The sequence below is a fragment of the Lithobates pipiens genome, unplaced genomic scaffold (assembly GCF_037356315.1).
Source record: "Lithobates pipiens isolate NorthernLeopardFrog02 unplaced genomic scaffold, aLitPip1_a1.2 Scaffold_30, whole genome shotgun sequence".
Classification (NCBI taxonomy): Eukaryota; Metazoa; Chordata; class Amphibia; order Anura; family Ranidae; genus Lithobates; species Lithobates pipiens.
The window spans coordinates 165,307,112-165,379,200 of NW_027507791.1; the positions used below are offsets into that span (position 1 = coordinate 165,307,112).

Here is a 72,089-nt window from a genome sequence, read left to right on the forward strand (position 1 = left end):
AGGCTTTGCAGGATCAGGGAGGCCATGCAGCGTAGGTTAGCTGAGGCATTCGGTCCGGAGTCCTCTGGGTCACTAAGGACAACATGATCCGCAGCTACCTCCTCCCAGCCACGTACAAGTCCACGTGTTTCTTGGGACTGTAAATCATCCCTACAAGACTGCTGCTGCTGATGCTGATGCTGAGTGCCAGCCTCCAAGTCCATGCTGACACAATCATCCTCCTCCTCCTCTTCCTCCTCCTCATCCTCTTCCTGTGTGATGGGTGGCACAGCAGGAACACTGTCTGGATAAAGGGGGCCTTGAGAGGCAAGGAAGTCCTCCTCTTCCTGCCTCTGTTCTGCCTCAAGTGCCCTGTCCATTATTCCACGCAGCGTATGCTCCAAGAGGTGGACAAGAGATACAGTGTCACTGATGCATGCACTGTCACTGCTCACCATCCTTGTGGCCTCCTCAAACGGTGACGGGACAGGGCATGCATCCCTGCGTGATGAGAAAAAAATGAGCTCCCCTGACCCTGTCCTGGTGCCGTAGTCGCACAGGTACTCATTGATGGCCCTCTGCTGCGTGTGCAGCCGCTGCAGCATGGCCAATGTTGAGTTCCATCTGGTGGGCATGTCACATATAAGGCGGTTCTTGGGCAGGTTCAACTCCTTTTGGAGCTCAGCCAGCCGAGCACAGGCATTAAATGATCGGCGGAAATGCACACAGACTTTCCTGGCCTGCTTCAGGACATCCTGTAAGCCGGGGTACCTGCCCAAGAACCGCTGCACCACCAGGTTAAGGACGTGAGCTACACAGGGCACATGGGTCAGTTGTCCCTGTCGGAGGGCGGAGAGGAGGTTGGTGCCATTGTCGCAAACCACCATTCCTGGCTTAAGCTGGCGTGGCGTCAACCGCCTCTCGGTCTGCCCCTGCAGAGCTGACAAAACATCCGCCCCAGTGTGGCTCCTGTCCCCCAAACAAACCAGCGCAAGCACGGCATGGCATCGTTTTGCCTGCGTACTTGCGTAGCCCCTGGAACGCCTACGGAGCACCGCTGGTTCTGAGGACAGAGCACTGGAAGAGGCCATGGAGGAAGAAGAAGAGGAGGGGTGGAGGAGAGAGGTGTGTCACAACCAATAGTAGCATTTTGGAGGCGTGGTGGCGGAACAACCTCCAACACTACTGCACCTTGTCCTGCATCCTTCCCAGCTGCCAGAAGAGTGACCAAATGGGCCGCGAAAGACAGGTAACGTCCCTTTCCATGCCTGCTGGACCATGAGTCAGTGGTAATATGCACCTTACCGCTGACCGCCCTGTCCAGCGAGGCAAGGACATTGCCTTCCACCTGCCGGTAGAGAGCCGGAATCGCCTTCCGTGAGAAAAAGTGGCGTTTGGGGACCTGCCACTGAGGAACCGCACATTGTACAAACTCACGGAAGGGGGCCGAGTCTACCAACTGAAAAGGCAGCAGTTGAAGTGCTAGCAATTTAGCCAAGCTAACATTCAACCGCTGGGCATGTGGATGGCTGGGAGTGAACTTCTTCCGCCGGTCCAGCAGCTGGGGCAGGGACATTTGCCTGCTATAATCGGACGTGGGTGTACCGCTAGCAGAGTTCCCGGAAGCACTTGGCTGTGACACACCTAATTCTACACCTTCATTCCTCTCAGAGCAGGTTTCAGAGAGGACTGAAGGGTCTAGTGGGGTTGGAGATGCCAGCTGATGAGGAGCAAGGAGAGGTCCGCTTTTTTCTTTGGTGTGGGTCTTTGAGGTACGCTTGCCAACGAGCTGCATGGCAGGTCAACATATGTCTGGTGAAGCATGTGGTGCCCAAGCGGCTGATGTTTTGGCCACGTGAGATACGCTTGAGACATATGTTGCAAATAGCAGCGGTGCGATCTGATGCACTCGTCTCAAAAAACGCCCACACCAAAGAACTTTAAGAATAACGCGCAGAGGCAGCGCTCTGCACAGGCGGAGCTCTGCGGTGTGATTCAGTCAGTGTGCTGCCCCTAAGCTGGCCCCCGGAGGGCATCCTGCCTTGTTGGACATGTGCCTCCTCCTCCTCCTCCCTCCTTCCAGGCACCCACATGGAGTCAGTGCCCTCATCATCCCCTCCCTCTTCATCGCTGTAGAAAACCTGGCAGTATGCTGCAGCTTGTGGAACATGACTGCCAGATTGCTGTCCTTCTTGAGCATCCCCTCTCTCTGCGCTCACGCTACTGCCTTCCTCTAGCTGAGTGTCATCATCAGAGCCCACAAAACACTGGGCATCCTCCTGGAGCATGTACCCAACACTGTGCTCAGAGAGTTCAGGAGACTCCTCAGGAGGACGTGGTGGGTCTAGGGAAGGAGTCACTGATGATGACATTGAGAGGAGGGAAGACGATGCGTTGGCAGCTGCTTTGCTACTACCCTGAGACTGGGTGAGAGAGGATGAGGAGGATGAAGAGGGCTTGGTCATCCACTCTACCAAGTCGTTGGCATGTTGCGGTTCAACATGTCCAGCTGCCGAAAAGAAGGACAAGCATGTCCCATGGCCACGTGCTGATGACAATGCACCGCGTCCACGACCAGCACTGTTGTCTCTAGACACAGAGCCTGCTTGCCCTCTTTTATCGGCTCGTGCCTGTCTGCCTCTCCTTGCTGGCCTTCCAGACATGGTAATGGCCTGAAGGGAGTTGGGTAAAACAGCAGTTGGGTAGTGTATATTGTGCTGGAGGCACACAACACCCACTAACTCCTGCAGATGCCTTTATTATAGAACACCAGAGATAAAGGGGTATATACAGATGTATACTGTGCTGTGCTGGAGGCACACACAACTTCCAATAACTCCTGCAGATGGCAAGTGGGCTCAAATAGAGAACAGCTATGTAGGTGGATATAGCGGTATGTACTGGGTACAGAGCACGCAGACAGCACGCACTATCTCATAACACTACTGACTGCAAGCTCTATTATTAAAGATAGATCACTAGCTATATAGGTGAGGTGAATATAGCGGTGTATACTGTGGTCAGGGCACGCAGACAATAACCACTACACAACAGCAAGATAGAAAAGCGGCCGAAAACGATCGGTGTGTACTGTGTTGAAGGTACACAGAACACCCACTGCTTCAGACGGCAACACACTACACGAGGCCGCCGCGATGGCGGCCTTATATAGTCTGGGGCGTGCACTACACAGCCTGAGCTATGATTGGCCACAGGCATCCTGCCTGTGGCCAATCATGGCTCTCCTCGCTGCTGGCACTGCGATTGGCCAAGCACGCGGGGTCACAGTGCATGCTTGGCCAATCATGAGCCAGCAATGCACTGCGCCATCGCAGTGCATTGTGGGCCGTGAGCGCCACACGAATTTGACGCGAACGGGCCTAAATGTTCGGACTTCGCCAAACGGACGAACAGCCAATGTTCTCGAACACGAACACGAAGCTCATCCCTAATCACCGCAAACGTTAGAGCGAGAGCAATAATTCAAGCCCTAGACCTCCTCTGTAACCCAAAACATGTAACCAGTAAAAAAATTTAAAGCGTCGCCTATGGGGATTTTTAAATACCAACGTTTGGCGCCATTCCACGAGTGTGTGCAATTTTGAAGCGTGACATGTTGGGTTTCTATTTAATTGGTGTATCTTCCTCTTTCACATTATGCAAAAAAATTGGGCCAACTTTACTGTTTTATTTTTTTAATTTTTTTAAAGCAGGAAACTGTTTCTTTTTTCTGAAAAAGTGTTTGAAAAATTGCTGCGCAAATACCGTGCAAGATAAAAAGTTGCAGCGACTGCCATTGTATTCTCTAGGGTCTTTGCTAAAAAAAAATATACAGTGTTTGCGGGTTTTATGTAATTTTCTAGTAAAGAAATTATGAATTTTACATGTAGGAGAGAAATGTTAGAATTGGACTGGATGCAAAGTGGTTAAAGCAGAGTTCCACCCAAAAGTGGAGTTTCTGCTTTAAGCACTCCTTACCCTCTTACATGCCACATTTGGAGTGTCAGATTTTTTGACCTTTTTTGGGGGGGTGGGGAGCGTCCAGCTCCCACGTCTGCTTTGGCCGCCTAGGCGACTCAAGCAGAAGTTCTCCTCTTTCCTCTGAGTTACTTTGTGGTGTTTGCTCTGCATAGGGCAAGCCTTTTCAAGTGAATAGATTGCCACATGCACATTTATATGTGAAAAATGCAGCACAAAATTAGCGTGTGTTTTTGCAAAAATTGTAACTAATGGTAGCGGTCATCACTGCGGTAACTGTCACCAATGTTGGTGGTTTTCACTGTGTATCCTGGCACCAATGCTGGGGCTTATTATGTAAACTGGCTGTTTGTTATTATTGTGTAAACTGGCAACAATGGTGTAGGTTATTACTGTGTATTAGGGATGAGCCGAACACCCCCCTGTTCGGTTCGCACCAGAACCTGCGAACAGACCTAAACTTCGTGTGAACTATTAAAGTCTATGGGACTCGAACGTTCACAATCTAAAGTGCTCATTTTAAAGGCTAATATGCAAGTTACTGTCCTAAAAAATGTTTGGGGACCTGGGTCCTGCCCCAGGGGACATGGATCAATGCAAAAAAAGTTTTAAAAACGGCTGTTTTTTCAGGAGCAGTGATTTTAATAATTATTAAAGTGAAGCAATAAAAGTGTAATATTCCTTTAAATATGGTACCTGGGGGGTGTCTATAGTATGCCTATGAAGGGGCGCATGTTTCCCGTGCTTAGAACTGTCCCTGCACAAAGTGTCATTTGTGCAGGAAAAAAAAGTCTTTTAAAATCACTTGTGGCTATATTGTCGGCTCCCCGTAATACAGAGAACACTCGGAGAACTGCGGAGACACTGCGGGGATCCCAGCGCTGACGTTTCTTATATTAGGAGGGCGGGGTCACCCGTCACCTGACCCCGCCCCCTCTGACGCTAGTGAGGGAAGCCAGAGGTTCCCCAGTGACATATGGGTGACCCCGCCCCCTCTGATGTAACGCAGGTTTCCGTTACATCAGAGGGGGCGGGGTCACCCATACGTCATTAGGGAATCCCTGGCTCCCCTCACCAGCGTCAGAGGGGCAGGGTCAGGTGACGGGTGGCCCCGCCCTCCTAATATAAGAAACGTCAGCACTGGGATCCCCACAGTGTCTCCGCAGTGGAGACAGAAGACGGATGTATGGACAGCGCTGGACTGAGAGATCCCCCGTCGCTGGATATGATCATCCATCGCTGGACCCCGGAGATCCGTCGCTGGATAGCAAGAGTGGATTAGCACCGCTGGAATCTTTTTATTTTTTTATTTTTAATAAAGGAATTTTTCAAAAGTGTGTTTGTCTTATTTAACAATTTTTACACTTGCTTTGTGAAATGGTAGGGGTGCTTTTGTACCCCCTTACCATTTCAAACAGGGGGGGGGTGGAATCTGGGGGTCCCCTTGTTAAAGGGGGGCTTCCAGATTCTGATAAGCCCCCCGCCCGCAGACCCCCACAACCACCGCTCAGGGTTGTGGGGATGAGGCCCTTGTCCCCATCAACATGGGGACATGGTGCTTTGAGGGGTCACAGACCCCCAAAGCATCTTCCCATGTTGAGGGCATGTGGCCTGGTATGGTTCAGGAGGGAGAGGGGGCCGCTCTCTCAACCCCCCCCCTCTTTTCCTGTGGCCTGCCAGGTTGCGTGCTCGGATAAAGGGTCTGGTATGGATATTTAGGGGGACCCCACGTCAATTCTTTTTTTTTTTTTTATTATTTGACAAGGGTTTCCCCTTAATATCCATATCAGACCTGAAGGGCCTGGTAATTGAATTTAGGGGAACCCCCACGCTTTTTTTAATTAATTTTTTTATCAATGAATGAATGAATTGTCGGCTAATACAGAGAACACTCTTTTAGTGTTCTCTGTATTACGGGAGCCGACAATTTAGCCGCAAGTGATTTTAAAAGACTTTTTTTTCCTGCACAAATGACACTTTGTGCAGGGACAGTTCTAAGCACCAGAAACATGCGCCCCTTCACAGGCATACTATAGACACCCCCCAGGTACCACTTTTAAAGGAATATTACATTTTTATTGTTTCACTTTAATAATTATTAAAATCACTGCTCCTGAAAAAACGGCCATTTTTAAAACTTTTTTTTGCCGCGAACAGCCCAAATTGTTCACTGCTCACTGAACAGGCAATGTTCGAGTCTAACATGAGTTTGACTCGAACTCGAAGCTCATCCCTACTGTGTATACTGGCACCAATGCTATGGGCTATTGTGTATACTGGAAGCCATGCTGAGGGTTATTATTGTGTAAGATTGCACCAATGATGGAGGTTATCTCTGTTGAACGTAGTATCAATGCTGTGGGATATTGTTGCAATAACTGGCATCCATGCTGGGGGGGTAATACATCCTGTTCCCAAAACACGCTTCTGCTTACTGTGATTGGGGTGTCATTAACAATTAAGCTCTGTTCACGTCTGCAAATTTCCAACTGTGCATCAACCTGCAAATAAAATGTGTGCTTTGCAGCGTGTTGCAACCAGGCATATGACTCAAGTCGCCATAATGGCATGGTAAGCTTTATTGAGGTGTCATTGCCAATTAGACTGCATGCACATTTACAAAAGCACTAAAACCCGCACAGAAAATACATGCTTTAGTGCATTTTAGAAACCTGCCGCAAACGCACATCATGTTTGTGTTGCCATGATGATGGTGCAAGCGTAATAAGTATTTGCAGTGCATGTCGCAGTTAGCGGCAGATGCCTGCTTTGACACGCTACAAAATGCACGACTCTCCACACCCAAAAATATTTCATAGTGAGTTTGTGATATTTGCTGTGCGTGGGTCAGGCCATTCAAGTGAATGGGTTGCCCTATGCACAATGTGCATTTACGTGTGAAAAAAACTCTCCAAGAAGTTAGCAGGTGTGCATATTTACATTAGGCTTAGCCCCAATTTTAATGTCAGTCTCAACATTTTTGATTAAAAAAATTGTGGTGGTTATCACTGTGGAAACTAACTAACATTGGTGGTTGTCGCCGTGCATCCAGGCACCAATGCTGGTGCTTATTATGTATGATGGCACCAAGGCTGGAGGTTATTGCTGTATAAATGGACAGCAATGCTGCTTGTTGTGTAAACTGGCAACAATGTGTAGGTTATTACTCAATGATATGGGCTATTGTGTATACTGGAAGCCATGCTGAGGTTTATTACAGTGGAATGTAGTATCAGCGCTGTGGGATATTGTTGCATTAAAGAGGAAGTAAACCCTGACGGATTTACTTCCTCTTTGATTCCCTGCAAATGTAAAGCATAATTGACTACTATGCATCGCATAGTAGTCCATTATGTGTCACTTACCTGACGCAGGAGCCAGCGAAGTCACCGCTGTCCCCTGTAGTTCTGAGCATCTATCTTCTTGGTGGGTCTCCATTGGTTCTCGCTGCTCCGTCGCTGTGATTCGCCGGAGCAGCGATAACAACACTCCCGCGCATGCGCATAGGAGCCGACACTCGTGGCATATCGCCGTGATCTGCGGCTTACCCAGTGCGCCTGCGCGCCGCTGTCTACGGTGGCTGTCTTCAGGTAAATATCTCTTAAACCGTATAGGAGATATCATGTGTAGCCCCTCTCTCCTTCCTGGCCTGGGACTGACATAGCAAGCTGCTTGCTGTGGGGGGCTCTCCAGGAGGGAGGGGCAAAGAGAGCTGGTGAGGGACCCGAGAAGAGGATATGGACTACGCTGGGCAAAACCACTGTGAAGTGCAGATTAGGGTTGCCACCTGTCCGGTTTTGACCCGGACAGTCTGGGTTTTGACACATGTGCCCGGGTTTCAACCTGCCTGAAACCCGCACACATATAGCAACAGTTGAACTGTCCTGTGGTCCCGGCCGCAACATCTACAGCGGCGCATCGATTCCTGAGCCCGCCATCAATGTACACTGTCACATACTGCCTGTGCAAGAGCTGGGCAGCGGGCTCCCTGTAACTGGCTGAATGAGTTATGTGCGTGGGCGAAGTCTGTGATCGGCCTGGTGGAGCTGGTAAGTGGTCACATGTGGAGTCAGGGCTGGACTGGGGGTGATTGCAGCCGCCCGGAGTCCCGCCTCCCTGCCTGGCGCACTGTGTTTCTCCTAACTGAGGTCAGCCTGCCCCGCTCTGTAAGCCAGACCCCTCTGTCAGCAACCCCCCCTCTATCAGTCCCCCTCTCTCTCAGCAACACCCGTCAGCCCCCTTTTGTCAGCCTGCCCTTCTCTATAAACCCCCTTCTCTGTCGGCAACCCCCCCTTCTCTGTCGGCAACCCCCCCTTCTCTGTCGGCCAGCCCCCTTCTCTGTCGGCCAGCCCCCTTCTCTGTCGGCCCGTCCCTCTCTATAAGCCACCCCCATCTGTCAACAGCCCCTTCTCGGTAAGCCACCCCCCTCTCTCTCTGTCCCTCTCTCTCTCTCTCTCTCTCTGTCCCCCCCTCTCTCTCTCTGTCCCCCCCCCTCTCTCTCTCTCTGTCCCCCCCCTCTCTCTCTCTCTCTCTGTCCCCCTCTCTCTCTGTCTCTCTCTTTCTCTCTCTCTCTGTCCCCCTCTCTCTCTGTCTCTCTCTCTCTATCTGTCCCCCTCTCTCTCTCTCTCTCTCTCTCTCTCTATCTGTCCTCCTCTCTCTCTGTCTCTCTCTCTCTCTCTCTCTCTGTCTCTCTCTCTGTGTCCCCCTCTCTCAGTCCCCCTCTATCTAAGCAACCCCCTGTGCCACCCTTTGTCAGCCCGCCCCTCTCTGTAAGCCACCTCCATCTGTCATCCCGCCCTTCTCTGTAAGCCACCCCTCTCTGTCAGCCCGCCCCTCTTTATAAGCCACCTCCATCTGTCAGCCCGCTCCCTGCTATGTCAGAAGCCCCCCCCGTCAGCAACCCCCCCTGTCAGCAACCCCCCCTATCAGCCCCCTCTCATTCAGCTAACCCCTCCCCTCTGTCAGCTAACCCCCCTTTCTTCCCCTGCTCCAGTGGGGCTAATGTCCTGCAGCCGGGTCACACTGCACTCTCTATCTGTGCAGTTTCTGTTTCCCACCCAGCCACCGGCGCCAATGCCCCCACAGACAGCGAATGGAGGGCCACTGGACTGGTGTCCTAGCAACCAGGGACAGGAGAAAGCATGGTATTACAGACTCCGCCCCCTAACAGGTTCACACCCATCTTAGCAGCGGCTCCTGGAAGGTAAGGTTTTTTGTCTCGGTGTAATGGAGGTATCTATTGAGGGGGCACTGGATTGCTTTGCATTTTTTTGGCTTTTTTTGTAATTTTGTAAAAGGTGCTTGAAAGGGTTGTAGAATGCACAGTGCCACTTTGTGAACAGTTTATATGGGGTTGGGTTCAGTAGAGCTTATTCAGATTTTTGGATGGAAATACACTGCCCTACTGGCACCGTCCACTGCCCTACGGACACCGTCCACTGCTCTACTGACACCGTCCACTGCTCTACTGACACCGTCCACTGCTCTACTGACACCGTCCACTTCTCATATTATTACTCATATTTTAACTGACATTTCTTTTATTAATCAAATCATATTTTATGGGTACATGAATGCTTTTGTTTTATTTAACCAATCCCCTTTAAGTCCTCCACCTCACTGTTAATGCATTTTGGCCACAGCCACTGTTTACCGTAGCACACCTCATTACTACCCAGGGATTTTACAATCCTGTAGCATGTACTACCAAAAAATTGCTGTGCACCACAAGTGTTCGGGTTTGGCTTGAAGAAAAGGTGGCAACCCTAGTGCATCAAAGCAAAAAAAACCTGAGCGCAGCTCCCCCAGCCCCTCTTAAAATGACCTGATCAAGCAGGGAACATCTGAAAGGGAGGTAGACTGACTTATGTACAGTCACAATGCCCCTGTCCCTGCTGATCCAGACACATTTTGATCCATCTATGGCTAGCTTTAGCCCAGGTTCACACTGAACTCCCAGTGGGTTAGAAATTGTGCGATTTCTGCTGAATTTGCATGATCTCTAACTGCCAATGCAGTCTGACTTCAGGGCCAATTTGACAGACATCTGTGCATGTTCATGTAGAGATGCCTATTCAAATTATCCCCAAAGTCGCCTAAAAGGAACTAATAGTACAGGAACTACTTTTGTGAATCTGTGTGGTGCTGAAAAGTCGGCGCCGCACCATTTTGTACGGTGCTATTGCTGGCAATAGCTGCCAATTTGTCATGCAATTTGACATGTCGCATTGCTATTGTGAATGGAGAAATCCATTTTTTTTAAATCGCCCCACTGGCTAATCATGAAAAAAAAAAATACATGTAGGGTCAGTCTTACACTTGCACCCCATATATATTTGAACCCCATATATGTTTTTGTGTCCCATATTTTAAAGTATGATATTTTAAAGTTTTTTTGTGTTTAATTTTTTTTTTTTTTTTTTTTTAAGTTTCCCATTGCTGTGTAGTTTATAACAGTTTTAATGAAGTCCATCTCATTTATTGCTTTCTTTATTACAGGTTCTTCTATAGTGCCGTCAATTAACATAGCCCTTTACATATATATTGCATGTTCACATCAGTCCCTGCTTACAATCTAAGGTCACATATGGGGATCAACTTAGACAGGAGCCAATTAACCTACCAGCGTCTCTTTGGAGAGTGGGAGGAAACCAAAGTACCCGCAGGAAACACACACGGGCACAGTGGAAGAGCGAACCGCTTGGACACTAGTACTGCTCACCACCATCTTCACGGTAGGCTCAGACAAAGTGTCAACTGTCTGTGTATTTCCTCTGTTTAGTGCCTCCTCACAGATGTATAATGTATTCCCTAATTTTACTACCTTTTTTTAACCCCTAAATACCTGCAGCACCATTCAAAAACTGGATGGTTAATGGGCCACATTCGATAGGAGTTCCCGTTTGCAGAGTTCAATGGCCTATATAACTTTTGCCCTGTCTGCTGCCTTTGTAGCTTAAGGGGGAGCAGTTGGGGGATGGTAAAAATACAGCTAAGCCATGAGCTAACCAACCCAGAGCAGAAAAAAATGGACCTATGGCCCTGCTGCCATCAATGCTGGGGGTTACTATTACTGCAAGGTGGGGGACTTTTTACTCCTACTTTCTTTTCAATGTGTTTATTGTGAAAAAAAGTGTTTTCTGCACCCCACACTAGCTGAACCATATTAAAGTATAAGTTCACCTTTTGTAACCTGTTACACCCATAGTCTGGATCTAAAATGTTACAAATCCACACCCCCCCCAGCTTCCCGTGGTGACGAGATCTTCTCCCCCATTCCCTGTGGGACTGTGCAAAGAAGGTTGCCATGTGAGGCTCTGCCCCACCCCACCTGATCATTCTTTCACAGTTCTGTAAACATAAAACTACAAGCTGTATCACCTTTTGTGGCTGTTGGTTTGTTCTTAATAAATTACTACAGCGTTTGCTCCTGTTAGTGTGTAACTGCCTGGCTGTTTGATGTATGGCCACACAGTTTGCAAGAGCCCTACTTTGCACACACAATCTGATGAACGTGCGTTCAATGCTTGCCAGGCTTCCAATAAGCATTTATTATTATTTTTATTTCAAACATATTTTTTTTTAAGGTGAATATATTCTTTTAAATAAAGCGCTGAAACTACTGCAGTACTGCAACTAGCACATTCCCTCAATTTTAACTTTTTTTTTTTCAGGCAAGCCAAAGACAGTACGCAACCGTTACATGCCTACAAGCCAGCTTGTGGTGCAAGATCTATGTTTGAAATGTCAAATCGGTAGCTCAATGTAATTGGTTTTGTGTTGTGTGTTTTTTGTTTTCAGGTGAAGGCCATAAACCATGACGTACATACAAGTCGGCTGAGAGTATCTGATCTAAGTGACCTTTTTTCTAAGCAGGTTAACATAACTATCTCTGATGTTTATTGACAGACCCAGCTCTTCCTATTCTTGACTGTAGGGTTACAGTTCCACCTTCAGAAGTAGGACACTAGGCAAAAAGGACACAGCTGCCTGCTGGGAGTCTGGGACATGTACTTCAATTGCATATTCATATTTTGTTTCCTGAGGTTTTTCAGGTAGAAAAATATTGCAAACCCTGCAGGGCCCCAGAAGGCTCCTCTTGACCCGGGCCATGGTGGTGTGTTCCACCACAATCTGCCCTAGTACCCTTTAGGTGGATCCTATGGCTGGGAACTCTGGCCCCTGGGTCACTCGCCCACCCCCTTTCACACTTGTTGCTACTTGGGCCTCTTCTTTGGGATTCAGCGGATCTCTGGTTGAGCAGCACAGATTTCTAATACCACTGTGCTGCTTGTGTGTTTGATTACGACACCGGACACGTGACTCAGATTTATGTTGGGATGGCCCGGATTTCAGGGATGAACATGCCAGATTTGTCCTCTTATGAGGATGACCATTTTCCACCCTTTTACTTGGATGGCTTTATTGTGTATACCTCAGCTGTAAGAAAATTTTCCCTCCAAGTCCTGGGTGGGTGAGTACCTCTGCAGGTTCATCCATTTTGGTTGCCCGGGTACCACAGTTGAGGATACAGGTTCAGTACAGCCGACCCTGGTTATCTCTGGTGGAAACCAAATAAAGAAATTACAGTGGAACACTGTGGACTGAACTGCACAGGAGGTGTGTGTTGATTACAATCAATTAACCATTACAACCAAACAATTAAAGTAGGCTCTACTTCTCTAAATGTGCTTACTATTTTAAACAAACATAAACATTCAATATTGCCTAATTTCATAAACAACATCAACCTTTTTGAAAAGTGAACACCTGTTTCACAAAAAAAAGAATACTTAATCAATAAAAGTCAAAAATGCAAAACAAAAAGGAAAGTCCTTTGTGTTTAGCAATATGTTTCAATAATTGCGCTCTAAGACCACTTCCACACCAGGGTTGCATTAGCGCTAAAGCGCCACTCATTTGAGTGGTGCTTTTCATCTGCTAGCAGGGTCCTTTAACCCCAAAGTAGGGGTTAAAAGCACCTGTGTTGTGGCGCGGTTAACGGTGTCTGGTGGAAAGTGTACCCTCAAAAAAAAAAAAAATACATTTTTAGAGTGGGTAGTTTAAAAAAATAAAACAAGATTAAAATCAGAGTGTAGATTACTTAAGAATAAAAAAGCTACAGTGAACACAGGTGAAGAAAAAGTTTTTACAGGCCGGGCCAGTGCCATTAATCCTTGGGGATACATAAAAAAAAAAAGTGTAAGTATGTAATAAAAATAAATGGCAATTTAGTATAAAGGTGATATAGTCATTTTACAATTTGTATTGCAGTATAGCAGACTGCAACCAACATTCAAATGTATATGTGTGTGTATGTATATGTATATGTGTGTATATATGGAGACATGAAGTAGGAGGCAAATTGATCCCTGACCTGTGTCCCTTGTCTGCTTCCACGAACACCGGTCCAATGAGCTCTTTCCATGTTCTCATGTACTGGGTCCTCAAAGTCAAATCCATTCCGCTGGCGAACAAAATTATGCAAGGCACATGCAGCTTTAACAACACAAACTGCATTTTGCATGTTCAGAACAATGGGAGTGTGCAGTACCCGCCATTTGTTTGCCAATATGCCAAATGCACATTCGACAACGCGACGTGCTCGTGTTAGTCTATAATTAAACACACTCCTCTGTTCAGTCAGGTTGTGCCCCGAGTAAGGCCGTAGAAGATGCTCACTCAGAGCAAAGGCCTCATCTCCAACAAAAACACTGGGTAGGGGAGGGCCATTTGTGCCAGGGAGTGGCCTGTTTTCTGGAAGGTCCAGAGAATTGTTGCGCAGCAGGTGTCCAAATGATGAATGTGAAAAAATAGCAGAGTCAGCACTGCTGCCATATGATCCAATGTCAATGTAGCTGAAGCAATAATTAGCATCAGCCACTGCCATTAACACAAAAGAAAAATATTTCTTATAATTAAAATACTGGCTTCCACTACCCATGGGCTTTACGATGCGAATATGTTTCCCATCGATGGCTCCAACACAGTTGGGGAAGTTGCAGCGTTGCCAGAAAACATCTGAGATCCTTGACCAATCTTCCGCTGTAGGTTTTTTGAAAACAATATCCTTTAGTATGTCATAAATAGCAGAGCAAGTGTCACGAATTATGTAACTTGCTGTGGATTTTCCAACACGAAAGGCATAGTGCAAACTCGATAAAGATTGTCCGGTTGCTAGGTACCTACAAAGAAATAAACATATATATTTTAATGTGTTTTTTAACAGTTAAACTGCTCAAAATAAAGTGGAAGAGTATACGTGATGCCTACACTCGACATCTAAGACTGCAAAGGGAATTTAGGAGTGGATCTGGGGCATGTGCTCCGAGAGATTATCTGCATGCAAAAGAAATGGAATTCCTTCGGCCATTGCTGGCTTTGGGGGGGGTAAGCTATCATCTGTACGAATGTCATTAAACAAAATGTAAAGAGAAAGTTATAATAATTCAATTCTATTTTCAGGACTGAAAACTGCTAGGAGGACAGTAATCCAAATGATGATTTGGACACAGATGCTAGTCAGCAAGCAAGCCAAGCATCAAGTGATCAAGCAGGCCGAGATCTGGAGAGCCAATTGTCGACTCCAGCACGGTCTACATCTGAGACACATGTGGGAGATGAGGAGTCCCCACCATCCATTTCTGCTCGTGTACCTGCTAGAGCCATAAGAAGGAAGGCTCCTAAACCTAACTTCAACCGCATGCTGGACATTATGGCCAGTATGTCAGAAAAAATGAACCGCAACAGGTCTCATGTGCAGGTTTCTGCAAGATGTCTGGAAGGTCTGATGAAGGTACCATCAGAGCTCCAGGCAGACATGTTGGCAGGTACCATACGCTATATTGCGACTTTTATTCCACCAACCCCCACATATAGGCCATCAGAGCCTCCGCCACCTTATGGTCCCTATGCAAATCACCCCCCGCCCCATCTGCCAGCACCACCACCCTCTCATTACCTTCCTCTGCCAACACCACCACCTTCAAATTACTTTCCTCTGCCAACACCACCACCACCTTCTAATTGGCAGCAAAATGAGAATCCCTCTACCTCCACCTGGTCACAATATGGCCATGCAATGAATGTGGTGAATACACCCAATGAGGGAGTCAACTCCTCCCAAACATTTAATCGCCTCTAATTTTTTTATTTATTTTTTTGGTTTATGAGCTACATTAGCTCTATTTCTTTGTTGAGCTGTATATGTGCAAAACTAACAAACTAACAGAAAAAGTTATATTTCAGTAATATTTTAAATAAAAAAAATAAAGTTTTTATTTGGCTTTAAAGAGGGATTCCACCCTAAAGTGGAACCTCCGCTGATCGGATCCCTCCCCCCCTCCGGTGTCACAATTGACACCTTTCAGGGGGGAGGGGGGTGGAGATACCTGTCAAAGACAGGTATTTACACCCACTTCCGGGCATAGACTCCCGTGGGAGTCTACGCAATTTCCTGCCCTGCCGCGCTGTCTGCTGGGACACACACGGGTCCCAGTGACAGCGCAGAGATTTCCTACTGCATGCGCAGTAGGGAACCGGAAGTGAAGCCGATTCGCTTCACTTCCTGATTCCCTCACCTAGAATGGTGGCGGCAGCAGCCGAGCGATCGATCGGCCTCGGCTGCCGGCATCGCTGGAACCCGGGACAGGTGAGTGTCCATTTATTAAAAGTCAGCAGCTGTAGTATTTATAGCTGCTGGCTTTTAATATATTTTTTTTTGGTGGAATCCCTCTTTAAAAATGTGATTGGTGTTTATTTTCTGCATATAAAAAATTATTCATATTAGGTTCTTCATTAATCTCAGTTAAGCCCCAAACCAATTTGCAGCCAAAGGACCAGGCCCCTTTTTGTGATTCGGCACTGCGTCGCTACAATTGCGCGGTCGTGCAACGTGGCTCCAAAACAAAATTTATTTCCTTTATAGGGGATAGTTTTATAGCATTTTTATCTTTTTTTTTTTTTTCCTGTAATGGCGGCGATCAGCGATTTGTATTGTAACTGCGACATTTTTGCAGACACATCGGACATTTTTAACACATTTTTGGACACTGGCAGGAAGGTGTTAACCACTAGGGGGCAGTGTAGGTGTTATGTATGACGTTATGTGTTTTTTTATATTTTAGTGGGCGTGGCCTGGCATGTGACGTCACTGATTGTCTTTCCGATCGGTGACAGCCACAGTAGGAAGCACGGGGAGAGGTTTGTCTACTCGGATCTCTCCTCGTTCTTCAGCTCTGTGACCCGATTGCGGGACACCAGCGGCGATCTGGTCCCGCGGCCACGGTCACAGAGCTCAGGACCGGGTCAGGAACGCACCACCGGCGGGGCACTCCCGATCCACGGCTGGGCACTGAGCAACGTACAGGTATGTGCTTGTGCCCAGCCGTGCCATTCTGACGATGTACATTGGCGTGAGGTGGTAAGTGGTTAAAAAATTAAATAGAAATATGAAAATATTACCTCAGTGTGATAATTAGTCGTTCCACAGGGGGTATACTGTTCCAAAAATATTTTTCCTATTGGCTGAAAAAAAACCGCCAAAGTAAAAAAAAAACGCCGGAAAACGCTGTATGCAAACGCGCACGACAAAACGCCGGTAAAAACGCTCAAACACGCTACGCTAAGGTGTGAATGCAACCTAAGGATGGGCTTGGGCGTGTTTGAAGCTCTAAGTGGCTGAGCCCACCAGAAATCTCGCACTGTACAGTGCTAATCACAGGCAGTGAGACGTTTCCTGATCCGTGGCTGCACAGATCGGGAAATGTCTCACTGGCTGTGATTAGTACTGTGCTGTGCCAGCTTCTCGATGGGCTTGGGTTTGTGGAGCTGTGAACGCGCCTAAGCCCATCCCTAGTCAGCATCAATCAATGGAATGCATAAAGTGGAAAATAAATAAATACAAATTTAATTATAAATAAAAATAAAATGGACCCTGCATTGTGTATGAGGTGGGGACTGGGAAGAGGTATAGTTACGACAGGGGTGGCAGTTGAGCAGCAATGAGATACATGACTGACACTCAATGACAGATAATGGATTGCATGACCATGCAGAACAGGAGAGATGATAGCCGGTATGTCATAGAACAGCCACAGACCTGCAGAGTGATGAGACCTGTGGCTCACAGGGGGATGGGGTGGAGAGAGGGCTGTAGAACGTGTTTGCAATGGGGTTGAGGAGGTCCAACTAGAGGAGGCTGGAACAAGGAATGGCGCTGCATACAATAGACATCTCAGCCCACGTACACACGATCGGAGATTTTGGCAACCGAATCCGTCGGATTTTGCCCGTCGGATTTAGTCCGACGGATGGTGTCCGAAACTGTTGCATACACACGGTCGGGCCAAGTTGTCTGATTTTGTGGTTGCCAAGAACGCGGTGACGTAAGCCGTGTACGGCGGGACTAGAAAAAGGAAGTTCAGCTCCACGTCCAGCACCCTTTGGGCTCCTTCTGCTGATCTCGTGTTTTAGTAGAAGTTTGGTGAAAGACGATTCACGCTTTTCAGATTAGTGATTCAGATCGCTACTGCTCTTCAGTTTGTGCTTGTCTTTGCGTATCTAATAATCAGTGCGTGCAGTCATTAAGTATTTGCTTCTCATTGTGGACTCTATCTTGGTATAGTACGCTTTGAAAGGCATTTTTTGTCTGCTTGCTTCTGCTATTTAGGTCGTCCTTTCAGGCCTTGCTGTTTAGCGTTGCTTTCTGGTGTCCGTTCTGACCAGCCGACCGTTTTCCAAACATGTTTCATCTACGTACTCATCGTACAGTTTGTGCTGTGCAGGGGTTCTTACTTTGACTTTGACACAAGCCAAAGGGCTTGTGTCAAAGTCAAAGTAAGAACCCCTGCACAGCACAAACTGTACGATGACTACGTAGACGAAACATGTTTGGACGACCAAGAATTGGTTGCGCCAGCGTCACCAGTTCTCCCACATGCCTTTGCTCCATGAGATCCGCGAGAATAATCCTGATAATTTCTGGATTATTCTCAGGATGACGGACCCCGTTTTTCACTGCCTGCTGTCTTTGCTGTCCCCTTATATCACCAGGCAGGATACCTGCATGCAGCAAGCCATCACTCTGGAGCAGAGGCTCATCGCCACGTTGCGTTACTTGGCGACAGGGAGAAGCCTTCAGGACCTCAAGTTCTCTACAGGCATCTCCCCCCCGGCTCTGGGGATCATTATTCCAGAGACCTGTTCTGCCATCATTCAGCTCCTGCAGAAGGACTATATTCTGCTAAGTTTTATCCTTAAACATCACATTCTATGTATTTCATGATTGCTAATGTCTTGCATTTCTTTCCTCATTCCCTAATTACCACCATTGCAATATGCTCTAATTCATATACTCTGCCCCTTTGTCCTCATGCAGATTTGCCTCACTAACTTCCCCACCATGCTCTTCTTGGCCCCTAAAACTATAGTCTAGTCACTTGACAATGTCTTTTGTCAGCTCCATAGTATTGCTTTCCCCTAAACACCCCCTAAAATCTCTACAAATATGATATGTGTGCTTCAATTCATGCAAAGTGACCTTTTTTGGATTTTTGGAGTTGTGCCAAACTCATTAGTAACCCCCCTCTCCCCAACTGCTAGCTCAGCTGATAGCAATCTTCTATCTGATGACTTGACCCAACCCAATACACACTCTAAATACCTTTTTCATGATCACATTTATGGACAAATTCACCAAAGCATGTAGTGTAAGGGCCTGCCTCAATACTTTCAAATGGTAGTTTTTTGTTTTAAACACATTCATTTTCTTGCTATGTAATAGCAGAATGTCAAAATGTGCTTCCATTTTGTTATTATGACACTTCTTACCTGTCTGGTGGGCTGCCAATAGTGTAACTAAGGAGGGGCTTCACAAAGTATCACACATTATTTAGGCATTTAGCTCTCAATCAAGTGGAGAGGGTTACCTGTCCTAAACATCCCCCCCTCATTTTTTAGCAAGGGCCCATCGGATGGGGGGGGGGGGGGTTAGGACTCTCATAAGGGGACCTTATACTTTAGGCTTTAAATACTCATTTAAAAAAATGTTATACTAATTTTGACCAAAAATGTGGGTGTCTAATCTGCATACAATGTTGATTTGTCAAATTCCTTTTTTTTTTCTTGTGTCACTACACAGTGTCCTTCAACGCCACAGGAATGGCAGACTGTGGCCTCCCACTTTGCCATTTATCGTCAAGTTGTGCCTTTTTCACCAACCGTACAAACCCAAGTTCAGAGCGAGATGAGGGGACAGTCTCTTCTTCAGATAATCTTATTATGTTGTGGGTCTGCTACACACACACACACACACACACACACACACACACACACACACACACACACACACACACACACACACACCTTCTTTTTGTTAACTAATCTGTAGTGCATTACTGATCTAAATCCTGCTCATTTTCAGCACCATGGCATGAAAATGGCATGATTGTCCAAATTTACACCTCACTGTGGGTGCTTTTTACTAAAGGCACATCCACTATGCACTACAAGTGCACTGCAAAAGTACACCTGAAACTGCACTTGGAGTGCAAAGTGTAGTTGCCTTTAGTAAATCGCACTCCTTCTCAGCACAAACTCAAATTTCACTACAAATACATTTTAAGCCCAATGAAAAAGGAAGCCACACATTGTTGACAATTCAACTTTTTAATACAAGCACATTCATATGTGCGTTTAGTAAAGGTTTTTACAACAAACCAAGATATTTTGGGTATCCAAAACTGAGTTTAATCAGATTTATTTTTTACTTGTTTTTTTGTGTAAACAGGCATGTATCAAACCATAAAATACAGAACACAGGAACTTACAAAGTTCAACTTGGAAAAGTGAAGACAATATCAGACATGAGTATGTACAAACTGGGCTGATATTGCCTTCATCACATGGGGTGTGACCCCTGAAAAATACAAATTTGAAAGATGCACACAGTGTGTCAACATGTGCTATCTCCCATCATGGGGGGTCAATGTACATGCTTTGGGGCTGCAACCCCTCCATCTCAGACACTTTACACAAAACACGTACATTGATTCCCCCATGATGGGAGATAGCGCATGTTTACACACTCTGTGCATCTTCCAAATTTGGAATTATGCAAAATACAACATTTTTATTTTAAAAAGCAAAAATAAAACCCTATCTAGTTTTTTCGTTTTCACACTCTCCCCAAAACATCAATGATGTTCTTAATTTTATTTTTAACATCATTGATGTTTTGTTGTACAATTTCCAAATCCCTATTGCACCCCATTATCTCCCCGATCAAGATCTGGGCACTTTCATTGGTAAAACGTGAATCTTCCTCCACATCACCTAGAAAAATAAAAATAAAAACACACCATGTAATCCAAATATGGTGATATACATTGATGAGCTTACCGGAAGCTGTGTTCTCCGACACTCACCTGTTGTGGTGACAATTTGGCCAACCTCCACAATCTCTCCTCCTTCCTCCTCCTCCTCCTGCTCCTGCTCCTCTGTTTCTTCTTTTGGAAGTTGCCCTTCTTTGAGAGGGGTGTGGTCCCTGGTGTCCTCATACTTGCCGAGTCTTCTCTCCCCTATGAGAATGTAAACAAAGATTAATTAGCACACAGAGGGCAGAAATAGGAATATGAAACATTGCTTGGAAGTGTTGTACAATTGTGTTTTTGGGCCGAGTTACAAGGTGAGAACATTATTGGGGCCACTTTGGTAAGCTGGAATACTTCCCTGCAGAACGATGTTTCATACGAATGAACGAAACCATGACCTTGAAAGTGGCCATTTTAAAATGCACAACATGAAATCAAAGCACATGGAGCATGTATGCAAGCAAGAATAATCATATGAACACACGACAACTACTTACTTTTTTTAAGAACACGCTTGATCCTTAGGTACTGCTCGTGCTCCCTCAGTTTCAGGTCTGACCAGCGTTTTCTCAGTTGATCCTTGGATCGGCGTACCCCAAAATTCTTCAGAAGACTCTTCACAACTTTCTTAATGATCTTGGCCTTTCTGATATTTGGGTTTGGGTATGGTCCATACTTCCCATCATAGTCGGTCCTGTTCAATATGTCGACCATCTCAAACATCTCTCCAAAAGACATATTTGAGGCCCTAAATCTTGTGTTCCTGGATCGGGACGTTTCAGGCTCCGGGCTTTCCTCACCCTCCTCCTCGTTAGTGGAACTATTATTGCGCACCTGCGTTCTCTCCGCCATGTTCTCTCCCCACTGCGCGGGAAGCGAAGGGGCGGGGAATAGTCTGGAAAGAACGTCAGGGGCAGGCGGAGTTGCACGCATGCGCACTGTATATAAAACGCCACACGTGTATCGTCCGTACGATCTGGGAGGAGAGTGTGAGTCACGCACGCAGCGAACGTGGAAACGAAGGTAACATTTTTAACTTTGTGCTTCACTAGACTAGACTGCTTGTATCTAGGCTGCTGTTGGGACAAGATTAGGAGGGATTTTAATTGCATTATTAGTATTTGAGGGTTTGTCTTGTGTCGTGTCTTGCAGACAAAATGGACCCATTCAACAATGCCAACTTTATGGGGCTATTCCTCGAGCTCTAAATGGAGATGCCCTGCCTCTGGCAGTTCCACAACAAGTTTTATTATGACAGATCAAAGAGGAATGCAGCACTGGAGAAACTGCTTGCTTTGGTGCAGATCAGGGTCCCCACGGCAGACATGACATATCTGACTCGCGAAAATTGTGGCCATGAAGCTTACATATTTCAGGGAGAGAAAGAAGCACCTGGAGTCCTTGAGAGCAGGAGATCCAGATGCTGTTTATTACCCCAGGATGGTGCACTTTGACAGGCTGCATTTTCTGGTAGACCAGGGGGTATCCAGGCCACCACTCTCCAGGCTTCCTCCAAGGCATCCTTCACCCCCAGCTGAGGCTTCTGATGTCCAACCTGGGCCTTCCAGGCAGCACCATGTGGTGGGGCCCAGCTTGAGACAGGTATTGCATTGTTGAACATATTTCTTGTGTTACATTTAATGATGTTAACTAGATGTTCTTATTGATCAGTAAGTTGAGATTTCTCCAAGTGGTTTACATCTCAATAGACAGTAGTGACCAAAAATGATTGGGACTGGTCTGTTCTATTTGGTAACATTCAATTAGCAAAAGCCAGGAGCACAAAATGGTGTGATTGATGATCAAAAAACTAAAACGATGTCCCCTTTTCATACACAGGAAGACCTCAGCCGGGGGGAGGCTGTGGCAAGTGGCAGCCAGGAGGTCCACCAACGCCCTCCTTCTCCTCCTGCCCCAGCTACAGGAGCCCAGCCACAGCCTGGAAGGATGCCTGGTGGGAAGTCACAAAGGAAGACCAGAGAGTGATGGCCTGGGTTCAGTCTGGTGTGCCAGAAGATGCAGCCTCTTCAAGATCACCATCCTGGGGATAGAAATGGCATCTGAATTTCCTGCTCTCTAGGACTTCAGGAGCAGACTTATCTCCCTGAGAAATCTACTCCTCAGGCCACCAATTTTTTTATGTCATTTAGTCATGTCTGCCCTGGGGGCCAAAGGCTGCACCAAAGTTAAGAAGTTTCTCCAGTGCTGCGTTCCTAGTTTTATTTTCGAGCAAACAAAATACATTTTATTTTTGTTTGATGAAATACTTGTGTAATGTGTTTTCCTTCCAAAAGTACAGTTTATTTGTGAGCAGGCAGGTACATTTCCAAAATACAAAGTGAAATAAAGAACAAGGGGTACCAACACTAAACAACCTCCTGTAGATTAAAAAAGAAAAAGAAAATATAAAAAATACAATAATGTTGTTGTTGTAAGTTTACACCCCCCCAAAAAAAAAAGAAGAGAAATGAGCAGTGTCTTTAAAGGAGATTTTTAGGGAATTCCCCCCCCCAAAAAAAAACATCACAAAAATTTAAAATAAAATCAAACATTGTGTAGATGTGACGCAAACTAAAACTGTATTGCTGAAATGGTTAAAAAAGAGTAATGAAATCCGTTCGGGAAAAGTGTGTGTGACTATGAGCATCAAAAGAAGTTGGTTCTTGCAGCATTGTAAAGAACAAGAGAATGCGCTTGATGAATGATTTTTTAACATTGCAGCGTGACGAATGTGCTATATCGCTTACGAGCAGTAATTTTACCTGAACGAGCGCTTCCGTGTCGAAATTTGAATGTGAGCATGCGTGGCACTTGGTCCGATGAAAATGCTCTACACATGATCGGATTAGGTCCGACCGGCCCAGTTGGTCGGGAAATATTTCCAACATGTTGGAAAATTGGGTCGGACAGAGATTCGGACGGAATCAGTCGGATGCATACCACACACAGTCGGATTATCTGACGACACAGTCCGATAAGACGCATTCCGACAGATTCTCCGACCATGTGTACAAGGCTTTAGGATGGAATGATGGTAAACTGTTGACAAACCACTTGCCTCAGGTGTTTATTGCTGCTCATTCTCTTCAAACCAGTGACAGGCCCATCATGGCAGCATGGTCTGTCCTCCATGGTTACCTTGAGGTGGGGGGGAGGGGCCATCTCTATGGCTCCTATGATCTGTTGATATCTGCCTTCTGATGTCTGAGTTCACTGACCATGACCATATGGGACCTTCTCTTTCAGGTTGTGATGCTTCTGCTCCAGCCCCGTAGAGGTTCCTGTTTTTTTTTTATTCAACCTGTTGGGGTTCTAAAGATAGAAAGGATCCATACATTACTGGTCCTCAACCTCAAGACCCTTTTAAAGGATAAGTTAAACTTTGGGAACACATGTTCAACCCATTTTTAGGGTGGAACATGTAACCTGTTCCCACTGCTGCAGCCGTTCCCTGACCCACCTCCTCTAGTGATAGCGAGCTGGGGATCTTCTGTCCCAATGGCTACAACATTCATTCACAGAGATCTGTGAATGAATGCACTACAAGTACCAAGATACTTTGCAGCTGTCGGCTTGTATTTATCAATGAACTGTCAGAGTGCTGTTTAGGTAGTTCATTGTTTCTTCCTCCTCAGTGTGTAACTGTCTACTCATATGGGGTACAAGAAGAAAGCTTATGCAGACAGCCCTGCATCAGGTGTTTGTGGGTGCAATGCTTTGCAGGTTTCTGGTGAAAAATAAATAAATGTACATAGTTTTACCTGCAAAAAGATTCAAATGCAGTAGTATTTTATATATATATATATATATATATATATATTTTTTTTTTTTTTACAAAGGTGAATGTCCACTTTTAATAGCTTATGTGGCCGAAGCACTAGACAATTTCTCCCATTTGGGGGTGGCCACCACCATTGACATCAGGGGTGATTACTTGCATGTTCCCATCTGTGCCATGCTCCATATCTTTGCTGGTTTGGAGCATGCATTATTTGATTGTGGTGCCCCGCTTCGGTCTGGCCTCTCATCCCTGGGTGTTTCCAAAGGTGCTGGATCCTGTCCTGCCATTACCGAGATGGAGGGGAATTGCTGTGATAGGCTATCTGGCTGGCCACCTCCTGCAAGCAGTCTCATCCTGTACTGATGGACAATATGGAGATTACCATGCATGCTCTACAGGAAATTGGCTGTGTCTTTGGCCTTGGCCTGTATTCCTCCCCATTGGTTTACACAGGGATAAAATGGTTCTCCATCTGTGCCCCTCATTCCTACTGAAGGTGGACTCCGACTTTCACCTGCATGAGGATGCTGTTCTGGTTTCTCTGTGTTCAACCGTTCATACCCAGAAGAGGTTGTCTTGCACTGCTTGGATGTGGCCAAGGTGGTTTATGCCCACCTACCTTGTTCAACCTCCTCCTGGAGCTTGGACCCTCCTTTTGTGATTGCCCAGAGGCTTTCTGTGCCACTATTTCTAAGTGGGTCAGACAGAGCATTGTCCAGACTTGTGCCATTAAGTGTTAGACTCCTACCTTCCCCATTATGGTATCTTCTATCAGGGTTATTCCTACCTTCTTGACGTTGTGACATCAGGCATATATGAGTTTGCAAGGTGGCTACCTGGTTATCTGTGCAGACCTTTTAACAAGCTCTCCAAGTTGATGCTTTGCCATCTCCCAGATCTGTGTTTTGGCCCCAAGTTTTCTGAGTGGTGGTTTGAAGTTTCCTGCTTCTCTTCTAGGGTGTTATTGTGAGTTGTTGCATGTCCATGAATGTCCTGCATGTCTACCCACCCTTCTTTGTTGCACTGCTTTGGAATATCCCTACGGTCAAGAACATGAAGAGCTGTGTGACTCCAACTCAAAGAAAGGGATTTGATGGTGTGCAGGCCAAGCATGTCATTTTTTTTTATTCTTTCACAGGCAGACCAAAGGTGTCAGTATGAAACCACCATGTGCATGTATGTCTGCTGTGTGTCTATAATCTATTTCTCAAATTTTATGCTGGTAGCTGTATGTAACCCATTTTTCTTTTTCTTTTTTTTTTCCTTCTAGAAGAGTCAAAGGCTTTAGTAGGGAATGTGTATGCAGGTGTATCGTTCACAGGAGGGTTCTCCGCCAGACAGGTGAAAGCTAGTCCTGTCCTATGCTGAAATGTCAGTCCCAGTCCAGGAAGAGCGAGCGATGACGCATGGGAGCAGGATGGATGGAAGGTAGGAAATTGAACATGGAGTAGGTAACCGTGGTCTGATTTAAACAGACGCAACAAGAGTTTAGAGAGAAAGCTGTGCTGACGGATATTCGGGGCGTATAGGGTACACAGGGTGATCGGTTGAGAACGCCACGTGCCTTTAAGTATCAGGAAGCCTCCCCCGGGATCACTGTAATGATCAAGGTAGGTAAATGGGGCTCCGTGGCAGATCAGGACGGCCACGCCTGCTCTCTTATGAGACCCCGAGGATAGGTAAGCGAGAGGAAAATATCTAGAGGCAAAAGCAAAGGAACCCCCCTTATCAAAGTGTGTCTCCTGAACCAGGACAATGTCCGCTCCAGACTGCCTGAATTCCCTCAGTGCCAGATGCCGTTTCTTGTTTGAGTTTAAGCCGTGGACATTTAGGGATATAATTTTAGCCATCAGTCATGTTAGGGGGGGGGGAATGTAAGCGAATTCTTACCCGGTTTCCACCTCTCAGGATGACCGCCAGGAGCCAGGAGCTTGCTTGTTCTGGTGGAGGGACCCGACAGGATGCTCTCCGATATCTACGGACCCCAACACGGTGGGATGGTAGGGAAGGGAAGGGGGGGAGAGAGACAGAAAAAGAGAAAAGAAGAGGATGGTAGAGCAGCAAACAAAAGAATTCATATCAAGCAGGCAACTGTTATACAACAAAACATAAAACCACATGAGACCATGAACAGGCAAGTCGCTCAGGTCTAGACGGATTCCCAGGGGGCCACCAGATCCCGAACCAGAGGGCCGGGCCTGGCGGCCGCATGGGAGTCCAGCTCCCCCCGTCGGACACTGCAAGTGGGGTGGGCGGTTAGAAACGGAGGGGAGCTGAGGAAATGCAATTGCGATGATAATCGCCAGACATTTCCTAGGGCCCCGGATACATCGCCAATGCATCCGGGAAGGAGGGGGGGTGACACAAGAACAGGAGGAAACCCACTTTCTCGGGTCTCCCACGTGTACCAGTCTAAAAGCAAAATGTCAGTAAGAAGGCACTTAGAGGGGGAGGAAGGGGACTCAGGGGGCAGTTTATGGGGGCAGGATCGTAATGTCCAGACAACGGTCCACCGGCCAACCAACAAACAAAACGGGCCGTTTTCCCTTTCGCCACAAGGACAAATGGAATCAGTAAAGAGAAAAAAATATGCAAAAAAAGCCATGGTGCGATGCTTCAGCCATGTCCTTGTTGGGCCGATTTTTTAGGTGCTTCCCGGTTTCGAGGACGTTGTCGGGAGGGGACCTTCTGCCACAGTGTTGGAGGGGTAAGCTGGGTAGCCATGAGATCCCAATCCGGCAGCTGGGGAGGGCGAACGCCCAATTCTTCACAGAAGGCGCGTAGGTCTTCAGGGTACCGCAAGGATGCTGTCTTGCCTTGATGCTTAGCTGTAAGGGTGAACGGAAATCCCCAACGGTAAGGAATGTTAGCGTCCTGTAAAGTGCGGAGCAGCGGCTGGAGAAGTCTGTGTTTCTGCAGCGTAAGCCAGGAGAGATCCGGAAAGAGTTGCACTTGGGTGTTTCGAAAGGTCACCACCCGAGCCAGGCGGGCCTGTCTCATAGTGTCCTCTTTAATGTGGAACAAATTAATTCTACAGATGACATCCCTGGGGCTCGAGGTTGCATTTTTGGGGCGCAAGGCCCTGTGCGCTCTGTTATTTCAATAAACTTGGTAGGGGGCTCCCCAAGAAGGTCATTAAATATTTTCTGCAGGATAATTTGTAGGTCCTCTGGGCCGTCTGCCTCCGGGGATCCTCCTCACCCTTATGTTATGCCTGCGCCCCCTGTTATCCAAGTCCTCCACATGGCGTTGCATATCTCTCAGAAGCATGCGATGATCGGCCCCCTGTGCTTGGGTCCTGTGGATCGCTATTTTGGTCTCCTGGATCTCCTCCTCGGCCATCTCCACCCGGTCTGCTAAGTGCTTAAGGCCGGAATGTAACATTTGTATTTCCGATCTACATGTAGATTTGACATCTTCGATCAATTGCTTAAAGTCCTCTTTAGTGGGAATTGCTTGCAGGTATTGCTGCCACTGCGGGTGCATGGGTGGTGGGGAGAGCCCTCCAGGGTCCTCCCAAGCTGAGTGCAAGTGAGGTGGCAGCACAGGTCCGAAACTCCCGGACCCGCTCGCCCGTGTAGATGGGGCAGGCTCGGTGGGTAGGTCCCACACCCCCTCCCAGGCAGGCATAGGAGCCGGGGGGTTTGACGGCTCTGTCCCTCCCCCCGTCGTGGGGTTAGTCCCGCCATATATGCGGTGGGAATTGGGGAGCCACTCCGGTGTCGTTGTGGGCTGGGAGCATGATGAGGCCAGCCTCTGGGTCTTGGGTGGAGGCAACCGGGCCCCCGGGCTCAGTCAGGGCCCCCCCACTCCCCCATGTCCCTGATGTGACCAGGACAGCGGTTCCCCTGGGGGGGAGGGCAGGAAAGTCAGTATCATCTAGGGAGGGGGGGACCCCAACAAACTGGCAGGGAGAAGGGGGTCCGACGCTGCTCGGAGCAGCCTGGGGAGTGTCAGCGTGCACTGCGTATCTGTTGGGGGGGAGGGGAGCCGCACCTCAAGTGCTCCAGGCACCGTCCAGACGCCATGCGGCCCCCAGCCTCCCCCCAGCCATCCCCTCTGTCAGGCTCCCACTCCACTGTGGTGCATGGGGGGGCTGCTGGCCCCACTGCTGTGCTCGCTGGCCCCTGGTGTCAGTGCTCTGCCCCGATGCCTGTGGGGGGCTATTCTCTTGGGTTCCAGGCAAGGAGGGCGTCATAGTAGGCCTCAGGCCTAATCGGGCGGCCTGATGCAGGGCCGGGAGCGGGGATTCACTCACCCCGCCAGAGGTCCGAGCGGATGCACTGGAACCGGGTGGTGTCTCGTCCTCCTCAGTGCCCATGCGGCAGCTGCGCTGCAGGCTAGATGCTGGGGATGAGGCCCGGGACGTCTCCGCAGCCACGGCCGACGCCATCTTGGGAGGCCCGCCGGCCCGGGGATCCGTCAGTGAAAAAAAGGCCCGGGGGCCTGTCACAGGTCCCGGAGGGGCAGCGGGGGGTCCCTTGGTGGAAGCGGAGCGAGTGGCCCTCGATCTGCCCATTGGATGGCAGTAGATTGTCCCCCAAAGTGCCGCTGGAGCTTGGCTGGTGGGAGAGCGAGTCGTTTAGGCGTCCATTCGACTTGACTTCCGGTCACGCCCCTCTACATGGCTATTTCAAGCTGAAACAAAAGAATTCTCTCGAGGCTAGATCGACGGCACCCACATGGTTCCAGGCAGACCAGGACATTCGGGTCCTCTTAGAAGCCCTCCCCACAGAAACAGACATTGAGGCCCTCATCCTCCGACTGGAAGGGACTCAACGGCAGGATATCCAAGTAGTGAGGGATGATGTATACACCCTGGCTGACAGAGTAACCACAGTGGAATCCTTCTTCTCTGTACTTGAAAGCCGAGTGATGGAGCTGGAGAGATCCCGAGACCATTATCGTGACATTGCCATCGCCCTCCAGCTCCACCTGGAGGACGCTGAAGACCGAAGCCAACAACCTGCGGCTCCAGGGAATACCGGAAAGAGCAGAAGCAGAAGACCTGGGAGACACGGCCCAAGAGATCTTCCGTACCATCCTGGGAGATCTGTCTGGCACAATTGAAGTAGATAGAGCACACATAGCTTTGGGCCCCAGATCGTTAGACCTAGGCAGGCCCCGTGATGTTGTCTGCAGACTATTACACTATTCGCAGAAAGATGCCATCCTGCGCAGAGCATGGGAGCTGGGTGAGGTTGCCCTGGAAGGAGCGCAAGTTAAAAGGCATTCACATTCAGGTCCATCAGTTGAAACTTGGTTGGTAAACTTAAAAACGACAATTGGTAATGAAAGGGTCTTCTTCATTAAGCAGGGCAATAATAAGAAGTTTATGAGCTTATGGGGGTCTAGTCTACGGAAACTGGGTATTCTACCATAGGTAGTCAGGATGCAGTTTCTGTATGGAAATTTGACTTCCCCTATGAGTGTCCGGTGTTTCTTCCCCTTTGGCTGGGATACTTTTCTTTTTTCCCTCTTTTTTTTTTTTTCCTCTCACTATTTGTAAATTTTTTCTTTGTCATTTTTTTAGGTGTGTGTCTCTTTTCCAGGAAGGGATGGTCCTTCCTTTAGCTTTTTCTCCCTTTTTTTTAGGTCCTCCCTGCTGGCCTCTCCAGATTTTTGTCCAATAATTTGAGAAGGATACGAGTATAGAATTGGAGAGAGGAGGGAGGGGATTATATTGAAGTTGAGTGTATGAAGGGATCCTGAGGGGATTGAGGGGGGGAGGTGGGTGAGAAAAATTTAATTTAAGTATGGGATGCCAGGGGAATAGGTATAGTTATGGTATATATTTTAAGAACACCAGGGATAGGAAGGTGTCTCACCATTTTGTTTATTTATCTTATTTTATTCTTTTGTATTCTATTAAACAGTGTGAAATTTTTATGTAACTAAAAGGAATTTTTGTGAATATGTATGACTTTAAATAAGCCACGATGATGTGAAACTAGGAACGAGACATTAATGAGCGGCAAGCTGAATCTATTTTCCGGTATAAATAAACTGATGTGGCAACAAAAAAAAAAAAATGGTTTGTCTAAGGAGTTGGATGAGGGGTTAGTTTGGAGAAAGGTCACGCATGAAACCTTTGGGGGGAGCCAAGGTAGGCAATGGGATGGGGGATAGGGATGGGGGGGATAGGGGTGGGGGGAGTTGGTAATGGGGGCGGGGAGCAGGGAAGGTACTTTAACCACATTAAAATCAGTACACAGGATTGTCACGTGGATAGGGTAAAAAGAGTTTTTTCTTATGTATTACGAAATGGGATTGGTATAATAATTCAATTGGTTGGTTATTTATGGGTGCAAGAGGTTCAGTTTTTTGGAGAAAGGGTCTTAAGCGAACATAATTTGTTATTAATGGAAATGGGTTGCCTCCCAAGTTCTGGTGGCTATAGTCTGGTAGGCCAGGAACATAATAGAACCTCTGTCGACACAATTTAGTAGTTTGAATATAGCCTCCTGGAATATCAGGGGGCTTGGGAACCCAGTTAAGAAAATGGCTGTCTTCTCAATAATGGAGAAAAACCGAGCGGATTTATTATGTCTACAGGAGACACATTTGACAAAAGACACTAAGGGGGGACTCTACAGCAAGCAATTTCCGGTTCCAATACCATTCTGTTTACTCCTCATATGCAAGGGGGGTGAGCATAATGGTTAGAACCGGGATGCGCTTTGTTCCTCAGAAAGTTATAATAGACACGGAGGGACACTATGTGTTTCTACACTGTCAAATAGAAAATAAGCCCTATATTCTGGTAAACATTTATATCTCACCATCCTTTAAAATGGAGGTATTATTTAGGTTGGCAGAATTTCTGGAAGATAAAGAGGGTATACCAGTCTTTGCGATGGGGGAGTTTAATGAGGTTCTCAATAGGGGAAAAGATAGGTTTCCGCCTGGGGCTCAATCAGACAAGGCTCTGGAGAGCCGGTTGGCCCAATTTATGGAAGAATTAGATATGTGTGATATTTGGAGAACCCGGAATCCAACTTCGCAGCAGTATTCATGCTTCTCCAGCTCATATAAAACACTATCAAGAATAGACATGGCGTTTGGAAATAGGGAGGCACTAGGGATAGTAGAAAATATAGTCTATTCCCCAAGGGGAGTGTCGGACCACTCACCTTTTTAATTTTAATGGTCCAAGCTGAGGACAAAAATTTGCAAAGAGAATGGAAAATAAGTCCATTCTGGTTAGAGTTGATGGGGGGACCAACCGAGGTAAATGAAAAATGAAAAGAGTTTGTAACTTTAAATCTCTGTGGGGGACCCCAGAACCACACATATTTCTCACAGTTCCACACAGTGCCCTTTGCGATTCTTTTGACTCTGAGAAGAGGGGTTCTTGCTGTCCTCCTCTTTGTCCTCTTGCTGGGTCTTATCGCTGGACCCTCCTTGTAGTTATACCCAGAGGACTTGGAGGTTTGGAACTACATCTAATTTATCTGCGAGTATTGAGGTTTTTTTTTTCCCTTATGCCTTTACACATGTACATATGCATTTATGCTTATTATTGTAGATCAAATCTCTGAATAACACAGAGCTGCAAAAAATGATGGATCCCTGAAGAAGGAGAGAATCTCCGTAACGCGTAAGATTTATCATGTGCAGAGTACTATTGTAACTGAATGTATATAAATGATTTTGTCACAATTGGGGCACATTTGTACATGGAAAGAATTTATTCCATTTTTGGAACAATTTATAGTTTTTTATTTTTTTATCAATTGTTAATTTTGTTATAATAAAGTGATTGTATAATTTTTTATACGTGTGTTGTAAGTTTTACAGTCTATGCCTAAAAAGTCCTGCCATTGTGAGGGGATTTTCTTTTGGTAGATTTTCCATAACATTGGGATGTTGGCTATACTAAAGTGAAATACGTGGAACATCTCCAAAACTTTTTTAATTTTTAACTTTAAATGAGGGAACAGCACCAATAGGGGTGGTATGGGACACCTTAAAGGCATTCCTTAGAGGGTTAATAATACAACAGGTGGCAGGGATTAAGATAAATTCTAGGAAATGGGAAGAGAGTATCAGAGAGGAAGTGGTAGAGGCTGAAAAACAATATTTGGAAGTCCCAACCCCTGAAAAACAGGAGAGATGGCTTAGAAGCCAGCAGAGATATAAAAATGTTGTTATGAGAAAGGTGGAGAATAAGTGCCTGTTTCAGAGACAAGTGGAGTTCGCTGATGGGGAGAGTATAGGCCGTATGCTTGCTAGGCTGGTTAAAACCAACTACTCAACGTCAGGGATTGTGGTGATTAGGCTGCCGGGGGGGGAGATCTCCTCTCGGACCTCTGAAATTCTGGACTCATTTAGGCAGTATTATTCAAAGCTATATAAATCTAGACAGAAAGAGGAGAGGGGGGAATGGGATCGATTTTTTGAAGGGATAGAAATGCCAACACTGTCAGAATAAGCGAAACAAGAACTAGAGAGCCCCATAATCCATATTTCCCAACCTCCCCGCCCTATCCCCCCCACACCCTAAAATTAGAACCACCCCCCTCCCTACCCTCCCATCTTGCCCTGCAGGGCTCCCCCCTAGGGGTTGACCCGTGACCTTCCTACATCCTATCCACCTCTTACTTGCACTACCTCTACTTAGTGCATCAATCAAAAACCAAACCCAAAACGAGGGGAACAAGTGCACCCCTCTACACTCACCCACATGCATTCTTTTAACCTCGATCCCGCAAAGTGCAGCCCCCCCCTCCTTTTTGTACATATAATAAACATGCAAATAATTATTAATATCTCATACCCTATCTTCACCCCCCTCATCCCACACACAATAAATTATAAACAATAAGAGTATTAAATCGTGAAAACCAACCCGGTTACATAGGACTATAACTCTTTCTTATTTTCTTCTAGCCATTGGGTTGGCTCCCTCGGTGTATTAAAAAAAAACGTCCTACCGAGTGCCATTACCCTTAGGCGGGCTAGATAGAGAAGAGCGTAATCTAACTTATACTTGATCATACTGCGCTTGACTGAAATAAATTCAGCTCTTCGTTTCTGGAGGTTTGGGGAGAAATCAGGGTATAAAGAGACCCTACCCCCCTCCCATCTGATGTCCCCCCTCTCCCTGGCTTCCCGGAGTATGGATACTTTGTCATGGTAGTTAAGAACGTTGATCAATATGGGCCTGGGATGGTCCCCCGTATAGCGTACTTTAACTGGGGTTCGGTGTGCGCGTTCTATTGCAAATAGGGGTCTGAGAACAGTGACCCCAAAAAGGTCCTGAAACCACCCCTCTAGGAAACCTATTAGATTGGCGCCCTCACATCGCTCGGGGAGTCCTATCACCCTAATATTGTTTCTTCGGCTCCTGTTTTCCATCTCGTCCAATTTAGCCGCTTGACTGTTAATCATATTTTTAAGCGATGCGACTTCTTGCTTTACCGGACTCAGCTCGTCCTCAATCACTCCTACACGTTCCTCAAGATCGGAGGTCGTTAAGATAGTCCTATTTAATTCTTGTCTCATAGATAGTAATTCCTCTTTAATGGATCTCAACTGACTATCGAAGCTAGATATTGAGACTTTACATTCTTTAATCACATTCAATATGTCTCTTAATGTAGGCTCTCCCTCCAGCATGACAGGTGTAAGTATATAGTTACTGGCTGACATATCGACCGCTTCTGTATTTGCATTAATAATTGCAGTTTTACCTCCCCCCGATCCCTTGGTGCCTCCAGATTTAGAAACCGATGGAGTGGGAGGGTTAGTCGCAGAGTGACCTTGGCTCTTTCTGTCTCCGCACAAGTTTTTGGAGTCTTTATTCTGTGAAATATTCTGTTGGCTACTTGTTTTTGAGGGTGAAACAGGGCCCGGGTGTGCATACCGCTCTAATTTTGCGGCCGCAGTCAGAGCCATATGATTGGCTTTATCCTTAGCCAAGCGGGTGATTTGAGACCCCTCGGAGGGAGGTTGCTCTTCAGGCAATCTTTTCCTGGACATAGTTAACTTTGAGCAAAAAACAGAGTTTTTCCCTACTAGGACTTCAATAAGCCACCGTATCACTTCCACCCAAAATTTCCAATAGTAAACCACTCCTATAGGCGGGAGGCAAAAAACTTTAAACCAAAAAAAATAAAATAATAACTCCCCAAGCTAAAACCTTCTCCGCGCTCTCTGATCGTAATATATACAAAATATGGAGCCCCTATATAGGGAGCATCATGTACAATCTAAACTTAAAGTTTAGAGACCAAGGCGGGGGGAGCAGCAATACGGGGGTATAGCACTTCAAGCAGGTGTGCGAAGGGGTTAATCATCTAGTGAAAAATCAGCGAATAATCTCCAAAATTAGAACGTAGAGCGGTTATGTACGCAAAACAATTAAGTGAGGCAGTACAGTCCAACAGAGAACCAAAAAAAAAAAAAAAAAAAGGAAACAGAAATGAGCTAGCATCCGGGTCTATGTCCACAATCTATTTGTTATTTAGTTATTTCGATTCATTAAATCAAAGCAACAAATTACGTCCACATATGCAAATGGATACAAGACCTCAGCTGTTCAGGAGGTTCCTTACTCACAGTCCTCTGCTCAACAAAGACCTGGAACACCAGCCGACAGGTCTAGAGAAAAAAAAAAACAGTGGTTACCTCTGTGATATGAAAGACAGCAACATGAAGAGACCTCCTCTCATATTAGCAGCAGCAAGCAATATGGCTAAGACGCGGGTGGCACTCGAAATCCCACGTTATCTGCTGCTAGACTCTCTGCCGCCCCTCCACCAACAGCCAGTGAGGGCTGAAGCCGATGCCGACCCGACAGGTCCCGGAGCCTAGAGAGCGGTGAAACACGGCCAAACGAGCGGTACCCACACACGCAGGAGAGCCGCCCAGAAACAAGGTAGGGGACTGCTCATCAGTCTCCAGCAGCCCGGGCAGTGAGGGATACGAACGGGAGGCTCAAGCAGGGCAGGGTGAGGAGGAAGAGAGCTACACCATGCTCTCATTCCTTCATTCTCCCACTCACGTCCGGTCACGCCCCCGGCACAGGAGTTCCTTGGCTGGACTTCTGCTCAGCACGACATACCATTCTTAAATTATACTTGTACTTCCCTTTCTTGCCCCTTCCCCCCCCCACAAATACAACCAAAACAACAACTTGGCTGGCACATTGCCTGCCCCATACATTATAATATACACACATATATGTCTCCCCCTCCCCATTAGATTAAACCTAAAGTCCAATCATATCATTTCTAGAGTTCTTCATCCTGTAGATTCTTCTTATTCTCCTCAAGCCATCTTGTCGCCTCAGCTACTGTATCAAAAATGTGTCTCCCTCCCAAAGCCCTTATCCTCAGATGGGCTGGGTACAGTAGGGCATAGATGATTTTCTGCTTTTGCAGAGAGCGTTTGATCCCTGTAAACTCTGCTCTGCGTTTTTTGTAGCATTGGGGAGTAGTCTGAATAAAATGAGATCCTGACAAAAAAAAAAAATTCCCCTTCTCTCTGGCTTTTCTCAGAAGAATTTCTTTATCCTTATAATTAAAAAATTTTAGGAGCATTGACTGGGGGTGTCCATCAGTTAACGGAGCTCTAGCATGAACTCTATGAGCTCTCTCTATAGCGAACAGCGGCGAAAAACTCCAGAAACTCCACAGGGCGAGGTCCTTCACTTCCCTCAGGTAGTCCCACCACCCGAACATTGCTCCTACATGCCCTATTTTCCATTTCATCCCATTTTAAAGTCTGGAGAGACATTTGTTCTCGTATTAGTCTAATTTTCTGTTTGAGAGGAACAAAGTCATCTTCCATTGAGCTCAATCTTTCCTCTAGGGCCATAGTCCTTTCCGTGGTTTTCTACAATTTTTGTCCAATCGAAAGTAATTTCTCCTTAATTCCCCCAATTTGTTTACATAAACCGTTCAACGAGCTCTTACATTCATTAATGGCGGTAAATATATCCTTTAGTGACGGTTTCTCTTGTTCTACTACAGGGGTATGAGAGTTAGTTTCAACCATAGGCTCTGAGCTCCCATCTACTGTCTTATTATTGCCTGCCATTTTTGTCCCCATTAGTGACAAACTTTTCTGGCCCTGCACTCTTTCTGTCTTGAGCTGATTGAGCTTTTACCATTGGCTGTTGCTGAGGCCCTTTATTAGGGGAGTTTTCCGGAGTATGGGCAAACCTTTCAAGTTTAGCTGCTGCGGCTGCTGCCGTCTGGCCTCCCCTTTCCTTCTCTTTTACCGGATGTGCTGTTTGTGACCCGGCATTTTCTTGATGTGACTGCTCTTCTCCCCTCTTTCTGGTCATATTGTGTCATGGTTGTCCCAGTGGCCCAATGGCATATAGGAGACCTGCCCGCAGAATCCCCTTGTTGAGAACTTGTCGGTATCCTTGGGCGCGCGTTAGCGCAAACGGACGCACGCGGGTGCGCGTTGGTACGAGCAGGCGCACGCGGGTGCGCGATGTTACAAATGGGCGCACGCGGGTGCGCGATGGTGCGAACGGACGCACGCGGGGTCACGAACGGGCGCACGGTTACCCAGGGGGGCATGCAGTCTCGCCGTGCGACCATTTTTGGCGCCCAAAGGGCTACTTAAGGAATCTGCCACTGTGCCTCATTGCTGTCCAGTCTACAGCGTGTCCAGTTATTCTGCTATTCGCTATCTGATTCCTGTTACCCGGCCTGTTCCTGACGACGTTTGCTTACTGCCTGCCACCGACCTCCAGCTCGTCTGACTTCACTTCTGCCTCTTCCTGTGTACCGTTGTTGCCCGCCTGTTACTGACCCAGCTTGTACTTGACTCTGCTGTCTGCCACCTGCTGTTCCAGCCTGACCGCCTGTGCCTGTTGCCGTCTGCTGTCTGCCATCTGCTGTTCCAGCCTGACCGCCTGTGCCTGCTGCCGTCTGCTGTCTGCCACCTGCTGTTCCAGCCTGACCGCCTGAGCTTGCTGCCGTCTGCCATCTGCTGTTCCAGCCTGACCGCTTGTGCCTGCTGCCGTCTGCCACCTGCTGTTCCAGCCCGTCTGCCTGTGGCCGCTGTCTTCTGCGTTCCTATCTGTCTGCCGGGCATCATCTATCCAGCGCTTCTGTGGTTTCCACGTTCCTGTTGGTCCGGACCAGTTCTACACCAGCCAGGCACTTGTGCCCTCTGAACTCTGCCTGCTGCCGTCTGCCACCTGCTGTTCCAGCCTGACCGCCTGTGCCTGCTGCCGTCTGCTGTCTGCCACCTGCTGTTCCAGCCCGTCTGCCTGTGGCCGCTGTCTTCTGCGTTCCTATCTGTCTGCCGGGCATCATCTATCCAGCGCTTCTGTGGTTTCCACGTTCCTGTTGGTCCGGACCAGTTCTACACCAGCCAGGCACTTGTGCCCTCTGAACTCTTGAATTCCTGTTCCCACTCCCAGGGGTTCTCGAGCCAGAGGCTTACGAGAGGCCGCTCCCTGCATTCTGGGCTCTCATACCAGGTACGTGACATATTGCTTACACTTAGTAAACGGGTGCTGAACCAGCACCACTTCTCCAGTGAGGGGCAGAGCAAAAAACAGACGGGGGGGGGGGGGTATTATGCAACCGGCTGCCCTCCCTGCGACTTTTTTCTTTCTTTTTTGCAGTACAAAAATGTGACAGTTATGCAAAAAATAGTTCAATAATGTCAATTAACAGTGTACCTGTATATTTTCCAAACTGTAACCATCCAGGAGGGGAAAAAAATAAAATAAATAAAATAAAGGTTTTTTTTTCCCCCTCTGCGATTTACTGCTTATACTAATCCTGCCAGGTTTTCAGGAGCTTCAAATAGCCCAATGAGGATCCACTTGCAGTTATATCTATTTTGTTATAGTCCTGAAGTGGGTAAGGTTTTCCAAACCACCACCTTCCCCTAATATTTCCTTCAGCTTCTGTAAAAACAGTAAATCAATGTAGAACAATCTGTGATAATAGTTACAGGTAGATTAAAAATTTTCCCACAGCTCCTGCTCATCACTTTGCAGCTTGATATTTTTCTTTCTTAAATACAAAAGTCACTCACCAGTCTGATTGAGCCCGGTTTGTACCTCTCACATATCCCCTGTATTCAGCCCATGAGACCCCCAGGCACCCTATAGATCTAAAAGTCCGGGTAGTATAGCAACAATTTAAGTAAGAATTCACTTGGGATATCAGCACACAACACACTGTAGATAGTTGTCCCCACTAGGGATATGCAAAATAAGCATAAGCAATGCCTTCGGGGTTAGTACGCAGCGCTGGGGGGAAAAACAAAACAAAAAAGGTTGTTTTTTTTGCCTCTGCGCTTCCCTTTACTGTTATGGCTTGTAAGGCTTCTATATCATGCCCCGGGCACAGCCAGACAGAGGGTCTCAAAGTATCCTACTTCAATCTAAGATAAATTCTTCAAGTGGAAGCAGTTCAGGCATCTGGGGGTCTCTGGGTGCAAGTGATGTACACACACATGTATTTAAATGTAAAAAAAAGTCCCTCAGTGGATTTCCTCAGAGCATACAGCTATGCGCTTATGTAATTCATTAGGATGGTACCAAAACGCAGATAAAACTGCAAAAAATACTTAGGTTAATCCTTGCTGTTCTGGTGTGAAACTGTGCCATAACCCAGCTCTCATTCAGTCTCCCGCACCTATTATAGAGCTGGTTCTGTATTTTAGGAATAACGTTTTTTTATAACCACCAGTTGGTGATACACCAGAAATAACAGGCAACTAGGGAGAGAAAGATTATCCAGGTATCAGCCAGTATTGCAGGGGTTAATCCTCCGAATCTTGGATCACTGTGATGTTTATATTATAATATGATTGTCTCAGTAAACAACCCCTTGGCAGTCTCTCACAGTTTTATGGGGTTAGTTCAGTGCCTGATAGTTGATACAAAAATAAACAAAGTAAGTGTTTCACCTTCAGCACATTAAAGCGGAGGTCCACCCTAAAATGGACCTCCGCTCATCGGAATCCCTCCACCCTCCGGTGCCACAATCGGCACCTTTCAGGGGGGAGGGGGGTGCAGTTACCTGGATAATCCAGGTAACTGCACCCACTTCCGGGCTAGCTCTCTGCGGAAAGGGGCGTACGTTACGCCCCTTTCCGCAAGCGCCCGCCCCCTTCAGCAAGTGCCCCGCTGCCTGCTGGGAAACACACAGCTCCCAGAGGCAGCGGGGACCGTCCGGATTGCGCCGCGCGGCTCGCGCATGCGCAGTAGGGAACCGGGAAATGAAGCCGAAAGGCTCCATTTCCTGATTCCCATACCCAAGATGGCGGCGGCAGGACCCGAAAGACGAGCGAGCGATCGGCTTCGGGTGCCGACATCGCGGGCGCGCTGGACAGGTAAGTGTCACTATTTAAAAGTCAGCAGCTGCAGTATTTGTAGCTGCTGGCTTTTAAAAAAATAAAATAAAACGCGGAGTCCCGGTGGACTCCCGCTTTAAGTTTCCAGCATCACCAGTGTAATGAGCTCAGTGCAGACCAGCCCAGCTGAGACAACAATGAAACGAAAGGGAGAGAGAGGGGGAGGCAATCCACTTCACTGAAAAAAAAATACTCCTCTCAGTCCAGCTTTCTGGCTTCACGCCAGAGTATAAAGAAAGATGTGGGGGGAGGCAGGAGGAAAGAAAAAAAAAAAAGAAAAATCCTTGTACTATCTCTACACAGCCTCCATTCCCCCTCTCCAACAGATAAATAACTGGAAGTTTCTCACCCAGCCACAGCACTGATATCCAAAGAGTTTCAAAGCAGGGGAGGGGGGGGGGGGATGAGCGAGCTGTCCTTCATCCTTCTCCTCCAACCTGTGGAGCTGCCATAGAAGTTCAAAGAGGATTTCTCATACTAATACTGGCAGCCTTTAGCTGAGATGCCTTTCTGTCATGAGAGAGGAAAGGGGGGAGAGCAGGGGTTCTCTCACCGTATTCCTCCTGTTGCAGCAGCGTGCCTCTGTCAGGTAACGGGGAACAGTTCTCTGTACCTGGTATCCTGAATGTTTGAGGGGAGATTCTCCACTCTCATCAGCATGCCATTACTAATGAAGTCTGTGATCCGAGGTTCCCTGGAGGGGAATTGCTCCAGGTGAGAGCAGAGGGGAAGGGCGAAGAAGATGGGGGAGAGCACTCTCACTCTCACATCGCTCTCACTCTTGCACCAACATCCACATCCACTTCTGATAACGCCCCTCGTCTGTTTATTTCTATTGGCTATGCTGAACGCTCATGTGCTACACAGAGCTTCAGGACGTGCTCCACCTCACCTTCCCCAAACAAATGCAGTAAGCCGGCTGCATGAGAGGCATTATCCTTATTTCCTCCCGCGTACCCCTACCCAATGATCCCCCCAAAGAAAATGTGTCCGCAGAAAGCGCGGATATAGGCGTGACACCCATCATTATTGTCCCCGCTGTCCTGACAATCCTGGTCTTTGTATTGGTGAATATTTTGAATGCTACCATTCACTAGTTGAGTTTTAGAGTAGGGTACAGCATTACACAGACTAGGCACACATTCACAGGGTCTCCCAAGATGCCATCACATTTTGAGAGACCCAAACCGCTGGAACCGTTACAACAGTTAGAACTGTTACAGTTACATAAAAAAACAAAAAAAACAAAAAAAATATAAAATAAAAAAAACAAAAATAGTTGTCGTTTTATTGTTCTCTCTCTCTCTATCTTTATTCTCTCTCTATTGTTCTGGTCCTTTGTACTTTATTCTATTCTGCAATGTTTTATTGTTAACCATTTTATGTTTTCAGGTATGCTATTCAGCTGCAGCACGGATTTATTTATCTTGACAGTAACAGCGCTTGCTCCCACGATACATAAAGCCATGACTCCAGCGCTGTCGGAGGTGATTTCACCACCACAGTTAAAAAAAAAAAAAAAAAAAAGAGCATATATGCCGAAGCATGGGGACAGCAGGGGTGGAGGAGCGATTTGCTCCTACCTTTTGCGGGAGGATGCCCCCATGCTTCGGCATATATATATATATATTTGAGGCACAGGTTGCGTTAAAACAAGTTTTATTTTTTGCTTTTTTTTTGTATTTGGTTTGCAGGTATGGCAAGTCCTACTGTAATGTTACTTTGTTTTATTGTTAACCATCATTTGCTTAGCAGGTACGTCATTCAGCTGCAGTGCGGATTTATTTACCTCAACAGCAACAGCGTTTGCTCCCACGATACATAAAGCCATGACTCCAGCGCTGTCGGAGGTGATTTCACCACCACAGTTAAAAAAGAGCATATATGCCAAAGCATGGGGGCAGCAGGGGTGGAGGAGCAATTTGCTCCTACCTTTTGGGGCGGATGCCCCCATGCTTCGGCATAGATAAATGGTGCATGTATGCCCACCATTAGAAGTGGGTGGATGAAGGGAGGAATTCTAATGGTGGGCATACCCACGGATCAATATCTTTTTTTCGTTCAGCCCACAGGCTGCATGAAAAAAAAAAAAAAGATTACAATATATGCCCAACCAGTTTCAGCAACGTACTGGTATGTTGCTGGACTTTGAGTGTTTATACCAGAATGATGCCTACAGGTTTAGGTATCTTGGTATCATTCTTCTCAGCCAGCGGTTGGCTTTGATGTAAAAGCAATCCTAGTGGCTAATTAGCCTCTAGAATGCTTTTACAAGCAGTGGGAGGGAATTTCCCCCCCGCCCCCCCCCCCCCACCACCACCACCACCGTCTTCCATGGTTTTCTCAGGCTCTCCTGTCCCAACAGGGAACCTTAGCATGCAGCTGGTGGTTCCGCCAGCTGACCATAGACCTGATCAGAGACCAGAATGGCTCCAATCATCTCTATGGCCTAAGAATCCGGAAGTTACGAGCATTTCATGACTTAGATTTCGCCGGATGTAAACAGCGCCATTGGGAAATTGGGAAAGCATTTTATCACACCGATCTTGGTGTGGTCATATGCTTTGTAGGGCAGAGGAGAGATCTAGGGTCCAATTTAAAAAAAATTGCAATCATAGGGGATATTTACATTCCCTGAGATAACAATAAAAATGATAACAAAATAAATATAAATGAATGGAACAGTTTAAAAAAAAAAAAGCAAAATAAATAATAAAAAAAAAAAAACACACCCCTGTCCCCCCTGCTAAGGCGCAACGTCGAACGCAAGTGTCGGTCTGGCGTCATATGTAAACAGCAATTACACCATGCATGTGAGGTATCACCGCGAAGGTCAGATCGAGGGTACTAATTTTAGCAGTAGACCTCCTCCGTAAATCTAAAGTGGTGTTGGAAGTGAACAAGAAGTAATGTTATATATCTAAAGTTCGACACATCTGTTTGTACAACCGAACTCAGCCATATTGGTATTTGCAGTCCCACATGTTTAAAAGGTATAGAGGAATGTGGCAGAATCTGCATAGCAAAGGAGTTATCTTCAGCCCACCTGGTGTGCACAAAGCTTCAAAGAGATTGATGATGAAGATGGCCCAGGACACATCGACTGCAATACTGGCCACAGAAGCCAAGTATGGCAGGACAGTCAGTAATATTAGGAGGGCTGTCATGTGAACACTGATTGGTCCAAAGCAAATGGGACTGGTAGTAGGATGCGGTTTGGATGGTGTGTGTTTATCAAAAAGGGATTGATCAAAGAGAGCTGTCTCTCTCTGTTTTTGCTGCAAGACCCTGCCATGTGGTGACTCGGCCTACTTTGCGTGATGGCTCCGGCCTAAACCTCATGGTGAAGGCCCTCTCCTGGTCTGAGCCTAGCCGATGCAGCAAAGCCTCACGGAGGACCGTGTGATAATTACCTTTCATATTCTTGTATTATATGTTCTGATTGTAAGCTGTGTGATATTGTAATGTCCTTTTAATACTTTATGTTAGCTTTCCTAATTTCTTGGGAAATAAATAAGATAGTGTTTTACTAGCAGCAATGTGTGTGTTTTCATAAGTAACTTTATATCAGTGTGCCTAGTAGGGTTGTATAAACTAGATAACTATGGGAAGAGACAAGGTAATAATAGTTTGTAGAGCACAAAAATGTCTTTCATATGGCACCCCAGATAACATGTGGCAATCCTAAAAGCTGCATAGAACTTACAGGACAGAAGTGCTCAGGTATAAGGCAGCTGATAATGCCACAATAAGTGTGGTGAGTCTTTACTATGGATAGGCAAAAATTGAATAGTTTTGAATGATATCAGGTAAAAGTGGTAACGAATTAAGAATATTGAATGCTAGAAGAGCGATTTGTTTTTGTTTTTTGTGAGTTGTAAGAGCTAACAATAATTGAGTTTGGTTTAGTACTCAATGCAGTGTTGGTACGTTAGTACAAATAGAAGTGTGTATTGTGTGGATTGTATGGTTGTGAAATGGAACTTGTGTATACATATGTTAAAAAGTATGCCTCTGCCAGTTATCATTCATGTGCAGATGAAACTCTTGAAAGCCAGTATAAGGTTCTATTATCTCAGTGTCAGCAGCATAATAGCAGAGTATCAGGCAAACAGCTAAAAAAAGTTAGGAAAGAAAAGTTGGCTAATGAAATTGCAGTTTTGCTCAGAATTAAAGTTATATCTGAGCAAATGGGGGGGATGTGGGAAATAGAGAGGAGGCGTCTGGATGAGGACATAGCGAAAGTCAGTGAAAACCTTCTAAAGATTGCAACAGCCTCCAGTGATGAGATGGATGAATTGCGGGCAAAAGCAGGAGATTTGTCAGAGAGAAACAGCGAGCTACAAGAACAGCTCCACAGTTACAGCATGGACTGTGATATGAAGAGCAAACTTTTAGAGTCATTGCGAATGAAGTTGTCAGAGATGGAAGAGTTGGTTATGTCTTTAGAAAGAGAATTAGCAAATGTACGCTCCCAGCTTCTTACTACAGAGAAAGTTATGGTATCGCTCAATGAGCACAAAGGAACATGCCAATTGGCCGATATCTGCACAATCAATGAGGAGAAGGGTCGTGATGAAACACAGTCTGCTATAGCACCTATAGCTTCAAGGCAGAATGAGAGTTTGATTACAATCCAAGAGAGACTTACTTTGTGCCAGATTTTGGGTGAATTTAATGCCCTGGAATCACCAATGAGTCTGTCCAATAAATTTGAAGCTCTAGTAGTTAAATTCCATTTGAGTAATGAGGATGCATGCTCTCTTCTGAAAGCATGGCTACCAGGACCTTTGGTAGGTCAGTTATCGGCACAAGTTAATGATAACGTAGCAGATGCAGAGGTGCAGAGGAAAGAGTTGCAGCGTATTGTGGACAGTCGTGATAATGGTATGAGTGATTTGCAACGAATGAAATTTAGGAGAGGAGATGACCCAATTTTGTTCTGCAGTGAGTATCTTGCATTGCATATGAAAGTGTTCAACTGTCCTGACTTATTGGAGGACGATGCAAGTTACATATACTCAATGGCCAATAAGTGTTATGTAAGCTATCCCACTAGAATGGCTCTGAGGAATGCTAGATCCTACCAAAATGTTGTCAATATCCTCCGAGACTTCTGTCAAGAGTCCAGGGAAAGGGAGTATGGGTCAAAGGCAGATGTATCCGTAATAAGCAGAAGTACAGGAAGGCAGAGAAAGTTCAGACATAGTAAATGGAATAGGCATAGACATAGATTTCATAAAGCCCTTAAAATTGCTAGCATGGAACAGGAAACCCCAGAAGTACAGGTATCTACAATGAAAACCCCCACCCAGGACAGGGACAGCGTAACTCACAGTTCTGAAGGAGAGCTAAGAAATGACAATCCACACCCTAAGCACAGCCAGCAACAAGACTGGATGAACATTCCAATATTTGCGCCCTGGGCTAATCTACCATTTTGGCTTGTATGTAATTGGACGCAAATGGCATTGACATTTTTCTTGAGTAATATGGCAAAGATTTCCAATACCACGGCGTAGTATAGAAAGGTATGGCAACTATATTGCATTAATGGGAAAGGCTTTGGGGACTTAAAAAGTCAATTGTCATGATAATTGTGTGTAATCACTGTCTTTGTGTTCCTTTTCCAGAGACCATGGAAGAAGTTAAACGGCTTTAGATACTAACATTTGCGTTTGTTTGCAGGTCTGTCAAAGTGAGAACAACAGTGGTAAAATATAGCAGAACATGGGTTAGGTTATTGTAAATGCATAATCGATTATCACATGGTACCATGGGCTCATTAGTTAGGAATTGTTTGCAAACAATGAAAAATAAATAGTACTAAAAAGATATAAATTAAGCTACAGTGTTGTGATGAGATACATATGCTTTGTTTTGTTTTTCGTTTTCCCCATTAACTAATTGTATTTCAGATTGGAATGAGCACTCTTCTCAGGAGAAAAGTCCATAGATGTTGTCAACTAAAAGTTGAGTGTTTGTCATTGTTGTATGGTGGTTGTCTTGTCATGTTATTTGTGTGATCATGGCCAGATTTGTAATTTTTTTTTTTTTTTTTATTTTTTTCTCAAAATTTTTTGTTTGATATTGGTTTAGTCGTCTATTTTAGTTATATTTTTATTCAGGTGGAAAAAGTAGTAGGTATAGTCCACCTGAAAGGGGGGGAATTGACAATGCCCTCAGTTAGAACCAGTCACCTGAAAGGGGGTAGTGCATACATCGTAAAGATACAGATAGATGCATTGTCTTTGTAGCTTGTAAAATTTGAAGTTTTTGAGAAGCAACACTGACGTTCAGTTTTAAACATTTTTTGATCATACCATGGGGATCCATTTTACAGTGGGTTCAGCCTAAAGAGGTCATGGTTGTTTGGATGGTTTGGTCAGAGTTGCAGAAGCCAGGAATACTGAGGTCCTGGGTTCCAAGGAAGGAACTATAAGTAAACATGGTAAGCGAGCAGATATTGTGGATAAGAATTCGATACTGCTCTTGTTTTTCACTTCCAGAATCCTGGTGGGGCGAGAATTGGAGAGGCTTCTGGAACATGGATGACAGATGATCATCTGGTTGGCAGTTTATCTGTGCCACACCACGCCGCAAATTTGTTCTGACGAACATCAGGGGAGGAAAAAAAGAAAAAACCTGAAAGATTCAGATTAATACCTGTTTTTTCGTATGGACAATTTGGTGCTAATGCTGAATCTGAAAGACTGTGCCTAGCAAGAGAACTTGTGAAATATTTTTACCGAAGTCTCTCCTGATGAATGCAAACATGTTATTAATGGTTGGAGGTTGGGGAAGAATTATGACACATCCAATCCATGAAAATGTAAAATATGTGTTTTTTTTGTTGGAAGGAGGAATTGAAAAAAAAAGGAAGGTTTTAACATATGACATGTATTGATGTAACAGAGTTAATATGGTGCAGGTACCCAGGAGGCAGGCTGGCACTTATGCATAATAAGGTAGCTGTTGGCCAGACTAAAGGGTGCCAGGTGATACATCAATGGGGTGAAAACTTCCTCGTAGGGGTGGTGTCTCAATCCTAGCAGTCCTAGAGAGAAGCTTTTGGTTACTGGACATGCGGGACACCAGAACTAGACATGGGGAAGATACGCCTGGTTGATGTCTCACCTGAGAGGTTGAAACCCTGCACAGATAATGCCAGTGAATACACACAGGAGCATGCTCCGTTAAAATAAACGGAAACGAACACTGGCTACCAGGGTACCGTAGGACTTCACCACATGGCGCTGCAACATCTCACGGTGTTTGACAAAAACCTATCATCCTATATGGGCTGAGTATACACTGAATCAAGTGCGGTCATTGTACCAGGGACTTACTCCCAGAGATGCGATGAAGTCCATGCAGGATGCTTATTTCTGAGGAGTAACCCGAAAGAGGAGGGATGTATTCAGCACTATATTGGGGGGGAACAATAGCTGGGATGGGTGTTGGTAATGGAGTGGACATCAGCCTCCTGAGGAACAAACTCACAGCCATAGCTTCAGAGAAGGAGCGTGACTTTGTTATCCCGGGAGATTGGTGGTATCCGTGATAACATTCGACGGAGTCACAGAAACACTCAGGTTAGAATGGCTCCAGATTTTGTCAACCATGTTGAGAGGTTGGTAGAGAGGACAGAAACCTGTCATTGGCTCTGGCACGCACTCTGTGGCAGGTGGAAATATCAGCCAACATCAAGCTGATTGTACCGTCTCTGTATGAGGGGCAGTGGCCTGATGAGTTAGCATTACCGCTTAGTAAGATTTTGCCAAAACACGTTGCTTACACTAATCCAAAGTAGTGGTCGAATGCCTGTATGGGCTGTACTAAGTTGGATTGTGAAAGGTGTTATGCTGTATGTTCCCATATACAGAAGTGCAGACTCGTCGGTATATTTGGTGGCATCAATGGGCTTACTGACTGGGGATTCTATCTTGTTGCATTTGAGACTATATCACACATGTGATCAGAGAAGATGAAAGCTGGAGGCAGGCTGATATTTCCCTTTAGAAAAAAAGAAAGGAAATCTGCGCTACAGTGAAAAACCAAAAAAATGTGTGATGCAGCAATTCAAAATATATACCAAAAATGCTATATATATGTAAATTAGAAAAAAGGAAAGAGAACTGCGCAATCCCTAATGTTTCATATTAAGGTGTAAATATCCCAACAGTAAAATGCAGGGGTGCTCAATATTACATGAAAATTACCATAAGCCCCAACATTAAAACTGAATACATTGACTGCATATAATGATACAATACAATAAAAAAATATATGTGTAGTGTCACCAATTGGTGTAAGCAAACCCTATTTATCATAGATACTAAAATCTCAATAATTCTGATGCCCCAAAAAAAGAGAGAGACATACAAAAAAAGCTACAAAAGTTACATAAAAAGTTGATATAGCAACATTATAAAGTCCTTGTGAGTAAAATGAAAAAAACACCATGTGTCCAAGGTGACTTGTCCAAATTCTAAACCATATGTTGACGTGAAGCAAAATGAAGTGCACCACCACCGTGTAGATAACAGTAGCTCCTTACCAGATGCCCCAGTAAGGAGCGCTTATCTTAAAAATCAGGTCAGAGTGTGCGTCAATCTTGGATCATCAAAAGACAGAAACCCCCGGAGCAGGACTCGAATGTATTCCAACCAAGAGGCAAATGGTCCACGATGATCTGCATGCAGCTGGAATTCTGAAGGTCAGAGACAGACAAAACAAATGGATAACAAATGCCTTGTCTCTGCGGGGCAGTGGGTGCCGGCAAGCGTTGTCAGACGCTGTCAGTTGTCAGTGTGTGTTTTCATAAGTAACTTTATATCAGTGTGCCTAGTAGGGTTGTATAAACTAGATAACTATGGGAAGAGACAAGGTAATAATAGTTTGTAGAGCACAAAAATGTCTTTCAAGTGGTCACCTGTAAAGGCGTTTAAAGGCTTTTAAAAATGTATGTAGTTTGTCGCCGCTGCACGTTTCTGCGCAATTTTAAAGCATGTCGTGTCTGGTATTCATGTACTCGGCCTAAGATAGTCTTTTTTATTTCATCAAACATTTGGGCAATATAGTGTTTTTTAGTGCATTAAAATTAAAAAAAGTGTGTTTTTTCCTAAAAAAAAAAATGCGTTTTGAAAAATTGCCGCGCAAATACCGTGTGAAAAAAAAATGAAACAACCATTTTAATCTGTAGGGCCTTTACTTTAAAAAAAAATACTTAATGTTTGGGGGTTCAAGGTCATTTTCTTGCAAAAAAAATATTTTTTTGTGTCAGAAAGGGCTTTGTCTTCAAGTGGTTAGAAGAGTGGGTGATGTGTGACATAAGCTTCTAAATGTTGTGCATAAAATGCCAGGACAGTTCAAACCCCCCCCCCCCCCCCCAAATGACCCCATTTCGGAAAGTAGACACCCTGAGCTATTTGCTGAGAGGCATGTCGAGTCCATGGAATATTTTATATTTTGACACAAGTTGCGGAAAAAATACATTATTATTTTTTTTTTTTTTGCTGAAAGTTGTCATTAAATGATATATTGCTCAAATATGCCATGGTTATATGGCATACACCCCAAAATACATTCTGTTGCTTCTCCTGAGTGTGGGGATACCACAAGTGTGAGACCTTTTGGCAGCCTAGCCGCATACGGGACCCCAAAATCCAAGCACCGCCTTCAGGCTTTCTAGGGTATAACTTTTGATTTCATTCCTCACTGCCTATCACAGTTTCGGAGGCCATGGAATGCCCAGATAGCACAAAATCCCCCCAAGTGACCCCATTTTGGAAAGTAGACATCCCAAGATATTTTCTGAGAGGTATGGCGAGTATTTTGCAGACCTTGATTTTTGTCACAAAGATTTGAAAATTGAAAAAAGAAAAAAAATATCAATTTTTCTTTTTTTTTCTTCATTTTTAAAAACAAATGAGAGCTGCAAAATACTCAACATGCCTCTTGGCAAATAGCTTGGGGTGTCTACTTTCCAAAATAGGGTCATTTGTGGGGGTTTGTGCCATCTTGGCATTTTATGGTCTTCAAAACTGTGATAGGTAGTGAGGCGTGAAATCAAAAATTTACGTCCTAAGTAATCCTGAAGGTGGTGCTTGGATTTCGGGGCCCTGTACGCGGTTAGGCTCCCAAAAAGTCCCACATGGGGTATTCCCGTACTCAAGAGAAGCAGCAGAATGTATTGTGGGGTGTAATTTCACATATGCTCATGCCATGTTTGAGCAATATATAATTTAGTGACAACTTTGTGCAGAAAAAATAAATAAAAGTTTGTCATTTTCCCACAACTTGTGGCAAAATATAAAATATTCCATGGACTCAAACTGCCTCTCAGAGAATAGCTTAGGGTGTCTACTTTCCAAAATGGGGTCATTTGGGGGGGGGGGGGGGTGCGCCATCTTGGCATTTTATGCGGCTAGGCTCCCAAGAAGTCGAACACATTTGGTATCCCCGTACTCAGGAGAAGCAGCAGAATGCATTTTGGGGTACAATTCCACATATAACCATGGCATGTGTGAGCAATATATCATTTAGTGACAACTTTTTGTAAAAAAATAAACCTTTTTTTGTCATTATTCAATCGCTTGGGACAAAAAAAATTAAATATTCAGTGGGCTCAACATGCCTCTTAGCAATTTCCGTAGGGTGTCTACTTTCCAAAATGGGGTAATTTGGAGGGGGTTTGTACTGCCCTGCCATTTTAGCACCTCAAGAATTGAGATAGGCAGTCAAACTAAAAGCTGCATCAATTCCAGAAAATGTACCTTAGTTTGTAGACGTGACAACTTTTGCGCAAACCAATAAATATACGCTTATTGACTTTTTTTTACCAGACATGTGACTGAATACATTTTGGCCTAAATGTATGACAAATTGAGTTTATTGGATTTTTTCTAATAAGAAAAAGTAGAAAATATAATTTACGTTTATATCGCAAAAAATAAAAATCAATCAACCACCGTTAAAAGAAAGCTCTATTTGTGGGAAAAAAAGGACGCAAATTTTGTTTGGGTACAACATTGCATGATCGCGCAATTACCAGTTAAATCAGCGCAGTGCCAAATTGTAAAAAGTCCCCTGGTCATTGACCAGCCAAATTGTCCGGAGCTTAAGTGGTTAACCACTTGAGATCCGCGCTATAGTCAATTGACGGCTACAGCGCGGATCTCCTTTTCCGGGACTACATCTATTGACGTCGTCCCGTGTACGAGCGCCCTGCGCGCCCCCTGAGGGGCGCGCGCGGCGCGCTCTGTGATCGGCGAGTCCATGAGACTCGCCTGATCACCGATCCGTGGAAGGGGTCGATCCCGACCCCTTATCACGTGATCAGCTGTCAGCCAATGACAGCTGATCATGTGATATAACGGAGCCGGTAATCGGCTATTATTCCTGTCAGCGCGAGGAGAAAAAAAAAAAGCCGATCACCGGCGGCCGTGATCGGGACATCAGTCCCGATCACGGCCAGCCCTGCTAGCGACCACCTGCCCCCTGACAGTGCCCACCTGCCCCCTGCAGTGCCCCACTTAATAAAAGTGCCCCCCGTCAATGCCACCCAGCAGTGCCCATAGTGCCACCCAGCAGTGCCCACAGTGCCACCCAGCAGTGCCCACAGTCCTACCCAGCAGTGCCTACAATCTGCCTCAAAGGTGCTGCACCCCAGTGCCGCCCATCAGTGACCATCAGTGCCGCCCATCAGTGCCCAGCAGTGCCGCCCATCAGTGGCCAGCAGTGCCACCTATCAGTGCCCATCAGTCCTATCTATCAGTGGTACCTATCAGTGCCCATCCGTGCCACCCATCCGTGCCACCCATCCGTGCCACCCATCCGTGCCCATCTTTGCCCATCAGTGCCGCCTTATCTGTGCCCATCGGTGCCGCCTTATCTGTGCCTATTAGTGCCACCTTAACTATGCCTATCAGTGCCCACCAGTGCAGCCTATCAGTGCCCACCAATGCAGCCCATCAGTGCCCACCAGTGCAGCCTATCAGTGCCGCCTAATCAGTGCACTTCAATAAAGGAGAAAAATGACCAGTTTGCAAAATTTTATAACAAACTATTAAAACATGATTTTTTTTGCATCTTTTTTTGTTTGTTTAGCAAAAAATAAAACTCCGAGCTGTAACTAAATACCACCAAAAGAAAGCTCTATTTCATTTGGGTACAGTGTTGTATGCCCGCGCAATTGTCATTCAAAGTGCATCAGCGCTGAAAGCTGAAAATTGGTCTGGGACTGAGGGGGGTTTAAGTGCCCAGTAAGCAAGTGGTTAAACACTCCGTTATATATTAGGAAAAACCCTTCAATACCATAGTGCGTCCCCCCTTCAACCTAACTTTTTTATACTAGGAGATCAATAGCAGAATAATACTATTTGCGAGTGCAAGAAGAAAAATAGAAAAAAGAGCCCACACTCACCTTTTCATATCCCTTCCCCCTCACCCACCCCCCCCCCAATTTGCATGCTAACCAATTCAAAAATTTTGGTACCAAAATACACCCTCCCTCCACCCCCTTTTTTTTCCCCTTTCCTTTCTCCCCTTCCTTCTTGATATTACAGTTTTATTCTAGGAGGTGAATATCCGATTAGTGCATTTTACTGAGAAAACCAAAAAAAAAACATTTTTATTTTTCCTCCTTAAACATTTGATACCGTGATGTACTCCCTTACAACCCATTATTCCTCTGTAGTATTTCTCTCTTATCGTAAAAACCACACCAAAATAATACTATTTAACAAACAAAAAAAAAACACCACAACTTAATTCAGTTCCAAGTTATTTCCTACAAGTCCCCCTTTGTGTTCCTCCAGCCACCTTTCAACCTCCGATGCATTGAAAAATAAAGTCAAGCCCAAGGCAGTCATCCGTAGGTAGGCAGGGTGGGTATAGCAATGCATAAGTAATCTTATATTTTTGAAGGGTACGCTTTATAGGGATATACTCTGCCATCAGCTTCTGCAGGTCCGGCGAAAAGTCTGGGTAGAATGACACCCCTATAGAAAATGTCCCCCCAATTCTCTGGCCTTACGTAGTAGGATCATCCGATCGTTATGGTTTACAAATTTCAAAAGTAGTGGTCTGGTGCGTTCCTTGGACTGCCGAAATCTAGAGGAGACCCGATGGGCTGTTTCTATTCCAAACAATGGCGTAAAGGTGGTATCGCCAAACAACTCTCTCAGCCAACCTCCAAAAAAAAGCGATAGGGTTGGTTCCCTCGCTCCCCTCTGACAGACCTATCAAATGCACATTATTTCTGCTGCTTATATTGTCCATTTCATCGATTTTTGCTGCCTGAATAGCCATCTGCTTCTGCATCACTGTAATTTTTTGCTGTAATGGGAAAAGCACATCCTCCGCAGAGCTTAATCTACCCTCCAACGCAGTAGTTCTCTCCACTGTGTTGCCCAAAACTTGGCTCATTGAAAGTAATTCATTTTTAATATTATCCAACTGACCGTCGAGCCCAGCTATGGAGACTTTACACTCATTTACAGCCTGTAATATATCCCCCAACATAGGTTCATCTGCCACGGGGTGTTCTACCGAGCTTACTGAAGTTTGGCCCATTTTTCCCTCCCCAGCCTGTATTATTCAAATTTTTCCTAATGGATGGGGTAGTGGGATTTATTGTTGGTTGACTACAGCTTCTCCTGTCCAGTAGCGCTCCCTGCTGTTTTTGTTGCCCCGCCAGGTGATGCGCGCCCCCCCCCCCCATTGATGAGGTCGCATGAGCATAACGTTCAGGTTTTGCCGCTGCTGCTGCCTGATTCGCCTTTTCTTTTGCTGAACGGGTTTTAGTGTTAGATCACCGGGGTGTGGCTGGATGTAGGAGGGTGTGAGTGAGTGAGTGTAGAGCCCAGGAGCCTCACCTCCACCTGTCTCCACTCCTGTGTTTGACTATGCCTGGTCAGGGAACGTGCCGTGTGAGAGACGCTGCTACCTTGGGCTGTTGCAAGAGATGAGCGTTTGTCATCTGCTTGTTTTTTATTCTGCCCAGTTCTGCCATCTTCTATCGCTTTCCTCCCCATTTGGAGCTTTGTTGCATGCTGTGAGCTGTTTGCCGCTTGCCATGGACCCTTCGGATTGGGTCAATAGCCGAACGGAGAGGCGGGCGCGGCACCTGAGGTCAGATGCAGCTGGAGAAGCAGAAGGATTTCACAAACGCCACCGAGACCTGCCGAAAACTTCCGAGGGGAGCCCCGCGGCCATACGTGATACTGCGAGATCTCGGGCAGCCGATCAGCATGCAAACAAACCGACAAGCCGAATTGCTGGAGGAGCCAGTGCCGTGCACCCTCGGAACCCTAGAGGTCCTGATCCTCTTGAGAAGCACCTGAGTGGAGGGGGCCCCTCCATCACTCCACCAGCCCGATGGTAAAGGGGAGAAGGGGGTAGGGGCAGAAGAGGAAAGGAAAAAGACAGTAAATAAAACAAGACTGTAAACCACAAGGAGCCCTTACCCCGATAGCAAAGTATAGGTGCAGATAGTGCAGATTGAGAACTCTGTTGGGACATGCTACACGACAGTGCTTCAAGGCTGAAATTAAGTGTGGAAGGAGTAGGAGCAAGCAGTGGAAGGCAGGGGGTGGCTGTTTGTGGAATTGTAACTAAACTATAGGGACTAAACTATAGTAATTAAACTATAGGGACTAGACAAAGTAATGAAGTAACTGATAAATGCAATCTATTATTATTATCAGTTATGTATTACTTTGTCTAGTCCCTATAGTTTAGTTAGTCTATCTATACTCCAAGCACATGCTATCGTTAATATCACAATACTACCACAATTAGCTATGAAATTAATACACGGTCTAAGATCAATCAAATCTCATTTATTTCCCAAGGAAATAAGAAAGCTTACATAAGGTATCAATAGAAGTTATTAGAGTACATAACATACAATCAAAATACAATACAAGCATTATACTTATCAGACCCTCGTGACTGGACCTCCTGATGGAATCAGAGGCAGAACTCATTGATGAAACCCTTTTTGATAAACACACCTCAGCCACACCACACCCCATTGCCCTCCCTCCTTTGCCTGTGGACCAATCAGCGTCTCTGGGGCGTCTCCTCCCCCAGGCTAACTACCTCTGACAGTCCTGACATAATTGGCCTCTGGGGGGCAGTGTTTGCCCATGAATTGTAACTGCTCCGACTGGGTTCACATCTTGTGATTCGATCTCGGACGCCCTTCCCGCTCATTAGTTATTTCTTTGTCCTTACAGACAGACCGGCGCCGTTATTGTCCTAAATGTCTTTGAAGCCCCGTGCACACCAGGTGGACTGAATAGAACTCATTCTGCTATGCAGATTCTGTCTGGTGCCACATTCCTCTCAAATATCAATATGGCTGAGTTCGGTTGTACAAACAGATGTGTAGAACTTTATATGTATTCCAACAGTGTCCCCTTTTCTTTGCCTCTCCCTTACTCTTTTTCCCCTCTGCCAGAGGGGCTGGTCTCTATTCCCTATTACCAGTTGTAACATTGAAATCCCTTTTCAGTTGGGGCATCGTCCCTCCTGTAAAGCTATAAGAGCCTATCGCAGCCTATATTAATTTCTAATCAATCATGCTCAGTAAAAGGGCCAATGAGGCTATACCGCATCATGAGGGAAGCCAATTAACGCTTTATTTTTAGTTGGTGCATCTACCACCTGACCCATAAAATTGTCCTGCAAGACATTTAGGAACTGGCGAGCCCTAGATGAATGCGCGGTTCCCTCTGCCCAGTCTATGTCTGGATAATTAAAATCCCCTATTATGATAACACTTCCCATCCTTTCTGCTAATCCAAATTGTGATAGCAGATCAGTCTCCCCTTCCTCCCTCAGGTTAGGGGGCCTATAGCATACTCCCAGTATTATTTTCCCCTTAGCTTCATCCCTTTGGAGCTCTACCCATAAGGATTCCACCTCCTCCCTAGCACCCTTAGTGATGTCATCGCTCACATTCACTTGTACATTATTCTTGATATATAGGCATACCCCTCCCCCGTTTTTACCCTCTCTATCCTTGCAATAAAGTGTATACCCTTGAAGGTTTGCCAGCCAATCATAAGAGCTGTTGAACCAGGTCTCTGAAATTCCCACAAAATCCAAATCCTCCTCGTACAATAGGATCTCTAGTTCACCCATCTTGTCCGCCTGGCTCCTGGAATTGGTGAACATGTCATGTAGTGTAGACCGGTCGCATATTCTCTTATTGGGTATTCCGAAATTGCAGCTAGGACTTGCTACTATACTTAACTTGGGTTTATGTGCTTTGGTCAACCTTCCACTAATTCCCCCAATACTACCCTCTGGAATATGTTCCGTGCTTACTATCCCTACCTCTGCACCCTCCCCCCATCGCCTGGTTTAAAAACCCCTCTAACTTTTCGGCCATCTTCATTCCCAGCTGATATGCACCCTTCTCATTTAGGAGCAGTCGGTCCCTTCTATAATACCAGTTATCGACGGAGAAGACAGCCGAGTCCTCCAGGAACCCAAATCCCTCCTTACTACACCAGCTCTTCAGTCACTTTACTTCCCTAATCTCCCCCTGCCTTTCTGGTGTGGCTTGATGTACTCCTGAGAATACTACCTTGGAGGTCCTTTTCCTCAATTTCGCTCCTAAGTCCCTAAAATAGTTTTTTTAGGACACTCCATCTACCTCTGACTTTGTCATTGGTGCCAACGTGCACCATGACAGCTGGGTCTTCCCCAGCTTCTCCCAGTAATCTGTCCACCAGATCCATGATGTGCCGAACCAGAGCACCCGACAGACAACATACTGTTCTACCAGTGCCGTAACTAGAACCCTCAGGGCCCCGATGCAAGAAACCATGGAGGGCCCCCCCTCCCCGACCTTCGGACAAAGCTCTTTTCTCCGAGTCTAAAGGCGGAAAACCAGGGCCCGGTCAGAAGTGGGTGGCTCCATATAAAGGAACCAATTTCTCCATTTCTCCCCGCTTCTCCTCCTCTCCCACCCACAGGCATTCAGCAGCTGCCGGAGGAAAATGGAGAGATCATTTCCTCTATGTTGGCGTTTCACAATCTTTTTCCAGTCAGGGCACCCTTGAAGTATACACCTAGGTGAATGGGGCTGCACTGCAACCCCCCTGCAACTGTGTGCATTGCATGCAGTTGCAGCATAGTGATGATGCATTTAAGGGGTTAAAACAGGTGGTCAGTAGGCAACATATTGCCTCTCTACCGGCTGTCAAATGCCTCTGAAAAGCGATCTGAGCATGGAACGCTTTTCAGAGGAAAATCATTTTACATAAAATGTGCATACATACATGTAAACACACATACACACACACCTATATATATATATATATATATATATATATATAAACCCCCCCCCCCCCAACACGCACACATATATATTTAAATGCACATATGCACGCACATATAAACCAGTGGCAGCTGGTGCTCAAAATTTTTACGGGGTCGCAAGCAAACTGAAAAGTTCAGGAAAAAAAAACATCAATTGCAGCCACTGTACCTTCAAATGCCACCACTGTGCCATCAAATGCTGCCAATGTACCCATCAAATGCCGCCACTGTGCCAAATGCTGTCGGTGTACCCATTAAATGCTGCCAGTGTGCCATCAAATACTGCCACTGTGAATTCCCCCCCGCCTGCTCGCTGTCTGCCCGTCACTTACCCTGTCTTGGTGGGGCAGCGGGTGACGGCCACGAGCGGGGTCCTCCATGCATCTCCTGCCATCCTCATCTCCCGTCCTCTCCTCCTGATAGGCGTCCAATAGCTGCGCCTATGGTTTCAGCCAATCCGGTAACGGGGGATTGGCTGGAGAGACACATGAACACCCACACATACAGTAGTCTTATTAAAAAAATAAATAAAAAAATAAATAAAAAAAGGCAGTCCTTTACCTTAGCTCTTCCTGCCGGTTACTGCACTGTAGAGGGGAGACAAAGTGCACACACTGTGCTTTCACTTTAGACTAATGCACAGTGCCGATTACAGTTCAGAATCGGCTGATGATCAGGGAGCTCGTCTCAGCTGCCCCTCCTATTAAAGAGTACAGGGGGCCCAGTCGCCATGGCGATCTCAGTGACCACTATGATTCTGCCACTGTATTCGATGCTTCAGGTCTTTGTTACAGATTTGCCTCTCTGTCCTTCTAAGAATTGAGTCCCCTACCACCAGAATCTGTCTTTCCTTTACCTTCACTTCCCCCCCACTCTCACTGGAGGAGTTCTTCATCTGGCAGCTAGGAGAGTCCCTCAGCTCCAGCAGTGCTGGTCCCTGACTGGGATCACCAATGTCACTCAATGGAGTGTACTTGTTGGGATGCTTCAGCCCTGGATCGGCCTCCCTGACACTTGCCCCTCTACCTTTCCTATCACCCATCTACCCTTTGCTAGTGCCTGTAGCCCTTTGTCTCCACCCACCTCTGTGCTGGCCCCTGCAGTGTATGTTCCTGGCTCTCCTTTAGCATGAAAGGACTTCTCAGTGCTGACAGTTGCTTCCCCAGATTCAGAACCTGGGCTTCCAGGGAAACAATGCTCTTACATTTTGCACAGCAGTATTCACCCTCGATCGGATAATCAAGGAATGCATACATGCCGCAAGATGTACAACAAGTTTACTCTCCACACCCACTGGGCATCGTACCTATCAATTATAATGAGGATTGGGGATTATATTATTATATATATTATACCCTGTCCAAATTTCCTAACAACTAGCTTTCTGACACTAATACTTAAGACAATACACAGGTACTCAAGACAATACATAGGTACTCGCAGACTTATGTGCACTCACAGAGCTACGTGCACTCGTAATCCACAAGTACTGGATTACTAGAGATATGAACTTGGGCAAGTGTAGAGATTATATGCAATACCCCAGACCAGTAGCATGTGAGTTTTGGGAAGTGTCAGACCATGTGTATTAATCCCTATCATGTATATTGCACTTAGGAAAAATAGGTGCATCTCTTCTACCCAATTCAAACAAACAATCTGGCAGGTGTTCGATAAGCCCTGTAAAGAATGAATAGTTGCAAGAGCTTGTGAGATGCTGATAGGGAAGTAACAAGGACTAATCGCCATCTATTTCTCCAATATCAGTAACCCAGTTTGCCCTACACTTCTGTGATGCATGATCCATATATGTGAGATATTAAACCCCCATGAACATCAGCATGTATGACCTCATTCACCAATGGAGATCTAGAGATCACCAAGCTGCAGGTTTGCTTTTGGACCTGCAATGCATAAATGAGCTGGAGATATTAGCAAAATGGTTTAGGAGACAGTGAAAATTCAGAGCACAACTGGCCATATGTCTTAAGGGTGACTCTAGTAAATAATTGGGAAATGTACCAAATACCCCTCTACTTCCATGTGGAGAAAGCCTGTAATTTTATCCTGTTCAATTTATGGTAAAGACAGAGAATGCACCAAATCTAGTGATAGTTTCCATTTAGGTCTGCAAAGAACCAGTGGTATCTCCCAGGTAAAGTAATGCGTCATCCGCATATAAAGATATTTTACTCTTCTAATGTGCCTCTGCAAAAGCCTACTGTGACAGGAGTCAATTTGGGTGGGGTTTGTGGAACTCAGCTTACCTTGGAGAGCTCTGAAAAATCCGTGTCTAGCTTCCCCGGACCCACTTATGTGTAAAATCACCCTGTGTCCATTAGGGGCCCAGTGTGCCTGAGACCCCCACTATGATCTGTGCTATTTAGACACACTGTACAGCCACACTGGAATGTTGTATATATTGTGTGTTGTCTCATGCTGTTGTGGACTCTTTGCTGTGATCGTTTGGGGTGTGGCTGTATTCCAATGTTCTATTGTGTCTGTCGGCCTTGGATATTATGGGATGTGTATGTAGATCAGCAGTGAGATTGGTGGGAGCAAATTCCTCCAACAGCTCTCCCTGCTGATAACGCTGTTTACTGATGAGAAGTTTGCATACACCTCACCTGCGTGTCAATGGTGATTGGAAAGTTTACCCCTCCATGAATCCAAGGGTGGGGGGAAGTGCTTCACAGAGACTTTCCTGTATGTGTCACTATAGCATTACCCTTACTATATAGGATTTACATCTTATATATATTTCAATGTATTTTATTTTGTTTGCTTTTTGATTTAAACATTTTATGCACTTTTTTATTAGCGTGACTATTTCCATTTACTAAATGGAAATGAATGCTTATGAGAATAGTTATTTCTGTAAGGATATCCTTTCACAACCCATATTAATGATTTTTCATATATCCCATTTAATGAGTTGATAAAAAGTCAAGCACAATGTCTGTCTTCAGAGTATGCTAACCACTGGCCGACCAGGCCATAGCCGAATGACAGTTACAGCGCAGTCAGATAAGTCTGGGAGGGCGCACCCACCTGGTAAAATCTGTGACAGCAGGGTCCTTGGAAACACGGATCACGGTAAAGGGCCGATGACAGCCGCCCTTTACCATGTGATCGATCTAATGATGGAGCAATCAGTTGCAAACAAGCCCACTTCAGCTCTTCCCCTCTCCGTACAGATTGGTACAGTGTGAGAGGAGAGGGGAGAGATTGGGTGCAGCAGTGCTGTGGGCTGGATCTGTAGTGCCCACAGCACTGATCTCTGTCCATTCCTGTGCTCATCCTCAAACATGCTCAGCTATTCCTCATCAGTTCACATCCATGCCACTACAGTGCCTCACAAAAGTGTAATAGGTAGTCAAACTAGATTTGAAATGCATGCCTCTAGAACACCTGATGGGTGCTCCCTGCATGTTGGGCCTCTGTATGTGGCCTGGCTCTGTAAAAGTCAAACACATGTGGTGTTGCCATACTCAGGAGTAGCAGAATATATTTTGGGGTGTAATTTTTGCTATGTACATGTTGTGTTGGAAATACATGTGCAATTTAAGCTCCTAGAACGCCTGACGGTGCTCCCTGCCTGTTGGGCTTCTGTATATGGCCTGGCTGTGTAAAAGTATCACATGTGGTATCACCATACTCAGGAGGAATAGTAGAATGTATTTTGGGGTGTAATTTGTGCTATGCTCCCTTAAAATTAAGTCCCTTGCCTCCAATGGGCCTTGCCCCTTGGATGTCCCCCGTTGATACCTGGTTGTGGGATACCATGTCCATGCCGAGTTGGGGAGGCAGTGGACCAGGAGGGATGGTAAATGTTGTGGGTATTTGTCTTTATATGCCAACCTATCTACAAATGTTTGGTTATGCTATAGGTACTATGTTGTTGTCACATGTGCACTATCGATATTGGCTGATAGAGGTTTCCACCAATGGCTCTGTCCGTGTCTGCTCGGCTGGTCCGGTTGGACAACTGCGGTTTATTACGCACGCCCTATATCCGCCATGAGCTCCCTACGTGGAATGTCAGGGGCATGCGCAATGAGATTAAGCGCACCGCTGTCCCGACATTCCTTAAATCTCAGCGTGCTGATGTCATCGCACTGGTTGAGACTCATGTTACGGGTCACTTACGATCCTCTTTGAAAAAGCCTTGGATAGGCTAGGCCTATCATGCCACTCACACCTCGTATTCCAGAGGGGTTTCGGTCCTGGTTGCAAAAAGGGTCCCATTTGATTTAATGTCACTGCAGACGGACCAGCAGGGCAGATATGTGTTTATACATGCCACCATTGACGGATCCCCTATCCTGATACTAGCTTGCTATGTCCCCCCCCCCCCCCCGTACAATTCACTTGTCATTAGTGAGGGTCTTGCCTTTATGACTCAATATCCCTCCGTACCAGCGGTGTGGATGGGAGACTTTAATATGACGCTCACTCCTGCTCTGGACCGTATGGGTGCACCTGACCCTCCCTCTGACTCGCCAGCTCACACTAGGCTATACTGCATGCTGACCGACTTTGCTATTGTCGATACTTGGCGCCACAGACACCCCCATGCTAAAGCCTTCTCATGCTTCTCGGCCAGTCACAACACTATGTCGCATATAGACTTTATTTTAATTTCAAGGTCCCCAACGCCAAAACTAGGGGATGTGGGCTTTGCTCCTAGCATACTTTCGGATCACACTCCGTACTGGATTGTGCTCCAGCTCCTGAGCGTCTCACTTGCTCCTCCTTGGCAGCTCAACCCGTTTTGGCTGACGGCTCTGAGGGACCAGGGAGACATCCCCACTGAACTACAATATTACTTCACAGCTAACGGGCACTCGGCTGCTTATGACATGGTCTGGGAGATGTTTAAACTGCATGCCCGCTCCCTCCTTTCCACGCGCATTAATAGAGTTAAAAGGCCATCTAAACTTATTCTGCAACAGGCTGCGGAACATTTACAGGTGCTGGAGGAGGCGTTGCATCGGGACCCTTCGCCCAGCACAGCCAATAATCTTAGGGTACAGACGCGTCAGGTTTCCCAGTTGCACATTGAGAAAGCCAAGCAGCGCATCTTCTTTTGTAGACAGAGGGTGTTTGAGTACGGTGAGCGATCGGGTAAACTACTTGCATACCTGGCCCAGCTGGACACGCGTCCCCCTGTGGTAGTGTCCGCGGGGGAACGATATCACCGATCCGCAACTGGTGGCGGAGGAATATGGGAAGTTCTACCATGCACTTTGCACCTCCCGGGTCACCCACACTCCCCAAGACACCAGGGACTACCTGGCGGGAGTTGCATTTCCCAGACTGGCTGATGAACAGCTTGAACTGTTAGAAGCCCCTATTACTATAGAAGAGATCTCTGCGGCCATCTCCTGCCTAGCAGCGTCCAAGGCCCCAGGATTATACGGTTTACCGCTTGAATTCTACGCCACTTACTCTGAAATCCTTATCCCTAAACTTTATGACTTATACAAATTTATGTTCGATACGGGTACCCTACCCCCCTCTATGAGAGAGGCCCAAATTGTAGTAATCCCCAAGCCCTAGGACCCTAAATACCCAGAATCGTATAGACCTATATCCCTGTTCCAAGTTGATATTAGCCTCCCGCCTCAACCAGGTCATTCTGTCCCTAGTCCACCCAGATCAGACAGGCTTTATGCCAGGGAAAAATACCGGAATGAACATTCGTCGTCTATTTATGAATATTCAGGGATTCCACAATGACATCGGGTCAAGGGTCGTGGTGGCTCTAGACGCCGCTAAGGCCTTCGATTCTGTGGAGTGGAACTACCTATGGGAGTGCCTTTCGAGATCTGGATTTGGCCCCAATTTTATTAGTTGGGTTCAACTCCTATACCAATCCCCCAAGGCCAGGGTGTTTGTGAATGGTTGGTTATCGGACCAATTTCCCCTTGAGAGGGGGACCCGACAGGGCTGTCCTCTTTCCTCTATGTTGTATGCACTAGCTGTGGAGCCGTTGGCCACCATGATTCGGGCAGACGTTAATATCTGTGGCCTTAAGATTGGTAACCTGGAAGAGAAGATCGGGATGTATGCCGATGATACCCTTCTCTACCTGGCAGACTCGGGTCCCTCTCTGTGCGCTGCCCTTCATTCTATAGAATGTATCGGTGGCCATTCAGGTTTGCGTATTAACTGGTCCAAATCTCAGATCCTTCCCATTGACCATTTTCCCCCTCCGTTCACATCTCCACCTCTGAGCCTCCCAAGGGTCTCCTCGATTAACTACCTTGGGGTGCAGGTGACCAGATCGCTCGCAGACTACACACTCCTTAACATTGAACCCCTATGTACCCTGATCAAGACAGACACAGAATTGGGCCAGACTACCACTGGGCATTATGGGACGCATTAATTTGGTTAAAATTATACTCTTACCAAAGATACTCTATCTCGTGTGGCATGCCCCCCTATATATACCACAAAAAATTTTCAAAACGATTGAGTCTGTTCTTAACTCATTTATATGGGGGCACAGCAGACAAATTATCCTGGAAGCTCCTAAAAAGCGCGGCGACGCTGGGAGGAGCTGCTCTTCCAGACTTTCAGGAGTACTACCTTGCCTCCCAATTATCACATTTTTATTATTTTGACAAAAACGAACTACTACAATATCAGGCACTAATCTGTGGGAATCCTGACAATCCAGCTCACAACCCCCCCTTCAGGCAGTCCTCAGGGCCCCCTTGACGGGTTGCTCCCCCCGCCATAACGCAGACATGCTGACACATCACTGGAGGGTGTGGGGGGTGGCACTGAAAAAACTTGGGATCCCACGGGTCCACTCCCACACGCCTCTTTGGTTCAACATGCACCTACCTGAACTGCTGTCCGTTCCAGATCCTGCAGTGTGGATACGCCACGGGATCTTATATATTTATCAGGTCATGACTACTATGGGAATAAAAACATTTCAAATGCTCAAGGATGAATTTTCCCTCCCTGTCTCCTTTTTTGATACCTGCAGCTTCGCCACGCCATACAAACCCAATTTATTAGCTCTAACCCATCCTTGGTAGTCCCCTCTATAGTAGATACAGTTACGGGTACTGAGCCAGCTAAATTAATCTCCACCTTGTACTCTGCTATCCATCTCCCTGGTGTCAAGGCCTTGGCCTATGCCGCTAAGACCAGATGGGAGGTGGATGTTGGGCCTATTGCGGATGAGGATTGGGATGACATTCTGGGGGATGTGAAATATGTATCCCCCCGGCTGTCAGATCGCCTCACGCAGCTGTATATCATACACAGGACATATCTAACTCCCCAGAAGATAGCACGTTTCAAGCCCATGTACAATCCGGGATGCCATCAATGTGGTCATACCCTGGGCTCCCTTTATTACCTTCTATGGACCTGTCCAACTATTCAAGCATACTGGATGCAAGTGATACGATTCCTGCATGACCAGATGGGTTCGCCTGCTACCCTAGACCCCAAAATGTGCCTGCTCGGTCTGATGCCTAGCTTAGAAGCTGATAAATCTCTTCGCACCTTTTTGCATGAGACCCTATTCCTGGCAAGGAAAGCGGTGGCTCGAAGGTGGATGCAGGCCCTGCCCCCCACAATCCAGTGTTGGAAAAAAAAAGAGGTAAATGATACTCTTCCATATAAGAAGCTGATTTATGTGCACAGGGGGTGTTCACCTAAATACAAAAAGGTCTGGGGTAGATGGTTGGCAGATGGTGAAACGTATACTTGATATACTCGCCCTTCATCTTCCCCTTTCCCTCTTTTTTTTCTCCTCCCCCCCTCTCTGTCTCTCCCCCTTTCCTTTGTCTTCTTTTTATACATTCATATATACTATGTGATGGCTCTACCTCTTGTGGGTATTTTGCTTTATGCTTCACGGTTACTGTAATGTCTCTATATATGTGCTATTGTTTTGGCCATGTTGGCCTCTGTCGATTTATGTACCAAGCATTCGTACTTCAATAAAGTTGGCTTTTTTTCAATTAAAAAAAAGAATATGGGATAATATTTTACGGATGTGTGATAGTCTGAAGCATTCACCAATGCAAAGGGCAGGTTCGGAGGGACACTGGGGACAATGGTAGCTAGTATCTCTTTGAAATCCTTTATTGCTGCATACTCTACATATTTTTTGGCGTCTTCGGCCTGCTTCAGATGGTGGAATGTGATTCGGGAAGTGGAGTTCATGAAGCCGGCTAACAGCATCAGAGCAAAGGTATTCTGGAGGGTGGTCTTTGTTGCTAGCTGTGGGACGTGGCAACTTCTATGAATTTTAGGAAGTGGTCAGGGCTTTCTGTGGATTTGGTGTAAATTATGGCATTATAGGGCAACAGGCATTATAAATGGCCAAATTGATTAACTAGAGTGCCATTTTCTTGTACCAGACACAGGACCTCCTTATTGCTAAATAGGGCTGGAAGCATTTGGTCGTTGAAATCATCACCCCCCCCCCCCCATGTGCAGATTGTAATCTTGTACACATTTTGGCTTTACAATGGGACTTCATCTTCTCTGAACTTCAACTGTAATGTCATCATGGATAGTGGACATCTTGTACACATTCCCGGTATCCTTCCACCTCAAGGCCAGCACTTTGTTGCATCTCAAAATTGCTCTCTTCCCTTCGCAATTTCTTATTTACTATGGCTTGTGGGAAGCCCTTCCTATTCTTTCTGGAGGCTCCACAGGCCAGGGTTTCAGCAGTGGGTAAGCCAGGTCCCATACAAGTTTACCAGTTGTATGGGCCAGGCACTCAGGGGGCTGGAGCTGGGAATCTCTTCCTTCGTATATGCGGAACGCATACAGATATCCCGTGATTCTCTCAAAGTTTATACAATTTTACACTGTATTTGGCCCTTTTGCTAGGAATGTATTGTTTTATTCCTAGTCGGCCTGAAAAGGGTACCAGGGACTCATCTACACATATATACTTATCGGGGACAGAGTTCTGAAAATTGTTAGGAAAAGAAATGAATGAGTGGGCGAATTTTGGATGATTGCGGGGAGGGCACTAGGTGTTGTCACTGAAATGAAGAAAGCGCATTTCATGGACATTACTGAAGAATAAATGGGCATGTGGTGAATAGGGTGGATCGACCAATAGGCATGTCCTTCATTATTCTTATGTTTATGGTGAGGTGGCCCATAAACACTTTAAACTCCTCCAGAGTTAAATCCTTCCACTCAAATGGACTGGCATATGATGATTGGGTGTTGTTGGCAATATGCTGCGGGGCATATAAATTGGTCTGGTCCACGATGAGTTGCAGCAAAGTGTCGGGCAAAAATAAATTAAAACAATCAATTTCAGAAAAATATTGGTTATTGGCCTGCACACCTGGCTGTGCGGTAAAAGGGGGAATTCTTGTTGATCCTGAGTCGGAAGTCAGCCATGTTGAATTGGCAAGACCATCTGGGAGACATGTAGCGGCCCTGGCTCTTGAGGGACGTGACCCTCCAGTGCTGGTAGTTGGGGGATTTGAAGTTCCTGTGCTGGCATTTAGGCGTAATGCTGTGGCGGTGCTGGTACTTGGCATTTCTTGTGGCCTTTCGCTGGTGGCAGCTCTGGTACTGGCCCTTTGGTTTTGGGTTCTATTGCTAGCAGCAGCCTGGTTTCCAGAGTCTTAGGAGGGATCCGTTCTTCCTGCTTAATTTGCCGATCCACTATCGATTGGTTCAAATGCTGAATTTGATTCACAATCAGAATTGGCATTTGAATGTGATGAGTACTCCCCGCTGCTCTCATCAACCATGGTGAGGATCTGGAACACCTCTCCTCACTTGTTTAGAATCTTTTGGACATTTTTTTTTCTGATGGGCTGTGCGACGGGTGACAAATGACGGTCACCGATGTGTGACAGGTGACAGTCACTGATGCTAGTCTCTGATGGTGACTGATGCACTTTATGGGACTGAAAGGTAACAGATGAGGGTCACTGGTGATGGCCACTGATGGGTGACAGGTGCACCGCTGACGGCAGTCTGGCGACGACAGGTGCACTTTTATAAGCACGAATGTGGTGACTGATGTGACTGTTAGGTGACAGGTTCTCTATGTTGTGTTGGTGCAGTAAACCAAAATACACACAGAGATCGGTAAACTCACTGCTCCTGGCTCTTCCCTCCTTACACTGGAAACGGTGTGTGAGGAGAGAAGAGACGGTAAAAGCTAATAACTGCTCTATGTTTACATTTATTGATTGGCTGTGAATGAATCACAGCCGATCACGTGGTAAACAGCCAGCAGCCATTGGCAGTGACGAGCAGTGTTTTTGGGAACACACCGACATGACCACGCTGCGCTCTCCCGATCGTTCACATGCGCAGCCTAAAGATGGGAATACCCATTTGTGATCAGCAGTGACATAAGCGAGACTGATCACATGGTGAACAGCCATGTGTAATGGCTGTTCACCCGTCGGTGACCTGCTTTGTCTCAGGGACACGCCCCCACCGACAGTGCAGGGCTGTGCGCCCACACGGAATGTAATGCAACAGCGTATTAACTTAATGGTACTGCGTTTTTTGATCGAAAAACCAGGAAAAAATAAAATATATTGCATATTCAATTGCAACTATACGGCCGCCTGCAAAACTTTGCAGCCAAAACAGGCATCAGCCGATGCACTGACGTCTACCTTGTAGAACTTGGTAAACGTGTAGACAGACTACTAGGTTGCCACTTTACACACCTGCGCGACAGACGCTTGGTGTCGGAAGGCCTAAGACGTTCCGATTGCCCTTGTGGAGTGGGCCGTAACCGGCAAGGGGGGCACTTGCTCCTTCAAGGCATAGGCTTGCACTAAAATCTGTCTGATCCACCTGGAAAAGGTGGCAGACGAGACCACCATGCTTCTTTGGACCAGCAACCAAAACAATGAGTCTCGCTTCTGAAAGGGAGCAGTGGCAGACAAATACACCTTAAGAGCCCAAACCACGTCCAGAGCGTGAAGGGCCACCTCCTTAGGGTGTTTCGGCTTAGGACACAGAGATGGTAATACAATGTCCTCATTGATATGGAAAGCCAAAACCACTTTCGGCAGAAAAGACGGTTGCGGGCGCAACACCACCTTATCCTTGTGCATAACCAGATAAGGCGACGCAGCAGGACAAAGCCGCCAGTTCCAAAACCCTTCTGGCCGACGTGATGGTCACTAGAAAGACCACTTTTTGGGAAAGAGTCAATAGGGGAATCTCCCTGATATTTTCAAACGGCGGTTTTTGAAATGCAGATAACACCAGGTTCAAATCCCACGGAGATAACAGTGGACGCACCGGAGGGACTACATGTCGCACCCCCTGAACAAAGGTACTCACTAATGTGCGAGATGCCAGGGGTCGCTGAAAAAAAAAAAAAAAAACAAGGCTGAAATTTGCCCCTTAATGGTGCTTAACACCAATTTCTGGTCTACTCCTTGCTGAAGAAACAGCAGGATCGTGGCTATGGAAAAGGAGCGCAGATGCCATCCTTTCTCCTCACACATGGAGATGTAGGTCTTCCAGGTATGATGATATAACTTCAGAGAAGATGACTTCCAAGTCCTCAACATAGTTGGGATCACCAAGTCCGATAGACCCCGGTTACTTAACACCTGTCTCTCAATAGTCATGCCATTAAAGCCAGAAATGGTAAAGCAGGATGGAGAATTGGACCTTGAGACAGAAGGTCCTCTCGCAATGGCAGTCGCCATGGAGCATCCGCCACCAGGAGCACTAGGTCTGCATCCCAAGGACGCCAAGGCCAATCTGGGGCAATGAGTATTACTGGGATCCCCTCGACTTCCACTCTGTGAAACAGACGTGGCAACAGTTTTAGTGGAGGAAAGGCGTAGATCAGCTGGTACTGATCCCACAGAGCCACCAGCGCATCTGCCCATGGATCTCTTGTCGTGGACATGAATCTCAGCACCTTCCAATTAAGATGGGAGGCCAGAAGATCCACGTCTGGTGTACCCCACCCCACTACACATTAGTCTGAATACCTGTGGATGCAACGCCCATTCTCCTGGGTCCAGTATCTGGTAAAACTCAGATAGTCCGCCTGCCAGTTCTCCACTCACGGGGTGTAAATGGCAGACAGGGCTGGTACGTGTCGCTCTGCCCACCGAAGTATGTGAGCGACCTCCCGTGCGGCGGCTGAGCTTCTAGTTCCTCCTTGGTGATTAACATATGCCACAGCTGTGGCGTTACCTGACTGGATTATGATTGGATGCCCCTGAAGTCCCATCGACCATGTGGAGAGGCACAGCCTGATCGCTCTTAGCTCAAGCAGATTGATCGGCAACTTGGATTCTTCGGCTGACCAGAGGCCCTGAGCCGACTGAACCCCCATCATTCTACCCCAGTTGGATAGGCTGGCTTCCGTTGTGATCACTGTACACTTCAGAGGTAGGAACGACTTCCCGGACTGAATCACCAGGGACCACAGCCACCATAGCCCCCAGGAGGAGATCGTCTAGGTATCTTGCAACCGCAATCCCATGTTGCCGCAGCAATGCCAAAACTGGAGCCAATAAATAAAGATGCCAGAGAGTCCCCTTGATGGAGTGCAGCGACTACTGAGCGAACTGATTCCATTCTGAACCTCTGCACTTTCACAAAGTGATTGAGGGCTTTTAGGTCCAAGATTGTAGTTCCCAAGAAGGAAGGGGTATGTCCAAACAGATTTGAGTAGAATCCCTGGAACTGTTCAGATTCCGGAAGCGGTACAACCACCCCGCAACTCAGCAGGTCCCTTACTGCCCCCAAGAGGGCCTCCCGGCGAGCCGGGGATACGGTTATGCTGGAGGGGAAGAATCTCTTTGGTGGCCAAGAGAGAAACTACCTTGTAGCCGGAGGAAATCAGATTGCAGACCCAGTGGTTGGATAGTCGAGAGGACCACCGGGCTGCAAACTCCCGAAGGCGACCCCCCCACCCGAGACATGGGGCAAACCTTCATGCGGTAGCACTTTTGTTCGCAGGCTTGAGGTTCCAGGGATGTTTTTGTCCTTCCGTGGTCATCCTGTCAGGCTGGGGACATTTAACCAAAGCTCCGGGCGGACGAAAAAGCAGTTTGTGAGCGGAAAAAGAGGGCCCTTGCCTGCAGCGTGGCTCCTTAGGCTTCCTGGCTTGTGGGAGTAAGGTACTCTTACCACCGGTGGCATTTTTAATGTCATCTAATGAGGCCCCAAAGAGCCTCTTGCCAAGGAAGGGAAGATCCGTCAGGGCTTTTTTGGATGCCTGGTCAGCAGACCAGCATTTTAATCAAATCAGGCGCCTCAGCACCACTGCTGACACTGAAGCCCTGGATAACAGAGGAAGAGTATCCAGGGCCGCGTCACAAACGTACTTAAGGTCTTGCACTAGTTGGTCTGCTAGTTCCACACAGACAGGAGAAGCCTGTTGCTCTCCCAATTCGCAGTGCAACGGTTCTGCTCACTCAGTGTCTGCGACACAAGGAATGAGCCACTGCCTCTGCCTTCTTGTCCGTGGGATCCTTAAATGCAGGAGTCCCCTCTACCGGGATCGTCGTTAGAGAAGGCTTTACTCAAAGGGGTAACGCACCGCCATGGATTTGGGGACCGAAAAGGCCCGTTGTGGGTGACTCCATTCCTTGTAAATGAACTTGTCAAAATAAGTCAGACACGGGAACACCTTAGGTGAACGTGCTGGCTTGCGGGATCCAAAGGGGACCGCTACATCAGCAGAGGGATCTGCTGGCTCCTGAATCTTCAGGGTATCACGCACAGCTGTGATAAGTGCTCCAACAAGCTCTTTGTCGTGCACGGACCCGGACGGGGATTCATCCCCACTGTCCTGGTCAGCGTCATCTGACAAGACAGAGTAGGGGTCACCAGCTTCAACAGGACCAGAGTCTGCATCAGAGCTCTCCCCAGAGGACGGGGGGGGCGGCCTCCATCTTGGCAACGAATGAATTGAGGACTGCCGCCAGGGTGTCTATAGGCACTGCGCAGTCCACAGGCGACCTGGTTGCAATTGCCTGGATTTCGGGGGAAAAAACACCAGTTTCTGAAGCCATGCTGTCCCTACCCTGTCTGTCACCTGAAGGGGACTTCGGACAGTGACAGTCCCACCCTCCTTACTGCCGCTGGTTTAGGGGCTCTGTCGTGCTGGACTCACCACCCTGAGGAGTTCTGCACTATTCAGCAGGTAGTGCCTGTAGTTCCTGTTGGCTCCCAGGTGCAGAGGAAACAGTGCTGTGTCGGTGGAAGCAGCTGCAAATGGCGATAAAAGCGCTCTGAAATGTGCTCAGGCTTCAAGAAAATGGCCGCCCAGCGTCCAGCACAAGGACATAAAACAGAGGGAAAATGGCTGTGAGGGCACAGGAGCACATGCTGCCACTTGAGAACACTCAAAAAACGTGTTCAGGCTACAAGAAAATGGCCACTGGTGTTCTGAATAGAAAATCACCAGGAAAATGGCAGCTGAAGCCCAGGAAAGCATGCTGCCTTGCCTACACCTAAAATGGCCACCAAAAACAGCTCCATGAGGTACAGGGAGAATCAATGGTGGTGAGCAGGACATCAGCATGGCCTCACAGACACCTTCCAGGGGCATGAAAAACAAGACCCAGGACACAGCTAGCCAGTGTAACCCCCCCCCCTCAGCAGCCACATGCAGCATCCTCCCACAGGGGGGGGGGAAGGTAGGGACAGGGAGAGAACAGAGGGAGGTAAGGGACCCCCGAATCAACCTCCCAGGGAATGCCCAGCTACTCAGCCCCACCAAGGCAGGGAGAGCTGTACTTACCAGCCCTGAAGAGCTGGGAGACATTCCATCACAGATCCACTCACTGATCAGTACAGGGTGGCTGCTGGCCCAGCATACTGGGACGCAGACATCAGTAGCCCGGTCATATGTATGCCCCGGAGCATAAAAGCTCACTGACCACCCCTGGAGCTGAGGTTTTCCTTGTGGCCTGCCTAGCGCGTAGCTGCGGCCTGCACACACTCGATGGCCGGACTGGGGAGACTACAAGGATAAGAGTATACAGCCTGTCACCCAACCGACTGTTGATAGTAGATCACAGGATCAATCATCTTGCGCAAAAAGTCACGCTTCTGCAGAAAAAAAAAAAGCACGGACCGATGGGCCCGCAGGGTTCCTGGGTCCTTCTCCTTCACTAGGCAAAATAAAACTGATGGCTGCATGGCAGGCTGGAGGGTTGTTGCCCAAGGGACCGCTCCCCCTGGGCGGAACTAAGAGTTCTGAGTGTTGTATTACAACTAATGCCTAGTATCTCCTGGTAATAGGGCATAACAACCCAATGGCTAAGAAGGGAGCTGTG

General features: G+C 46.6%; 1 long non-coding RNA gene across 1 annotated transcript; it reads right to left on the reverse strand.

Annotated features, from left to right (window-relative positions):
* Positions 1–11,008: 11,008 nt before the first annotated feature.
* On the reverse strand, positions 11,009–40,229 carry LOC143943338 (uncharacterized). Its single transcript, XR_013264916.1, has 3 exons — positions 40,004–40,229; positions 13,334–14,141; positions 11,009–12,517 (listed from the first exon to the last, which is right to left on the reverse strand). It is a non-coding gene; the product is annotated as an uncharacterized LOC143943338 (long non-coding RNA).
* Between the last annotated feature and the right edge of the window lie 31,860 nt (positions 40,230–72,089).